General features: G+C 31.9%; 1 protein-coding gene across 1 annotated transcript; it reads right to left on the reverse strand.

Annotated features, from left to right (window-relative positions):
• Positions 1-14469: 14469 nt before the first annotated feature.
• LOC143044904 (QRFP-like peptide receptor) lies at positions 14470-59204 on the reverse strand. Its single transcript, XM_076217136.1, has 6 exons — positions 58766-59204; positions 34411-34859; positions 24577-24681; positions 21831-21939; positions 19005-19139; positions 14470-17275 (listed from the first exon to the last, which is right to left on the reverse strand). Exons 1-6 carry the CDS (start codon positions 59112-59114, stop codon positions 17169-17171), a joined length of 1254 nt encoding a protein of 417 aa, XP_076073251.1. The 5' UTR covers positions 59115-59204; the 3' UTR covers positions 14470-17168.
• Between the last annotated feature and the right edge of the window lie 12885 nt (positions 59205-72089).

Below are 72089 nucleotides of genomic sequence, written 5' to 3' on the forward strand. Positions count from 1 at the left end.
AATGCTGTTAGACGTCACTGATTTCTGTTTCAAAAAAATACTAAAAAGCAAATTTTTATTGAGCCCTTATTTTAGAGACTAAATATTTATGAATTGACAATGCTGTTAGACGTCACTGATTTCTGTTTAAAAAGAATACTAAAAAGCAAATCTTTATTGAGCCAAACACTTAGACGGGGGTATATTTATAGTAATCGGTTTGCAAGAGCTGTGCTAAAATAGTAAACTTGGGTTAAACCAGGGAATTATAATAGAGAAATCATTTGTCCCTAATCACAAGGTTTCTCTAAACAAAATATTGAATGCAAGTAACGTTCGTATTCAAATTCGTATTCAAATTCCTCAGGCCAAGAACACTGCTATATATATTGTGATAGTTTTTTGGTCATTATGAGTGACAATACAGAAAATCTCAAAGTACGAAAAACAAAACTTGTGACTGAAAACATGGAGATTGGTGTAAGACATAACGCTTCTTTCCACTAGAGTAAATTTGTAGGTTTTGGTCTGAATTTTGTAAAGAATACCGTGTGTCAGACGATATGACTGAAATAAAAATTGCAATTCCAGCAATTTCTCTATGAAGAGATAATCGAAACATGATTACCATGTACCAGCATAAAATCGTACAGGAACCATTGGACGTTTTATTACGAGGAATCATTACAGCCGTAAGAATCAGAAATATTGCCAATCACGAGCGCCTGTCGTTAAAGTGAAAAAGAACAGCGCCAAAGTCGATAAAGGGATTCTCAAAAAAATCATTTGAACTCAAATTTGCAGGAATTTACTGAAGCTATGTCTGAAATGGTACCAAATTCCGAACATTAACAGATTCAACTCGTCTCGCAGATTCCAACACGTGCTTCGAAATATACAGTTTTCAGCTATAAACGGTTGGGTCTGTAATCTGTTTTCAATATTCTCAGCTTTTAATGGATATTAAATAACTTTTAATAATATATAGTATTTTTGAGATTACAGACTTAAATCCGTGAGTAAAACCAGACCAATTGAAACCTGTTTCAGCGGTTTCAACCCGCTTTGCTTCAAAAATTTAATATGCGGATTTAAAGTTTATCTAGTCTTGTTCTAAATAAATACGATGTCATAAACATGGTAGATCATGGCGTTCAGCTAACAAGTTAACCTCATTGATTTAAATTTTAGAACTTGCCTAAGTTACTTAAATGACGTGTTGCTCTGCACAGGAACATTTTTTAAACAATTGGACGTTTTGAACGACAGATTTCGATTAACAGGGGTTGAAGAGTTAGATCCACAGAAGAGTGAGATTGCAAATGCATATTTCTTTGGCATGAGTTATTAAATGATAGTATTCGCTTTCAAAATGACCGTACTAGGGTTATACGGATTACACAGAATCTCAAAGGAAAACCAAATAAATTAAACAATAACACCGTCTAATTGACATTTTCAACACGTTTAGGAAATTTATTTCTGAACTTAAGCGCCGTTATATCCCCTTAATAGACTTTTGAAGAAAACAAACAACTGAATTGATATCATAATAATCATAATATAAAGTAATATTTTAAAGTACATCAGTTCCCAATAGTGAGATAATTTCCAATTCAAGATTAGTCTTAATAATCATTCGGTTAACGTAAAATGCTGTATCGACTCATCAGAACCCATATATTTTAGGTCTAACAAGAGTCAAATCTTACGGGAACCATTGGACGAACTAATACAAGGAATAGTTAAATCCGTGAGTGAATCAGACGAATTCCCGATCACGGGATAGTTAAGGAGCGCAGTGCCAATGCCGAAAACAAAGAATAATAGAGAAAACAAAACATGTTACTGATTTTCGCCATCATTCAATTACGTAATTTTAAATTTACAGGAAGTTCTAGTACCTGGATGTTTGTCTGAAATGATATCAATTTCATAATATCTACTGGTGTCTCTTGATAATGTTTTCTTATAGAATACAACCCAATTCAACTTGCTACATTGCTTCCAACACGTGCTTGACTCAAACATATTTCAGTGATTAACGATGGGTCTGACAACAGCCCAAATACTTTCACTTCATATGGTCAAATAGCTACATGGTTAAAATTAAGGACTTGCCTCTGTTGTTTGAATGACGTGGTACTCTGCTCGGGAGCAATTTTAAAACCCTTAGGCTACAAACGATTGAGATTAGCAGGTTTAACAGTAGAGACGGGGAGATATCAGTTTCCAAACAAGAAATTAATGTTTTTTTGAGCTATAAAAAGATGAAATAAGCTTTCATAAAGACTGTATTTAGAGTATTACATATTACATGGTATTGAAAAACATTAAACAGCTACGTCGTCTTATTGGCATGTTAAAGAGGTTAAGGAAATCATTCTTAACTAAAGTACCGTAACTAATCCATTTAATAGACTTTTGACAAATTAGTTTTGAAATCAATGAATTGACTTTAAGATATCACATTTGAAAGATAAGGTTAGATAATGTTCTAGAGTACATTAGAACCCAACGATAATATTTCAAATAAAAGATTTGTTTTAATCATCATTCGGTTTCAATCGTTCCTGAACTAATTTAGTCGTGGTTTTAAATAAATCATGGACACAATTAAGCAAAATAAAAGAAATGATCCGCTTGGAATTGCAAATTAAGGATACCAATCTTTAAAAATACTAGGCTTGACTAAATTAACTCAATGAGCGGAGGAATTGTACGATACTTTGCAACTAATAAGTGTATTAATCTTGTGGAAAAAGTGATGTGTTTGTAAGTTGGTTGATAAACGTCCAGTGGCAAATAGTTCATGCATATTCAGGACAATAACAAGTTAGCAATAGATACAACAGGTGTCTCATGAAAAACAGGCCTTTCGGGATGAAGGTCTTTGAAATTTCGAATGGCACTGGACAATGAAGGTATATTGGATTGAAATATTGCCTATAAATAGACCATCTGTTGACCCCTCACAGAGTTGTTGCAATGGTTTCTAAGGTGCAGATAGCATTGTACTCTTTCTGAACGATGCGTACGTGTAAACTACGAACAACCAATTGGATGCCCTTATTTATCAAGGCCTTTTAATTTTTTTAATACCGGTCAGGAAAAAGCTAGGAAAGACCATATCTCTATTCCAGGCTATGTAATGCTTTTAAAATGTCATTATAAACAAAATAAAACTTCTCTTTTAACTTATCAATTTCATGTTTACGTGACTACGAGTAAACAAAAAGACTGATTCGACACAAAAAAAACGATTAAACCTAATTGCATGGTATTTGATGCGTTGATGCATTTAGGGACTCCCTTCCTTTCATGCCAACATCAACCGAAACTAAATACATATATGGTGTTGTCACCTTCTCTACGGATTATGAGTTTTTTAAATGTATTTTTGATAACATTTCACTCCTGTGGTGAACAGTATGCTTTGTTCACATTTTTACTGCCTTTTCTTTTCTGATTTCGCAATCGAGATGATGATGCACTAAACAGCAAAATATAAAATTTGAAGTTAGGCATTTGGTTGCCACCCATGCATGCCTTAAATCTAAATACGGAAACTTTCTGACAAATAGACTCTCTCTTGTTTTGTTTTGTTTTTTTTGGGTTTTTTTTAATGACTGTATGATTTTTTTTATTTTTGTGTATCATCTTATAGGGTATAGACATATTCCCTTATTTTATGAATTTTTTGCACCCACGAACAAGAATGTCCCTAGAAACTTAAATAAGATATTGATTCCTCTTTTTAGCACCTAAAGATGTAAAAAAATATTATTTACTGATTGTAACTTTTTGCATGTGTATCTATAGCTTTATTACTAAGTAGTTCAATTTCTATGAATTCTTTTTTTTTTCATCTTTGTTTTGTGTCGTTGAAACGCTGCAAATATTTCAAGGATGCAGTGATAACTGATGTGTTAGGGTTGGACTGGGGAAAAGAAACAGGAGTATCTAATATTGATAATCTTGACAATATAACTAATCTAACAGCTTAGAATATATGTGGCATATTTATCAAATATAAATGATTATTTAACATTAAACGAAATGCAGATATAATAACCATTTAATTACAGAATTTGAGAGGTGCGTTCAGTATGTGTCAAGATTTAAAGCATACCTGGCGCAATGGTGTATCAGCCTAATGTACATGAAAACTATTCAAACCAGGGAAAACGGTCTTGACTCATCTGGTTTGAATGGAAATAAAAAAAATTCAATCTAAGAGTACGTGCACTCACAGTTGATATTGTGAATGTTATCCCCAAATATATAAGTAGACAGTAGATTGATATTATGATTGTGATTATGAATTACATGCATTGACAAGCGCATTAAGCATGTGTGTTTATTTTGTGATTAGTAAACTCAAACGTCATTGCAGCAGATACATTTTTCATTAGACTGATATTAGATACTGCGTAAATGAATCGGTCTAGACGGTAATTGCTGTTTACTTCGTAAACATGATTGGCCTTGAGTCTTTCCAAATGCTAGATTCTTCCTCGTGCAATTTGCACTACTTATTGCACTACTTCATTAAAACGAAAAAATGGATTCACACTTTAACATGTTTGTACGCCCACAGTGCGAGGGCTGTATAGCCATTCAAGTTCGTTAAAAATTTCCATCATCATATTGATGTGTTTTAATGGTCATTTTTTCCAATTTGAAACAAATCAAATGACAGAAAAATCATATGGAAAATAACGTTGTTAGTCAACGACATCAAGCTAATTATGTTTACATTTCTCAGTCTTTAGTTTTATAAACAGTTGTCTGTTTGGTTTGGGTTTTTTTTAGCCATGGTGTTGTCAGTTTGTTTTCGACTCTACATGCAAGTTTGAATGTCCTTTTTGGTATCTTTTGGTATCTTTTGTCTCTCTGTTCTTACTTCCCAACGTTGCAATCAAAAAGTTCTATTATCTTATCTGCGATACCAAAAAGATGTCTTATCACTAAGGATAACATTTCTATTGTACAAGATGCACGTTTCGTCAATTAACATCTCTTAAATGATATTTTTGGAAGAATTTAAAGGAAAATAATAGAATTTAAATAAAATTGTCAAGATCTGATAGAAACGACAATGACCAAATAGATTAGAAAAACCAAGACGATGAAAAAGGAAGAACATTCCTCTATTTTATTTTACAGTAAAATTATAACTTATAAACATCTGTATGTGTATGCGCGCAGAGGTACTGTTTTACTTGGCTAGTCATACCAACGGTGGTTGACAGTTTATCCCTCACATTTTGAAAAAAAGTATAAAGTCACAAACATACTGAACTCCGAGGAAAATTCAAAAAGAAAAGTCCCTAATCAAATGGCAAAATCAAAAGCTCAAACACATCAAACGAATTGATATCAACTGTCATATTCCTGATTTGGTACAGGCATTTTTTTATGTAGTAAATGGTGGTTAACCCTGGCTTCAAAGCTAACTTAACCTCTCACTTATATGGCAGTCGCATCAAATTCCATTATATTGACAACGATGTGTGAACAAAACAAACAGACATAATAGATACAAATGTCAAAAAAGGTATACAACAGTCAGCATTACTTGTTTTATTGTGATTGTTTGGTTAATTTATATCGAATACCTGTACTTAGTTCAACAAAACATAAAACAGATCAAAGACACCAGGCTTATGACTTGGTACGACAGACGCGTGTAGTTTGTCTACACAGGAATAGCACTCGAATTGATACAGTAGAACGACTAAATCATATACCAACCTGAAGTCCATTAAAAACTGACCCAAGAACACAATTATTTCGTAGTGCATTTCTTTTCGACAATAAATTCAAATTAAAAAAATCGCACCTGCTCTTTCTCAAAAAGATTTTTATAGTGTAGTGTACTACTAGTGAGAAAAATAATATTACAATTATAGAAACTTCTCTGATTGAAAATATTGACAATGCTGTGTTAATGGGGTGTAAAATTCAGTTCGACAGCTTCAAACGTGATAAAACTTGTCGTTTTTTAACTGGACCAAATCACTACTTAACATAAAGATTCAGCACCCAAATTTTTTTAACATGGAATTACATCCCCCTACTTAATATTTTATGCATTTAATATAACGAAATAAATTGGGAAAGTGTATCAAATTAAACATGCAAGTTATACACTGTTTACACTAGGGACTATATTCGTAGACAACGAAAACCAAAGGACGATAACTTTGTCCTTGGACCAACTGAAAATTCCAAGAAAAATGTAAAATACAGCTATGGCAATCAGGCCTACAGGTAAACAAACCTTAGACTCATTTTGTCAAACTATCTTTGCAGGAAATATTATCTTTCAAAAGAACGATTTTCTGGTGCCTGCTACTGCCTGAGACTTGATGGTTTCAAAGTCTTCTTTCGAAGTGAGATGAGTTTATCAAACTTTGTTGTTGACCATGCTTTATTATATTGATTTGAAATACAGTAATTTGTGGTCAAACTTTATGATCAGTTTATTTACTTTTTTAGCACCTTATGGATTACATCAAGATGTTATACCACCATTGTTTCCCCTATTAACCTATGTTGATTTTGCACTTTTCAAAACATTATGTAGAATTTATCTTTGTTTTGATTAAAGAAAAACTTGGCAGGAGTATTTTTTTTTCTGTCTGGTACTACAGACAAAATTTCACATCACATTTTATCATATATGAGATAATAAACATCACTGGAAGTTAACCAAGAAAACTTTCTTCCCTTTTTTCCTGAATCAAAGCTTAAGTAACCATTTAATCATAAGTTTGCAAAATATTCTATAGAAACAACCAATTGAAAAAAGAATGGTGCTTTTAATCACCCAAGAGATATGTTTATGAATCTGAATATTTGGTTATTGTCATGAAATTTATTATTTATTTCCTACAACTGCCAATTCAAGGAAACTTTTTCTACCATTTTTTGTATGCAACCGAATGTGACGTACTATGATTTGATTGTAATACAACGGTTTGTTTTATGATCTGTGATTATATGTTTAACGTTGATCCGATATAAAAGAGGAACCATTATTAACGCTAAGATTGTTTTGATATGAAACTTAAGGACTCTAAATTAAATTGTTTACCTTATTTTTCTTTTTTTAAGTTTATTTTAGTGATGAATGTTTTTATTTTTTTTTTTTTTTTTTTTTTTTGTCTATAAGTTTCTCTCTTAAATGTACGTGAACTATTTGCCACATGCTTGCAGGAAACAGAAAATAGACAAGTTGAAAATGCAATTAGTTTAAAAGCTAATGATGAAATTTCAGATTTCTGAGTGACGGATTCTGTCGGAAATTCTCCGTCGTCACCGATCAGTTTATATCCGAATAAATGAAAATTGACGTCAACGAGTTTCCTTTTAATTAAGAAAGGTAATTTTGAACTAAACTTTGCAGATTTTAATTGAAATTAACTAAAACTTCCAGAAAAATGTGATGGGTTTCTTGCTGGTTATTCGCTGTTTTGCTTCGATTAATCAGAACATATGGTAAAAAAATCCAAGGACACAATACTTCTTTTTGTACTGAAAGTAAAAAAAACTCAAATAATACTATTATGATCAGAAAAACAGGGACAAATATTTTAAATTGCCTTTCTTTTAAAAAAAACAATTTACTCCATAAACAAGTTTCTATTTTCATATTATTCATACCTGTATAATTATCTTAATCAATAAGCATATATTGTTTAAAGTTTTAAAATTGAATTATTGAAAAAGGGATTTTAATTGAATATAACTAGTAGCATGTGAGAAGTTAGTTTATAATTTGACAGATGTCTCATTCAACAATTTCGAATACAATTTAATTTTCTATTTTGTTTTTTATATTTTAATATAATTTTTTTTTTTTTTTTTATTTTCAAATCAGTTTATCTTAATGCCCGCGTCACACTGTCCCGATTTTTATATACGATGGACACCCGAATGCGAAAATTGTAAGTTCGTACGAAGTTGGTCCCGATCTCGTTAAAATACCAAAAAGTGACCGAAGCAAGTACGATGAATAACGAAGTCTATACGATGGTGCCGAAATTATATACGATAGCAAAAGATGGACATACGAAGGTTAACCGAAGACGGGTATTTAAGCTTCGTATCTCAGCCGAAGCCTACACGATGGATCACGAAGGCTACACGATGGATTACGAAGGCTACACGATGGATTACGATGATGGCGCGATGGCCATACGATGTCTAAAAGATACGAACAGAATTTCGACAATATATCGTTTCTTTACAAGTCTGCCATGCATGGCGGGAAATCGATCTTTTTGTCTAATTCTTATAAAACTTAGTTTATTATCCCCTCGCCTACTACATTTAAGTTGCGTGTAGATAAAATTGTTATGGACACTCTAAAACCAAAATGCTCAAAACTTGGTATGGTGTTACTCGTTAAGAATATCTTAAGCGCTATTGACTTTAAAGTTCAAAGGTCAAGGTCACAGTGGCAGTTCTAATACAAGGCAATATCACCCTTGTGGACACTCTAAAACCAATATGCTTCAAAAGATTTTAACCACAGTTGGTATATTGTTCCTCCTTGTAATGATCTGAAATTTTTTACGTTCAAGGCCAAAGGTCAAGGTCATGCAGATGGACTTGTTTTTTTCTCCTTGAAATAGCATAATACACAGGAAATTGGTTGCTTATTTTTTTACCTGATGGTTCTAAAGACAATATTAAAGGTATTTCCAGTTACTGAATGTTTTGGTTGATTTCTAAAAAAAAATAGTTTATGTATCAAATATGCATATTCAGTTTACCACTTTCTGCATGTGTCATATACAAATATAGTGTCCATATTTGTCCCCAATATGTTACATACGAGGGGATGCCACGCTCGGCATTGCCTTGTTTGAACTGTAAAATGTGTGCACTAGTCTGAATAATCACCCATACTTATGCCCATGTTTACTGATCTATCTTAAAGGTAAGGTAATGGGTTCGTTGATCCCTTTTATTAAAAAAAAGCTCTTTCCAGGAGAATATCATAATAATATAGACAAAAGGAAGAATGTGGGGAAAGCAACAAATGCGGCAAAATATGACATATAGAAAACAAAATGGTTATGGAGTAAACATTCGTGTGACAACAACTCAGACGATACATAAAAAAATCAGAATAATGAAGAAAAAGTTGGTTTTCCTATATACGTGTACCTGCCGTGTTGGTGTACGAGGCGCGTTTATGATTTTCATTATGTTACTTGATATGAAAAATTGACAAAAAATAATATTTTACTTGTAAAAGTAAATCCTGAGCCTGTAATAGCTGCTCTTCTTGTTCCATTTGAATTAATAGAAACAACGCTGTCGCCTTTCTTGTTCTCATAGAATCATATGATATTAGCTCCATGTTTTGTGAACGTCTTTCTTAACTGTCGTATTAGACTGACCAGTGCATATCGCGCATGGCACTTTAAATGTATTTTAGCGCGAAAATTAACTTACATTTAGCTGGATTTATTGCCGTCGTAGTTCCATCTTGTCGCCGTCGTACTTTTATTCGATGGCAACACGACGGGATTACGAGGTCTTCACGAAGTCGTGTTGCCATCATAAGACCTTCGGGTATCTTCGGGATTCATTCGTGTAGACATCGTAATGTCAAAACTGCCCGATGGAAACGATGGAAACACGAATGCAATACGATGTGCAAAGATGCATTCCCGGTGACATTACGATAGTGAGGATGGTGATACGAACTCAATACGAACCCTCAACATCGGACGCACCTTCGGGGATTTTTTAACATGTTAAAAAATTTAGAACCCTTCCCGAAGTTGTCCCCGAAGGCTAGAAAAAGTGGCCGATGGTTCTACGATGGTTAAAGATGGCACTACGAATAGCCCGATCTGGATACGATCAGTCCCGATTTTGAAAATTTCCATTATCGTATTGCCATCGGCGAAAAAATCGGGACAGTGTGACGCGGGCATTACGATTTCCATTTAATAACAATAGGCAATTTTTAAACAAATCTTTTCTGATTCTAGTTAAGTGTTTACGGTTTTGGCTCTTTGATCCTAATTATTTTCACATATACCTTTCACGTCTTTTTATCACCAAATTTTATCAACATAACAGTACTATGTACAAATAACATTCAAGGGACTTTTATATAAAAAAAAAAAAGAAGATGTGGTATGATTGCCAATGAGACAACTATCCATAAAAGACCAAAATGACACAGACATTTAACAACTATAGGTCACCGTACGGCCCATACCGCATAGTCAGCTATAAAAGGCCCCGATAAGACAATGTAAAACAATTCAAACGAGAAAACTAACGCCCTTTTAGGTAATTATAAAACCAGTTTTAATCCATCATTTCATTTAGGAAATACTTGTACAAAGTCACGAATAATATAATCCCAATTTGATAGTCTTTTACCTGTTGAGAAATAAAGCAAATCTATTCTATTTTTAGAAATTTACCTGTGATAATATAAACGTCCCAAAAAAATATGTCATTGATCCATTCATGTTTCATGCAGTATATAGTTCGTTTTTGGTGTATTGGTGTGCTGTCGTAAGTTCATCAGAGCGTTTCATTGTTATTCTACGGTGAACATGTTGTACTGTTTTATTATTTTAATGTATTTTTCTGTGCTGAGAGTTCTTTAAGCGGTATTTTTAATATTGCCATGTACGTTTGCAGTTTGGCTAGTCATAAACCCTTGTTCAACCGGCTATTTTCTCGTAAATTGTCATGTACCAAGTCAGAATTAAGGTAGTTGTTATCTTCAATTATTTGTATTGTATGTTGGCATTTGTTTTTGTTCAATTCAGTAGTTTTGTTCTTTTCCTTTTATAGTTGATGTGTTTCCCTCGGTTTTAGGTTTTAGTTTGGTACCCAGATTTTTTTTGGCTTATTCGAATAATAAATATTAAACAGCGGTATACATACATGTATATATATATCTGTTGCCTTTATAGTTTTTTTCAAAATTGACATGAATATCGAATCCTTTTAATGTACCATTGTTTTTTGTAGCCTTCTAAATAATTTTAACATTTGCTCAAACACTTCTTTCAGGTAATTGGTTCGTCAACCATAACTTTGAAAAAGTCGCTTATTAAGGATGATGAATTATTACTACATCGATTTATTTCCTCCGAAGTGCCATGGTAAATTTTCTTCAAGACGAACTCGCTAATGAAGAATTTTGAATCCAAGAATGTGTAAAGAGAAAGATTACATGGAGTCGTTTTAAATCACAAATCTGACACAACAGACAACACTAAATGACAAACACAATTACAAATAACAAAACATTACTTTGAAAACCAACGATTGGTCAATGATTTAAGTAATTAAAAGAGGGACGAAAGATACCAAAGGGACAGTCAAACTCATAATTCAAAAACAAACTGACAACGCCATGGCTAAAAATGAAAAAGACAAACAAAAAACAGCACACATGACACAACATAGAAAACTAAAGAAAACTAAAGAATAAACAACACGAAAATACGCGGGATTGAAAGAACATAAATCTAATTTCGAAATACTCCTCAAATAAACTCTTGTATACGGAAATTTAAACTTTAGTTTCTTCATATGTTCTTATTTTATCAACTGCGATTTATAAAAGCGCGTTTTATAAATTATATCAGTACTGCAGCAATAACATATTTAAAACTTTTTAATTTTACTTCATCAGGTGCGCTAAAAGTATTTAAAACGATGTTCGTCAAGTTTGTATTGATCATCTAGCACATATCATGACAGATACAAGATCATTGGGTTTTTTTTTACACCAGACGTGCTTTCAAAATTCAAAAGACTTTTCAGTGACGCTCGAATAAAAAATTAAAAAATACAATCATTGTGAAGGCCAAAGAAAACACAAATTGAAAAGGTTGACATTCCGAAAGGTTTGCAATATGAGGTTATCTTTTTATTATGCATTTCTTTGTGGAAATCCTAAGTAGATATAGGAAGATGTGGTGTGAGTGCCAATGAGATAACTCTCCATAAACCATTATAGGTCAATGTACGGTTTTCATTACGGAGCCTTGACTCACACCGATCAACAAGCTATAAAGGGCCCCAAAATTACTAGTGTAAAACCATTCAAACGGGAAAACCAACGGTCTAATCTGTATAAGAAAAAGAGAAACACGTATAAATTACATAAACAAACGACAACTACTGTACATCAGATTCCTGACTTAGGACAGGTGCAAACATTTGCGTTAAACGTTTTAATAGATCCAAACCTACATGTTTTTGAAAGTTTTGTTTATATAAATTTCAAAATGGAAATATCAATATTAATTGAGACGTACTCGCTACTGTGCTGTTAAAATCTTCGCCTGGAGTGGGGTTGGGGAGGGTGAAGATAAAGGAGTTGCATCAAACAGGTAGTTGTAAAAACAACTCAGTCAACAGACCAATTTTATAATTTTGTCCGACAGACTCATCTGTGCCACAATCGGTCAACACCTGTGTATTAAAATGTTTTTTCATAGCACAGCTAGATTAATTGTAAAGATTGTGAAGAGTACGCAAGTATGTATATATTAAACGTGTAACTTAATACGCCGAAATCGTCAGAAATTCAAAACCAAGCAGATAAATGATACATTATTAGTTATCTTTTCCATTTGTCTCAAGGAATATATATGTACATTTGTTCATCATTACAGTGTTGTAGCTAAAACATACCATTTAGACTGAGTTTATATTTGCATTGTGGTCAGGCATGCACAGCAGAAGACGCCTTTCCTATCGTCACATCCGGTCTCGCTATTTGATTTGTCTCTTCCTTATCCGTTAAGGAATTTTGAACTTCGGTAAACTACTGTCGCCTTAACACAATATTGACTGCTGTACTTCTATATCATGTACATGTATATGTTTTTGACATTTTTACCTATTATGTCTATTTGTTATGTTAACACATCGTTGTCAGTGTAATGAAATTTGATGGGACTGTCATTCATGAGAGAGGTTAAAGTTGCCATAAAACCACCAGGTTCAATCCACAATTTTCTACATAAGAAAATACATCAGGAATATGACATTTGTTATCCATTTGCTTGATGTGTATGCGCTTTTCATTTTGCCATTTGCCTAGAGACTTTCCATTTCTAATTTCTATCGGAAGTCGGTATTTTTGTTATTTTTCTATATACATGTACTACACCCAATCGTCAGATAAAAGGTACACGATTCGTTATTGGTTTTTTTTCAAAGAATACGGAGCATCATTACAACTTAGTATTGGAAACAAAACATTGAGACCAAGTGTAAATTTGCATGGTGGGTGATGCCTATCATATCAACACACACTTTCTCGCTACTTATGTTTTGTTTGTAATCTTGATTTGCTTCTTCCTAATCAATTAACAAATTTTCAACATCGGTAAACTACTGTCGCCTCAATTTTTTCCTGTGAACAGATACCCAAATAAACGTCGAATCAATGTTGAATTGATCTGTTTTCATTGAAAACAACTGAATACTATGATAAACATTAGAAAATTCAAACGAAAAAATGGAGAGGCATATTTCCTTGCAATAACCTGCAACACAACTTTGTTTGCTTACTCTTATACAAATGTAAAGCTATAGAAGAGGGCCTAAGATACCAGAGGGACATTTAAACTCACAGATCGAAAACAAACTGACAACGCAATTGCTTAAAAGAAAAACAGACAGACAGACAACAGTAGTATACACAAGACACAAAATAGAAATCCAAAGACCAAGCAACACGAACCCCACCAAACACATGGGTTGATCTCGGGTGCTTCGGAAGGGTAAGCAGATCCTGCTCCACATGTGGTACCCGTCGTGTTGCTCATATAAATACAAACCCGGTAAATAGTCTATAAAAGGTGATTGTGAATTCATTGAAACATGGATTAAAGAGTCATGATTCTAATATGATAAGAACTTTGAAGATTTAGATTTACAAGCAAACAAAATTCAGGTAGTTATCAGAAATCACAGTTTCACAATTATAGTAAGTTGCTGAACAAAATTGCTAACAATGTGACTGAAAGCATGTCTTAACCTAAATTGAAATTAAAAATTTAAAATAAAATACGTTATTGTCTTTATTTATCAAAATGATTTGGTTGCCAAACTGTAGCGTCTGATATATTGTTTGATCGATTTTCCTTGTTTCTACCAACGATATCCATGAAAATCAATACCCCAGGAATAGTAATAAGTCCAGGGTAAATAAAACGAAACCTTCTAAACAAGTATTATTCTTGGCTGCTCTTTCGTATTACCCTTTGCATCAACAATGAAAGACGAACTATTGAGACGACGAAACATTAAGATCAACGATTATCAATAGCAAAAAATAAAAAAAAAATAAACATAGAATGGCGGTCATGTTTCAATTTACATATTAACGAACATGGTTTACATTTTAATTGATGAACAAAACAACTACATAATTATGTAAAAAAAGATCCTACCAAAATGATAATAAAGTCAGAAAACAATAAATATACTTTATTTATTCACAATGTGTAAAGATCCAGTAGATAGGAAAGAGTCTCATATAAAATAAAACAACACAACATTTTTAACATATGAAAGGAACAATATTTACATTATAAGAATAGAAAGCCTGTAATGATAAGTTGAAGTGATAATTTATATAAATGAATCGGAATTAAAGAACAAGTAATTATGTGTTTACAATCATATCAACTGTATCTTTAGACACTTCATATAAAATTATATTTATTTACAACTTATGCGACTGTCATACACGTGAGAGGTTTAGCAAGATATAAAACCAGTTTTAATCCACAATTTTCTACATAATAAAATGTGTTTACCAAGTCAGTTTATTTCCAATTCGTTTGATGTGTTTTCGCTTATGATTTTGCCATTTGATAAACGACTTTTCGTTTTGAATTTTTGTAGAGTTCAGTATTTATACTTTTTTTACTTTTTACAATAATATTTCAACGATTTTTATGTTTTTGTTTCCAATTAACAGTTATATGCGTGTGATACTTTATTTTGAATATAATTGATTTTCTTTCTTTCTTTAAAGTAACAGCTGTTGACTATTCGTTTCGATATTATACATTTATTTCCCGTGCCTGAGGGAGATATGAAGATTTGTTCACCCAAGAATATTCATATTTCACAGGGTTCTGCCCGAAGGAAATATGATTTTTCGAGGGTGAACAAATCTTAATATCTCCCGGGGCAAAGGGAAATGAATGTTTTATTCCACTGCCTAAGCTTTGTATACTATCTGAACTTTAAATATCAGTTTGCATACCGGCTTTTTTTCCCGACTTATCTGCTTGTTATTCTTACTAAACACGACCTGCATATTAGTAACCAGTACGGATAAACATTAATTATTTAATAAGTCTTTTTGTTTTAACGTCTGAAATAAATTTGAACACGATAATGATATTTGCTGAAGCTATTTAGAAAATAAGAAGTTCAAGATTTTATGTACATAAACCGCGCGTACGTCGCACGATTTAGTCCCGACATGTCAGAGTGGAGTATGATACTCAGAGGTGAATATGAAGTTTTGTTCGACGTCACGTGTGAACGTTTCAACCAATCAAATGTCGATTTTGCTATCAAAATCAACATGCAGTGGAATAATATATTTAAGTTTTACTCTTTCATGAACAAGTCAGCACTTCCGTGTTGACACGAATATCAATTATGTGATAATTTTTATAAATTTTCTGTTACAAAACTTTGAATTGTTTGAAAAACTAAGGATTTTCTTATCCCAGGATTAGATTACCTTAGCCGTATTTGGCATAACTTTTTGGAATTTTGGGTCCTCGACGCTCTTTAACTTTGTACTTGTTTGGCATTACAACTATTTTGATCTGAGAGTCACTGATGAGTCTTATGTAGACGAAACGCGCGTCTGGCGTAATAAATTATAATCCTGGTACCTTTGATAACTATTAAGTTTGTCATGATTTTTTTATCTTTTCCAAAAAGAAAAATAACAACAATAACAAATTCTAACGATATTTCGAAACGGAGTCTTTATTCAAATGGCAAAATCAAAAGCTCAAACACATCAAACGAATAGAAAACAATTGTCATATTTCTGACTTTAAACAGGCATATTCTTAAAATTGCATGATGGCATTTGCTTTTTACTTAAAAAAAACTTTTTTGTTAAGTTTATTTCGTTTTTCATTTCTTAATTGATATTTTTAAAAAGAATATTGAAAAAAGATTTCTTCAGATTTCCAAACTATTAAATATCTTTATAGTAGCACTGTTGTTTTAAATCATATGCATCGATATATTTCTATATATTGTTATGTACACAAAATTGCTTCTAACATTTGTATTTCTAGTAGTATGTTTCGTATAATTGTTTATTATGTACAGTCTGACGTTGAACCCAATTAAATCATGACGAATACTCTTTAGGTTTTTTTTTTCAAAAAAGGCATGCTTGTACTTTAAGATTTGTTTTTAGTGTTAACCATAACAGACAAGCTTTTTAAAACATATCGCGATAATCTATGATGTTAAACGATAACATATGAGAGACGAGGTAATATTCATATGATGGATTGACAAGACAAAATTACAGGGGTTAGTACATTTTTTTTTTGAGAAATTACTTTGGAAATATATCTGATGTCAGAATTCTAGAGGTCTAAGAAAATGGTTCGTTTATAAATTTATAAGGTATTTCTTAATAAAAGAAAATTGAAACAAACAATGAAAAATAAGTGTAAAACTTTGATATCAATTTATATTCTCAGCGTTTTATTTCTTACTGGACTTGTCTATTTATCACTAATTCACCAAGGTGCAATTGAGAAGAAATATATCATGATTTTTTGCTTTCAGAAAAATTCAAATGAAAATATAAAGTAGCTTAATTTATATCATAGGTGTTTAAGAGTCTGGGTGGGTTTTACAGAATAGAGCATTGAGTGCATCACCTATAGAATAAAAGCCCTTAAAAATAAGAACAGAGGGAAAAAGGCAAAAGCAATAAATACTAGAAAAAGTTATGGGAAGTTTAAAATATAATGAAAATAGAATATTGCCCAAAAATTTCCCCAAAAATAATGAAAACAGAAATGTACCCCAACCAGACCGTGATGTGTATGGAATGTAACAAGCATTATATAGGAAATGAAGAAAATCATGGAAACAATTCATCTTCTCTTCTTTTACATGCCATTGTCCGATGAACTACACACTAAATTGTTCAATTCCTCGTAAATAGCCATCTTACTGCATGCCTGAGCTGACCCGTTCCAAGCATCACGTGTCTTTCCTGAATGAAAATTAAATTAGGTAAACATTATCACTGAAAATTCCTTAAAATGTTAAACATGACAGATACAATAATAAGGAGAATTGCAACAGCTGCAAATGACATCTAGAATGATAAATTACTAATCTCGATTGTGATTTAACAAAGGGAAGCTTTTGGCTGTCTAGATAACAATGTTTGATTATTAACAATACCATATTATTGAATAAATTAAGCCTTTGATTTTCTTATGTATGTGTCTCTTCTTCTGTAAGCCAAACACAGAACATTGTTAATTCATATGTCTTATCAGAAAACAATTTTACCATCTGTGATTAGTTCATTCAGTAACTATGCCAATTAAAAACATATACATCTACCAGATAACTTTAGACAATACCATTAAATCATCAGATGTTTTATAATTAAGTATATAACAATACCGTATTATTGAGAACGATAAGCCTTTGAGTTTTTTGTGAGTTTGTCTCTTCTTCTGACAGCCAACAGAGACCAATTAATATATATATATAGATATAAAAATTCTTATCGGAAAAAAATATACCAATCTGCTGTAAGTTCATGCAGTGTAAAGTAGGCCAATTTAAAACGTTCACCTCCTAGCATGAATTGGTGAAACTTTTTTTTTTAATTACGGCTGTAATGAAGAAGCTTCTGATTGTTTATGTACTGTTGTCATCTGCATTTGTATTATTTTTTCAGAAGATTTGTTTTTGACGTAGCGAAAAACGGGTTAATTAGTTTTGTATAGTTTCATTTGTGTGATTGAGCTTTGATTTTGCCATTTAATCAGGGACTTTCCGTTTTGAATTTTCCTCAGAGTCCAGTATTTTGTGATTTTGCTTTTTCTTATAACTTTTGCTTGCAAACTTATTGTAATTCATCTAACAAAATATCGATCTTGACGCTAAAAAAAATGATACTTTCTTAAAATTATTGTATTTTCATATATATCATTTGTATTTTACATGTTATTTTGCTGCTGAGCATTATTTGCTCAAAATAATTAAAACGAAATTAAAATAAGTGTATTTTTGGTGATCTTCATATAAAGAAATACCCAACGTCGCATTCATGTAATAGAATGAAATTCAAAACAGTGTGGCTGTGGCCATTGATTGACACATTAAATTCATCCATTGACTAGGACAATTTAGGTGAACGTTTGTATGTAACGACTTATGCTTACTATGTACTTTTTAAAGACACTTAAACTATGGGGTCACCAAAGGTTCTGAACACCTTAATAAAGTAATTCGAAAAATTAATCAGAAATAACACGATGTTTTGATTTATATCAATTATATAAATCAAAACATAAAGGTTATTCCTGATTAATTTTTCGAATTATTTTATAATTAAAGGCGTTAAGAAACCTTTGGTGACCCCACAGTTTAAATGTCTATCGTAGGTACGTCGTGAACAGTGGTCGTTACAGACAAACGTTCACGTAAATTATCCCAGTCAACGGATGAATTTAATGTGTCAATCAATGGCCACAGCCACACTGTTTTGAATTTCATTCTAATCATTTGTCAATTACTATGACATGGCCAGAAAAAAGTTAGGGTTAGGGTTAGGGCTAACCCTAACCATAACCTCGTCATAAAGAGTGTAGTCTTTTGTAGTGGGTCTCGTTTCTTGCGGAGAGTTGTCTCGTTGGTGAACATACCACATCATCTTGTTTATATATATATATTACGAAAAACACTACTCCACTAACCCTTACCATTTAACGTGAACGATGATTCCTCTTTAAATATTCTTCCCTTCGATAAACTTGTAACAACAGTAGTAGAACTGTCATCAAGTCTCGACACACTTGTGTATCTCTTCTTATATAAACCGAACATCTGTTTAAAACCTGAAAATTAACAGAAGACAGAATAATTTACCTTAACATTTCAATATCATTCATCAGTTTATTTTCAATCTGACGTTTATGTAGTACTATGTGTACCATATCAGCTGTAAACTTACCTTATTGGTACATAAGTATATGTATCTACACTGTTTGTGTAATGTATAAATAATTGTGATCTTTGTTTTGTGTATCTATTCGCAAATGTTTTGTCTTCTCAACTTCAATTTACAATTTATGATTTTGACTTGGAATGATTATATATTCCTTGTTTAATTTCAAGTTTCAAGTAATTTTGCACATCTCAATGTGTCCTCACAAATACTTTTAAACTTTAACAGCTTTTCAAGCGGCAAGCAAAACTTCTGAGTAGTTTTCAAAGATCTATGTTACTTTATCATCAATATCAGTCACATATTCTGCTAAGGTTTACAAATTTTGCAGCTTCGCGCCACCGGTTGTTAAATCAAGCTAATATCCGGCGTCTATTTCCCAGAGTTCGTTTTTGTTTTTGTTTTTGTTTTTTTTTTTTTTTTGTGTTATTTTACTTTTCGGCAATCTAGATTCATAACTAGTATTTATAAATCCAGGAAAGCCCTTTGGAATGATAAAACTAATGTAAAAGGGATATTAATGTTGTATAGGGTTTGGAAATTTTTAGCATTTTTATTGGGAGTATTGTCTCTGCATAATGTAAATAACATTGTCTCGGTTTTGCATGTTTCTAGTGTACTTTTTTGTATTTTTCTGTCATGAAATGCCCTTTTAAATTCTTTGTGTGATATCTCTGATAATTGATTGACTTTGCTAATCATCTGAATGTCACATTAATGTTTAACGGCTAGGAATGATCACTGGTGAAACATGTTAAATGAACTTTGCTCCTGGAGCAGGAACTGATTACCTGTCACGAGAACATGTGTTCATCGATGATATTCTTAAAAAAAAGTAAAATCACAAGAATACTGAACTTCGAGGAAAATTCAAAACAGAAAATCCCTAATCGAATGACAAAATCAAAAGCCCAAACACATCACACGAATGGATAACAACTGTCACATTCATGACTTAGTCCAGGCATTTTCTTATGTAGAAAAAACGTTTGCTCAAACACCAAAAAATTGTGAGGTGTTGTGTCGATTGATGATTGTCTTTTGTGAGGTTTTGGTGCAGTCTAAATTTTTATTATTACGATTCGTGCCTTCTTTGTGCTTTCTTTCTTGTTTTCTTCACTTTATAATCTTAAAGACTAACTAAAGTTAATGGGCCATTCAAACAGAATTTTTGAGAGATGATTTGATGGTGTTTTCTTTTAATAGTTGATGATTCCAAATATAAAAAAAAATACATTACACAACAGGAGAACTATAAAAATTATTTTTTAATGTGATGTCTATAATTATTGAAACAAATGTCCACCTACTGCAGTACAGAAATTTACAAGACTTATTTTGTGTCGCAACATTTACTCATACACATTTCGTAAAACTGTCAGTCGATATCTCCAAGTTGACGCTAAGAACTCTGGTCACAAACGTTGAAAGTAAGGGTCAGGATAAATGCTTTATAACTGTATTGATTTGTTTCTGTCTGGTGCATTTTACAAACGATATTTTATTTGCTCTAATTAATATGCCGTTCCTGAGGTTGTTGACATCGGACTCATTCATATAAACAAATCAATCATTGGAAACAAATATTTCTACTCAACAGACAAAGAAAAAGTTTTGTTATTTCAACATTATAACCTGCTGTTTCTGTAATGTATATCTATTTTCTCAAAGAAAGACACGGAATCTCACAATGTAAATATTGAAGTCAATTGGGCTTTCATAATATATATCTTAATTAACATCCGGGGATCATGCTGTATGTGTTACTTCATCGGATTCTTTATGGAACTCTAGATAAATGAATCTGCCACGTTTTCTATATTTTGAAGAGTTAACAGAGACAGTGATCAATCATAGTTGACATATGAAGCATCATTAGGAAGTTATACATTTCCTAAACAAAAGTTTCCGTCATAAATGTGTCGCCTTTCCAAATGATGTATATGCTATTTATTTGATAAAACACATTTATAAGCAAAATTTGTTATTATTGAGAAAAAAACCTTTGCACTCGCACCTCAGGCTTATTGCCTAAGAGTATATGGTCATTATGAGTTTGAATTTCCCTCTGATATCTTCAGCCCATCTTTGATAAGGGACTTTTCATTTAAAATTTTTTTGAAGCTCAAAAAAATGTACGGTATTTTAGTTAGTTTTCTTTTTTGTGGTCAGTTTTTTAGTATCTTACGCGCATGTATATACATCTAAAAACCTCAAATAAGTTGATCCTAAAGGTGACGTACTAATATATGTAGTATGTTATGTGATTTTTCATGTAGCGCATTAAGTGTTATTTTAGACTTATTAAATATGCTTTAAGTTACATATTTAGCTACGAAAATTAACAAACAGTATACTTTTAATTACATCAATATCAAGACTGCAAATTTCTGGTTGGGAAATATAACATGGTGAATTATATCTATATACCACCAAAATAAATTTAGAAAAGCAGCATCGAACAAACATTGTAGACGAGGAAAACTTGTGTGTATGTGTCATTATCAGGAAAAAATAGAGGATTGGATTTAACTATACTTGCCACTGAGTAATAAGAAATCATTCTTTTTCAGAATCTTACCTTTTTTGAAATTGTCATTAAAACCGGCATAAATCATTGGGTTTATGGAACTGTTTGCAAAGGCAAGTACATGCGCAAAGAAACTAAGTTGTGTATACCATTGTTCAAGCTGAAATAAACAATAATTTTCTTTATATGTCATTTAACATTAAAATAATGAAATGATTAATTGATAAAGTCTAGATATAATATTAAAGATGAGTGACTATTTCATATACAAAATGAAACAAATCTTCAAGTGTTCTCGTTTAACTCGGTGTTAAGTTAAACTAGCCTTCATTCGATGCTCTGGTTTACATGCCAATACCACGTCTCCTTTCTAAAATTCTGTTAAAATCATTACAATATCCCTTTATGAATAGTCATGGAGATAAAAAGAAATTATTAAATATTATATTAATGATTATGATATTGATGCTATTTGATTTATTGCAAAAGTAGACGTTATTCTGTCACTTTCTGTTAGTGTTACTGGAAAGAACACATGGTGTAGGCATTTGCTTAGAAAAATAAGAAAGCATTTTCTTTTACTCAAGATTCTTATCCTTAAATGACATTTTGAACATCTGCTTTATCATGTCAGTGTTATGAAGAATGAAGGAAATAAATAAGAAACAAATTAAGGTCAATTTAGTGGACTCCTATATTTTCTTATAACAAATTAATGGGAAAAGAGAAAACAGATAAATATGCGAAACCATTTATTTAGTTCCTTGTAGTGTGTTTTTCTGATATTGACATATCTGATATGTTTTTTAATACGTTTAATGGTTTTTGTTACAGCTTATCAGAGATTTATACACACAAATCATACAGGGAGTCATATAGTCTTTTTTTACATTAAACAATTAGAGCATTGTTGTCATAAGTCATGCGTATCAATACAAAAATCTCTTGGGGGTAATTTCAAATATATCTACGCATTATAACGACTATCAGAAAATCGGCATATTAGTAATATAAATAAGGAGATGTGACAAGATTGCCAATGAGTCAACTACCAACCAGAGACCAAAGGGAGAAAGGGAAACAACTACAGGGCAATTGATAACCTTCAAAGACCGAACAAGGCCCATTCCGCGGTAAAAAGATATGCCATGATAAAAAGAGTACAGTAATACATGTAATTCAAACACTTATGTTTTTTATAACGGCCAGAATAATGCTAATAAAAATATTTGTCTTGCAACAAGACATCTACGAAACCTGCTAATCAGTTAGTGGGTGGTTTATTAACGTCCCCATGCGAACGCATACAAGATACCAGGCTTATGAAGCGTCGTATTCAACATTCCTATTCTAAGCGAACAGTTATACGTATTAGATATCGCCCCTTAGAACCAAACAGACTGGCATTTTTATCATGTATTTTTGCAGGCGGAATGGTGAAATTATTGTTGACATTATTTCTATTCTCTGGTCAACCAAGATAGAACAGCGCATGTGTGTATTCCACTTACAGACCTATATCCTTTTCTTCAGATAATCATTAGACATTAGAGTCGTTTTAATCACAAGTTATATAAAATATTTATTGAATAAATTCAAAACTTAACAGAATAAAGCTCTTAATGAATAATAAACTTTGTTAATCGGAGTCTTAACAAAATATATTCAGTCTCGAAATAATGCCAGTGCTACATCTACTGTTTATTGTTTGAACAACGTGTTTTCTTTACTTTGAAATCTATAATAAAAGCTCAGCGATAACAGGTCAATCCATTAATTCTACACATTATTGGCTCGTTTTCTGTTCTTCGTAATAAAGGAGACTGCGTCCATTTGAAAAAAGATACCCCACTTCAAAATATACAAGAGCCACATTTACTAAAAATTCAGCAACTGTTCGATTAATAAAGGGACAAAACGCCTACTATTTCTATATTAAAGGGAATGAACACATGGAGTAGATATTTGATTATACAAATAAGGAAGTATTACATTTAATCATGATACATATCCTTAAATGACATTTTAAACATCTGCCTTATCATGTAAGTGTTATGAAGTAGGAAATGTATAAATAAGAAACACATCCATGTCAAAATTTGTGGCTTCGTTTATTTTCTCATAACAAATTAATGGAAAATATAAAAACAGATAAATATACGAAACCATTTATTTTGTTCGTTGTAGTTTATTTTTCTAAATATTGACATAACAAATATGTTTTTAATATGTTTCGTGTTTTTTGTTAAAGCTAATCACAATTCACACATATCTCATTCTAATGTAGGACGCTCTTTTAGGCATTTCTTATAATTAAAGTTGTAATAGAATCACGATCATAAGTTATACCTATCAAATTTTAAAAATGTTTACCTCTGTTCATATCTCGCTGAATTCATTTTAACTATTACAAAAAGAGAAGAAACAATTGATACAACAGCAAGGTGAACAGAACCTTAAATGAGTGAGACTAGAGGTATCTATAGAGTAAGCGTCTCCTTTTCTTTAACATTATTAACAAAATAAAACAAACCAGGACCAACTCTTTTAATTTGTCTTTTAATTTAGAATGAGGAAGACTTGTGTAAAGTTTAGAAAAGTCAAATATTTTAATACTATCGCAACATGAAAGATTCTTAGATTGTATGTACTTTGAAATAGTTTGTATCCACATCTGATTCACACTGCCACTAGAATAGGTAGTTTTACAATAACTGTGCAACCCGGATTTGATTTCTAATAAAATTTGTTGTTTATAATTGAGAAAGAGATTAAGGTTAAATGTAATTATTGTTACCTGCAATTGTTTTTCTGGTCTGTATTCAGCGTACAAAATGGTGAACTGTATTGGCACCCAACACACTGCAAACACAATCATGATGAGTACCAAGGTTAAAACAATCTACAAGTATAGAACATCAATAAAATTAAGCCATGAAGTCTATTGGTATTAACAGAAGAAACATTAAGCCATGAAGTCAGTATGTATTAACAGAAGAAAACTAATGCATATCCCTACAAGCACTTCCAAATGAACATTGTTCAACTTCATTGGTTTTTTTTTTTTTCTTCTCATAGTGAAGATTTCCAACACGTTTCACTGCTATTTATATATCAGTTGCTTTAGGGAAATTTTAGGTTACATGTCAATCACACTTCATTTGCGCATTGAAAAACACAGTTATAGGGTAATATCATCTCCTTACAGACTTTTATATTCATATTTAAATGACCTTTTAAGTAAGCATACTAATCTCGTTTTATCAGTATTCATGCTTAACTAATTATATCTGGAATATTTCATCAATAATATGCTCAACTTATTAAATTATCTTGAATATTTTCTAAGTAATCAAGCTTAATTCATTTATCCTGCAATCTACTTGTCTATAAAAATACAGGTTGACATATACCATGAAGCGTCGCAGTTTAATTTGGGTCCCTTGGCGTGGGGCTGTATAACCTTGTAAAACAATTTTTTCGTCGCTTATTTCTCAAAAACTACTTATAGAATGACTTTATTTTTGGCTAACAGCTTGGTAGAGGCGAGGAAGGCATAGTTCTTTTGGGGGGTTGGGTTTTTTTTATATATAGTTATTGCGACTATTAAAGAATGTTGACTGCTGTACAGTTCCAATATATTTGACATTTGTACATAGTATGTCTGTCTTTTCTTCACACATTGTTGAAAATATAATGAAATTTTATGCGATATTCATACAATCGAGAGGTTTGTCAAGTTTGAAATCCTCCGATTTGTGGTTTTCTTGCTATGAATCTCCCAAGTGTGTATAAAAAGAAATGCCTGTACCAAGTCAAAATTATTCGTTTGATGCGATTGAGCTTTAATTTTGTCATTTGGTATTTTTGGTACTTGACTTTTTTCATAACGTGTTATCTTTAAATGTTCATCTCACTTTTCTTTAAAATATTCAACATAATAACTTCATATTAAGCCAGCCAACAGTTATATTCTGGTAGATCTTTTTGTTTTTATTTCAGGTTATATGTGGAAAGATCTTTGATGATTTTGATGAATTTGTAAACGTTCCGATATCCTATTCAACTCAAGAAAAGATATCTTTCATGTTGAAAAGTTATAAAAGTGGGATGGAGTGAACATGTGAAGTTATATGAAAGAACCAATCACACAAATTCTCTTTAAGTATGTTCATCGAAGTACATAACAGTTAGATTTGATTGAAAGTGTTAGTGTATATTTAAAAAAAAAAGAAACGCCTATAAAAACCAAAAAATCTTTCTCCCACGAATTTGTTCTTGTTAAGTACTTCATATGTTTCTGTGAATACTGTGTTTACGCATATTTTAAATTGAGTCATGTTTTTAATTTGGTGATAGAAGGTTTAATTGTTTAACAAGTAATAACGGTTCAACACCAAACTTTTTTAACCAGGTGAACAATTAACCTGCCTAGTTTTTCACCCACACTTGTATAGACATCAATCTAATATTTAAGTATGTGCCTTCTTGGCTCTTTGGCACAAATAAGTAAATGAGAACATAAGATATACATTTACTAGTTAGATCCCCAAGATATTGCCAGTGTCTGTTTATAACTTTGTATCAATGGTGTGTACATAAACGGCATAGCAGTGTTACATTTATAAATATTGCTGTATCAGGGTTTGTTTTTTTATGTCACCCTGACGGAGGTCGGGTGACATATTGTTATTGTTCGATTCTTTTTTCTAATCTTATTATTATTATTCCACACATTTTGCCCATACTGTTTCTGGGAATCGTATGGACCAATTCGAATGGAACTACACCAGAATGTTAATAACCATTGTCAGAAGTGCAGTCGAGGTTGGCACTTCCAGGATGTCTGCTGTTACCATGGAAACAGAAAAAGAGTGAAAAGTTGAAGTTTTAGTTTTTGGTGAATAATTTGACTATGGCAAAACATTTAATCATATTTTTATACAATGTAACTGTCCTCTATATACATGCTGTGGATGATTTTGAGATTCATTGGAACTACGATGTTGCCATAGAAACTGACCAAAAATATCAAAAATTTGAAAAGTCTTTAAAAATGTATAAAACTTTTACAGAAATGTTGCCTTGCAAATCGAGATGTGGCATTTAACTTTGGAATTTTCAAAATGGCAATAGTGAAAATTGACAAACGTACATAACGCTATGAAAACCGTCAAAAAACCTTTTGTAATGCATATATCTGCATTCACTGATGAAAAATAAATCAAAATGGCTGCCATTTAGTGGCAATTGGGGAACCAGGGTGACATCCGCTATTGCTAGCAATGGCAATTCTAGTTTTAATTGTTTTTTGAATTTTTTTGAAATTTTTTTTTGTTATTTTTTTCTTTTGTAACTAAAGGTTAGATTGAATAATAAATCAACAGAAGTTATGCAACTATGTCTGGAAAGCTATATTTTAATTCAAATGTCAGCTGTTTGAACAACAGACGCATAAAGTGTCTATTGTAGTTCATCAGAAACAATGGGTAAATAAAAATGTCAATAGATAGTTCAAAACTAAGCAACTTAATCCAAAAACAATTATTGAGCTTATTTCACGCTGTAGGACTACTTACAATATAAGTCTGCTAGTAATTTACGAAGTGAGAAAAGAATAATTAGTTATCAAAGGTACCGGGATTATAATTTAGTACGCAAGACGCGAGTTTCGTCTACATAAGACTCATCAGTGACTCATCAGTGACGCTCATATCAAAATATTTATATAGTCAAACAAGTACAAAGTTGAAGAGCATTGAGGATCCAAAATTCCAAAAGGTTGTGCCAAATACGGCGAAGGTAATCTATGCCTGGGATAAGAAAATCCTTAGTTTTTTCGAAAAATTCAAAGTTTTGTAAACAGGAAATTAATAAAAATGACCACATTATTGATATTCATGTCAACACTTAATCGCTTAAGTGTTGACTACTGGGCTGGTGATCCCCTGGGGGACGAAACGTCCACCAGCAGTGGCATCGACCCAGTGGTTATCAAAGGTACCAGGATTGTAATTTAGTACGCCAGACGCTCGTTTCGTAGGCAAAATTCTACAGCACATGATAAGAATTGTTGACCTTTCATAGTGACTCTAGTTTTTTTTTGTATTTCGCGACAAACGTAAGCTAATGCTTTATTGTATTATGTTTTAATAGTTTTGTTAATCTAATCAATTTATTAAAGTCCTGTTTACGTCAGACGTAAAAAATCTGAAGTATACTTTAATCCATTTATTGGATACTTTAGGTCTCAAACAGTTTAGCTGTAATGGGAATAACAATAGCGGCGAACATAGAACATAATTCACTTGTCAAAATTAAATTTAGAAACACTTACATTTTCTATTAAATTCACATATCAACTTTATGGGTTAAGTGTCATTCGGCAAAGCCAGACATTATGGAAACCAATCCTTGTTGGAATAGGAACAATTAAATTAGGTCTTTTGTATTTGTAGTTCATGGACACAGATTCAATAAAATTAATGTTAACACGGCTTGTAAAGCGGAACAGATAAATAAAGGCAACAGTAGTATACCGCTGTTCAAAAATCGTAAATCTATGGACAAAAAACAAAATCGGGGTAACAAACTAAAACTGGGGGAAATGCATTAAGAGGAGAACAACGACACAACATTAAAACGTAACACACACAGCAACGGACTAAGCATTAGACAAAATCCGATGAGAATAACCAATATAACATCAAAAGCAAATACATGAATTTGGGATAGAAAAGTACCGTGACACGTCTTATAGTAATGTGAATTCACACTCTAATAAAGGAGAAAACAAACGACACAACGGAAATACAACGTAAAAATGTTACACACACTTCAATCAATGGTAACAGATAACTGTTACCATTGATTGAAGTAAATGTTATATGTATAGGGCTAAGGCTAAAATACAATGGTTACCAATTCAAAATAATGCTTAACACGGTTATCAATTTGAGTTTTTTCTTTTTTATTCTAATATGAACCATATATTTCTAACCATAATAATAAATTTGTCTCTCGGGATTTTCTGATTCAGCTTTCCCAAAGTAAAGATCATTCACTATTGTTATTTCATCAAGAAAATCTAAATCTCGATCATCAACTAAATCTAATGGAATTATGGTGGTGGTAGAAAGATGTGAAGCAATACTATCCTGACTTGCCATTTCTAGGCGGCGAAATTTGTTTACGCTGACATCGGAAGTGATTTTTCATTTCCCACAAAGGCTTATAAATTAATATTTACGCGACCTTTTACCGCATTTCTCGGGGAAAATATTTTCAAAGATCTTATATCTATAAAATTTGAAGGAATTTAATCAAGGTCCTCGATCAATGTCTATGGTTAATAACTATGACGTATAAGACACTTAGACAGGCAATTGCCAAACAGGTGCTTGATTTTTCGCGTGTTTTTTTTAGTTGTCATTGTAACGCAATTTCCCGCAAATTACGTAACACCTCATTTGGGCACAAAATGTCATTGTGGATCACATGTAAATCCCGAACCGTTGAAAGCTTAATCCATAATTTATTACTCCAAATTACACGGCATTATTTCAACTTAAATCAAAAAGGTTTTGTAAATGATAGATATCTTACAATAAAACAATTCACCGAAGAATTTATGCAGCTGGTTTTTTTTACTTTTTTTTATTGTTTATGATTTTTTCTATTATTGTCTTATTTTTTGTTCTTATATTTTAACAGTTTTTGTCAATTTTATTGATGTGCATTGAATCTGTGTTGTTTTTTTTTTTCATAACCATCCGACGCCGTAGTAGAATTGAACATTGACTCGTTTTGGTCTCTCTTTTTTTTTTTAGACATTTGCATAATTTCTACCCGCCAGTATGATTGGTTGGTGATAAAAAGAGTCATCAAAAAAAATTGAACAGGACATGAAAGATCTTTTTTTATCATTAAGGTCTCTAAATGATACAAACATTTTGATAAAATATATAGTGTTTTACAATAATTGACATACTTGTTTATAATAATATAACAACACAAAAAGTACTGTAATAGCTCAATATAATATTAACTCAAGTTACAGTGTGCCCCCTTCCATCATATACATTAAGACCGGAAGTAAAAATGTGTATGTAGTTATCTACCGCTGTTCTGATTAAAAACAATAAAATTAGAAGTTTCATATATTGCTAGTCGCTAAAGGTTTTCATTGCACTTCATCATTTGTCCAACAGTCCGTGATCTTAATGTGAATTTTAGAACAGAACCTTGACAAAAACAAGCAAGATAAAAAGAGTAATTTTTAAATAATGATACAACATTTTGATAAAATATACAAATTTTATAACAAGTGACGTACTTGTTTATACTAAATATAACAACGCAAAAAATACTGTAATAGCTTCATACAAATATAATATCAACTCAAGCTACAGCGCCCCTTACCCCTTTCCATTATACATTAAGACCGGAAGTAAAAAAATAAATGTTTCTACTCGCTATTGGCTTTCCCTGCACTTCATCATTTGTCCAACAGTTCGTGATCTTAATGTGAATTTTAGAACAGAAACATGACACAATCAAGCCAATAACAATTTCCAATCAATTAGTGATCAAAAAGATATTAGTATTAACTGTTTAGATAGTCTGAAATTTCAAAGATCTGTAATTTTAAACAAACACATTGTATGAAAGAGTCATGCTGAAACACAGCTGGAATCATATAATGTTGAAAATTTTCATTATCCAATAACAAGATTTGGGGTCTTACTTACTCTGCAATAGACACTGATTCTGAAAATAATTTTAATCAAAATTTTAATATTGAAAACGTAAAAAAAAAAGAAGTATCCATGTTTTCAAATAGAAAGCTATTGCACAATTTTTTTTTTTTTTCATTTACAACGATTTAACTGTCACACACTATACTTTTATTCTACTGTATAAAATAAATATACATATTTAACAGAGTTTTTTCATTTTATTTTCACATTTTAATGTGATACTGTGAACCAACTTTTTTCGCAGATACTTTATTTAGTGTTGTGTCCTTCCTTTTCCACTTCGCGGCGATTTCATTTAGCGAATTTCAAATTTATTTGATGTAATAGAACAAGGAAGGTTTTTTTACATATTCGCGTCATTTTTCTACTCGCGTAAGTCGCAAAAATATAAGTCACTTGCTAAAATACAAATGTAAGTTGATTAACAGTATGAAGAAAACGAAATGAACAGTAAACGTCTCACAGTTAAAAGCTTATAAAGACAATAAAAGTTCGTTAAGAGAAATAAATATGGTCACCTAAACTTTTAGCACATTTAAGAAAACGAAATACTGAGATAGTGATTGTTTGGTTAGCGATAGTCATGTATATTAAATTGATACGCTTAATACGACTGAACGCTCTCTGAATTTGAGGTATGTTTTTAGGGGGTCCATATGTTGGGTATTGCCCTCTACCTTCCCCTCCCCTTGTTCAACTAATCTTTTCCCTATTTTAGTTCAAATTTCAAAACTCATGACAAATCCTGAAAATGCATCAAAAATGAGCTACTCGACGTTCAAGTATATCAATCAATCAATGATAAATTTATAAAAAACATCTTTCCTGTTGTTTTTCATTTTGATTTTGTCAATTACAATTCATCGATTTTAATATCAGTGTCATCAACTTCCAAAGGAAATATTAGTGCATTAATGAGAAATGGCAAAATGTTAATAACAAGGAGGAAAAAAATCGTGTCAAATTTCGTTTGACAAAATAGCCAATCTTAAAGAGAGCATGATTTGTACATACAAGATTATTCTTTGATTTGGATCCTTAGATGGTACGTCGAAAAATCCTTTTGAGACTGATTACAGAATTGCCGTGATAGTTCGGTCGGACTTAATGTAATTATAAATTGTTGTTTTGTGCATTAAAACTACGATTTGATTTGGAACGCAATCTTATAATTATGTCAAAAGTCAACAAATTGTATAGACAAACAGTTCCTTTTATGGATAAATCACGATATTGAGATTTCATTCAATTAAAGGATTACAAAGAGTTACAAGTACAAATGTTTTAGTAGCTGTGAATTGTTTTGTTTTGTAACATCTATTTGAATGACGAACTACGCACATACATCGATCTATTGAATAGTTCATTTGAAAATTTAAAATTTCTGGAAACGTGATTCCATAGAAAAAAAAGGTCATTGTTTCCTATCAGCAAAGAAACGGTATTAGGTTGAGAATTGATTTGATGGTCATGACATTACATTAGTTAACCTTTTTACACTTGTGAAATAAAGTCATGGACGGATCAAATTTATGATCATTTAATATATAATCGTTCAATTTGGTTTATATCATAAATGAAAATTACTCTCAATGGTCAAATATCTTGCTATTCGTGATTTAATTTCTTTAAAACGCTCACACTTTAACTTTCAAAAGAAAGAGAAAAACAAAATTATGAGCTGTATGACAAAAAAGTACAGAAAAGCATAGATAAATTACTATGGGTCGACGTTTTTTTAGGGTGGAACCTTTCGTCCAAATCTTTATCCTTTCTTTTTTCGCATCACTAATCGGCGTGTGATATATAATACCTTACTGCAGAAATAGTTGGTAAACAATTGATTGAGGTAACTGCATATAAATTTGTTTGGTTTTTTTTTTGGTATTGTAGTCCTGTCATGTAATGTTGTCAATTTAAAGTTATATCTAACATTGCCATTAAAGCAGGAGGTTTGGCATGCCACAAAACCAGGTTCACCCCACCATTTTATTTCTTAAAATGTCTTGTACCAAGTCAGGAAAATGGCCATTGTTATATTATAGTTCGTTTCTGTGTGTGTTACATTTTAATGTTGTGTTTCTGGTGTGTCGTAGTTCTCTTATATTTGATGCGTTTCCCTCAGTTTTAGTTTGTAACCCGGATTTGGTTTTTTTTTTCTCATTCGATTTATGAATTTCGAACAGCGGTATACTAATGTTGCCTTTATTTTTGATTAACACATGTAAACTTGTTTCTTGACTCCGGGAAAACTTAAAGATAATATTTACTGTGTTACATCTTTAATTCTACTGTCGAGGAAAGGTAACACAAAGCCACCGAAAGATAATTTTTTTGTTCCGTCCAGATGGCTGAGTGGTCTAGAGTGTAAGACTCGGTGCAGGCGGTGTTCTCTTGATAACCTAATAGCATGAGTTCGAATCCCGGCTAGGAAGAACAAAAATTTGTTCCGCAGATTTGTTGCTGTCTGCTGATATTTGGAGTAATAATGTGTATATATATTATAACCAAAGCGTATGCTCAAGATCTGTTAAATAGTAATACAAAATCAATAATTTGAATAAGAAAAACTTTTTGCATTATTCAGAGCATTTTAGAAGATACAATTCAAAATTTAATTATGTATTCCTTAAGGCGTGATTACCAATTTGGTTCACTTATCATAAGAATAACTTGCTTTAACATATAAACATTAGCAGAAAAATAATTTTGAAGAACAAATTGCATACTGGTGTTTGAAACATTAATATTATCAGTAATAATCATAGTAGGAAAATATGGAGCTATTATGTAAACAAAATGCATGAAAAGGCGAAACAATTTAAAGCATTTAATTGAAATAAAAATGGTCGTTAATGGTGTTATCTGGATATTGCGTTTCACTGCTAAAATTTAGAATGTAAATCAAAAGTCAGATACGGAAAATCATTAATGCCAACATGCCAGCATATCTAATGAATTTACACGTCCTGATAAGAAATTATTAATGAAACTGACAAAGAATCAATTTCAACTTAGACCAAGTAAATATCAACCCTGCAGTGAACTTATAAGTCACCCACAAATCAAACATAGCGATTTTCCTTCTAATGCAAACGCCTATTTTATAGTATCTTGATATTTTCCTGTCATTATAGTTGCCACAAACGACAATGAACTTTTATATCTGTCTGACCACGTTATAGAAAAACAAGTTTTCAAACTTAAACTCCAGTTTCTACTCAAGGCAGGAAAAAACAAAGAAATGTTGAAATTTATTATTTTATCATTCTTTTGATATTGTAAAAATTGTTTAATAAAAGATGAAAACCTCTGATTATATTTTCTATACCAATTTAGATGTATGTACATAAATGTTGTTTTCAAGAGTATAAATTTTACTGCACAATATGCTCTTTTCGGCAATGAATGTCTCTTTAAAGATGTTAGGGAACAAAATATATCAAAATGAATTTAAAATAATAAAAATTTTATAAACCAAAAATGACAAAAAGTAAAGTCAAATCCAGAAAATGGATCGGATCATCGCTTGATGGATTTATATTTCTTATAGTGTCTTTAAATGTGTCTATAAAAAAAAACCGGCATATCTACTACTTCTTTGCTTCAAAAAGATTACTTCAAGTTTTCTGTAAACTTTCTTGATAAAATACTGAATCAAGGGTTTTCAATTGTAAGGTGTACACATTCCATCATGCAAGTCCGCTACTTACCAACAGCATGATTACCATTTTTGTTTTGGCGGGATTCGTATATTCTGTTTATTGTTTTGCATGCTGGCTTATTTCTTTTTCTTTGAATCACACCTACAATACCAAGAGAGTTACAAGTTCATGACAATTTAGAACAAGGTTAGAATTTTATATATTTACCTTTCTTTTCATTCTCGTTTGAACTGTTATATCTTTTGGCACTCGTTCTCCTGGAGTCTTTGCTGCCCATAATGTTTTAATGATTCTTGTGTACGCGATGGCCATAACTAGAATTGGTATCAAAAATAAAACCACTGATAAAGTTGTCCAATAGATTTTCCTTGCTGGTTGATGGTAAACCGGTACACCATATTCCAGACTAATGTATTTGAAAACTAAAGGCCATTCGTCATCACACCATTGTTCTAAATGATTTTTCCACTGTCTTTGGTGTAATGTTCTGAAGACAAGAAGTGGCGAGGCAATGGCGAACGAAAAAAGCCATACAAGAATGATACTATGTCGAGCTTTTCTTTCAATAATATGTGCCTTCATAGCAAACACTACTCCAAAAAATCTGTCACATGCTATTAGTGTCAATGACAAAATGCTGGCAACAAGTGAACTGACTGAAATTTGAAAAAAATATTACGTTGAAATTAAATTAATTGTTATCATAATAGCAATGTTATAAACATAGGATAAACATTAACAATGAGATTCAACATAGTTACAAAAAAAAGAAAAAGTTTGTCCAACATTAAAACTCGAAACCTACTGTGTCTGTAGGCATGGTACCATTTCAGGCCTGTAACAAATCACATGTGTTATTGCTACAGTAATTCCTACAAAAACAAGAATGTGTACATAGTACACGGATGCTCCACTAGTACTTACATTTTCTTGTTCTGTGGACCGTGCAATTGAGGGTCAAAACTCTCATTTGCCATTAAAATTAGAAAGATCATATAAAAGGGAACATGTGTACTAAGTTTCAAGTTGATTGGACTTCAATATTTACCTGACTTGACGAAAAAACTTTAACCTGAAACGGGACAGACGAACGAACGAGGCACGGACCGAAAAAAAATAATGTCCCTAGATTGGACATAAAAAGAAATTGGTATAGCAGAAGTATGTGGCAAACATAAGGCTTTATAAAGTTAAGTATTTAGCGTAGCCAATAATATTATTCCAGTTGACGCTTTGAAATTGGTATCATTTTATATCTTTATTTATAAAAAATTAGGGTCTTAATATCAACACATCGAAGTGTAATAATGTCAATATGTGTGCATATAATAAAATTATCAACATTAATGGCTGAATGAAAAGGTAGTATGAAATGATAAAATATTCCTGCTGCAAACAATTTAGATATTCCGCTTCCTATCAGATCAGTTATGTTGCATCTAACTGAAATGTGTTAAGTATTGTCAATTTCTCTAAACAAATCAACGCATGTAAAATATATTATAAAAACATATATAGGTACGTCTATATCCCTCATCCGATTGCGAAGTGCCAATCTGCAAACGAGAACCTCGATAAACATAACTATATTATATTTGTTTTCGCTACTTTTGCGAGTAGAAAAATGACACATAAATCATCGCAAATATTAAACTTTTTTATCTTTCCTAAATTATCGACCAAAGATATTTAAAAATCGCAAAGTGGGATAGAAAGGGCTAAACGCAAAATCGAATATTCGCGTAAATAAGTTGGAAATCAATGCGAACGTCGTACGAGTGAGAGGGTTAGCGCTATAGAACCAGGTTCAATCCACCATTTTCTACATTTGAAAATGTCTGTACCAAGTCAGGAAAATGACAGTTGTTATCCATTCGTATGATGTGCTTTGCCATTTGATAAGGGACTTTCCGTTTTGATTTTTCCTCAGAGTTCAGTATTTTTTGTGATTTTACTTTTTTTAGTTCTCTGTCACCTTCTGCTTTATAAAATCGCCTTTTACAACAAATGAATGACCTGTGTGTGGTCTAAATTAAATAATCATGACAAAACAATAAAGCTGAATTTACAAAATGTTTTTCCAAACTTTATCATGACAATTTTGATAATAACTTTTACAACATTCTAAGCACGTAAATCATCGAAGACAACTCATTGAAATGCATTTCGAATAAGTTGGAAATCTACAAACTTGAACTATTAAGTCAATTATAAAACCTGTTCATCCTGAAACTCATCGTGTTAAAGTCTTTCTTGAAGAAATCCTTAAAGTAATCGAGCAATAATATTTAATGCCCACACAATATTTTTACAAAGCTACTTCAGTCTCTTAAGAACATAACTCAAGACAATGAAGTTCTCTGACGTGTTTCGACATCAACTGTTTACCAACAAACAACTTGCATGTTATATTTCATCTACCTAGAGATTAAATCAAGTTTAAATGATTTGTCGGAAGATTTGAATTTAAAACACGATTCCCTATTGGACAATTAGTCTGCAGAATTTAGATACCGCACACAGTTTACAGTCAAACTCATTAATATTTTTTTATTTGACCAAAAGGAGTTAAATTATTGAGTTTCTCTTAAACATTCCTTTAAATGCGAGAAATCAATTGACTTTAAATGCTCAGTGTCTTTCCTAACAAGAGAAATACAAAATTGCACATTTGTTCAATTTTGATGCCGACGCATATAATCCGTTAATGAAATAAACACTACCTACATTTCGTGCGTTTGAGTCGCTTTCTGGATTTACATTCATTGTGAACGCTCAAACCTAAAACTTTTGAAAGCGACGGTTGCGTATAGATACGCTGCAAAGTCAAGATCTTGGTGATCGAAAAGCACCTAAACAGAGTGGCCAATTTATTCTCAGATGTCCTTTGCCTGTGGAAGCTGAAAGATTATGGTTTCTTAAACATTTCTTAATTCTATTCATTTCGGCATCTAGAAATAACACTCTTTATTTTTTCGGTAAAGGCAACATTGAATGGTAAATCCAACAACCGTTCTAAGGCCACTAAAATGATGAAAAATATAAAACTTCTTAAAGTTTTTACCAATGATTATTGTTATTTGATTCACTAGTATTAGTAATCGCACATTTTACCTCATTTTTTCACATATTACCTTTATTATACAAGATCAGTTCATAGTATTTCAAATCAAGATAAATTTTTATAAGGGTTGAGTTCCTATACTACATGTACACCAGTGTATTTTAGTAAACCAATATGGATTCATACCAACCCATCAAACATCCAATCTATTTATCATATATATTTTAAAAATAAACTCATCATAGATACCAGGATTGAAATTTTATATTTTTTCGCCAAATGCCAGTTTCGTCTACAAAAGACTCATCTGTGAAGCTCAAATAAAAGATGTTAAAGGCCAAATAACGTTCAAAGTTGAAGAGCATTGAGTACCAAAAATTCCAAAAAGTTTTGCCCAGTACAGCTAAGGTAATCAATCTATTCCTGAGGAAGAAAAACCTGAGAATTTCAAAAATCCAAAAGTTTTGTAAACAGTTAATTTTTAAAAGAGAATGCGGACATCCAATACATTTCGATTAGTCTGATGCAGAAATTAACTGCAAGGATATAATTATTGAGGCGTTAGCTTCTGTCGTAAAGATGGATGCATCCGGAGGCTTGTGGGAAGTCATGTTCGGTCTCGATAGACAACAACGGATACAACTTAGTATCTCCATCCTTCGATCAATCAGTACAAATAGTTGAAAAGTTAGAACTGATAGATTTAATTTCAACATAATGTTGAAACCAAATTGATGGGTTTTATCAGCCTTATGACATTTACGGAGATCATAATATCATTTCTGGTTTCATTTTCAAGTTCATGGCAGTTCCTTGTCTGAAGCAGTGTATTTCAAATTTAATATATCGAGGTGCGAATTAAAAAACGAATTTCTAATGATGTTTTACAAACTTGTACGTCTTCATGTATGTGAATGAAATTTTTAAAATGCAAATTGTCCGTTGTTAGTTTATTTTCGGCTTGTTATTTTAAATGTTCGTTTGATATCTTTCGCATCTCATTATAGATTTATATTTGATTATGGAATCTAAAGGTCGTAATACTCCCTAAAACAAAGTTGACCTTTGATGGATTTGTCTATCATGATTTGTCCCTTTTGATCACATAGCTTTTCATGTGCTTCTCTTTCAAATATTTGGGTTTGAACGTTCCAGATGAAGGTAGGTCAAACTGAGTGCTTCGTACATACACACTTTATAAAGTCTAATTTTTGTTTTAGAACTTGGTCGATATCGTTGGTAGTAGACGATAATTAACCCCTAAGGTAGCATCAGCTAGTATGATGTCAGTGTTTACGTACTACATTGTAATAAACCTTTCTTAAATAGTCGATGTAAAGATTTTTAAATCTTAACAAACTAAGGTTCTAACTCTCTAAGGCAAAATTATTCTTAGATGAGGATGGCAATTTTGTCATAGAAAAGTGAGAATCATGTAGGAAGCATTTGCAACAAATATGGTTCATACACATAAAGGAGGTTATTTTCTCAATAAGAACTCAAGGACTAACTATCGTGAAAAAGTAGTTTGGTTCTGTTGAACCTGTCTGAGAACAAAGTAAAATCACACAAATACTGAACACAGAGGAAAATTCAAAATAGAAAGTCCCTAATCAAATGGCAAATTCAAAAGCTCAAACACATCAAACAAATGGATAACAACTATCATGTTCCTGACTTGGTACAGGCATTTTCTTATGTAGATACTTTGTGAGTTCGCTAAATTAGAAACTTAAGTATTTTGAATATCTTTAGTAATTAATAACGTCCTTACCAAATGGAAAATCAGATAATGAAGATTATTTTGTAATTGTTTTGTTAAACAACCAATAAAATGATCCTTACGTGTAGTTTCTTGCATTCGTTATTAAGACGTTATATATTCGTACATAAAGTTGGCAAAGTTTAAGAAATATGACTTATAAATGACACAATATCTGGTTTTCATTATACTGTTTCAATTATGTTACTACGCTTGAATCTCTATCATAATCTGACGATAAGCTTACATAGACAATTCTTCAGTCGAATAAATACTCTACCAAGAATATAAATACTAATCATTCAGTTTAAATGGACGAAAGAATGAATTCGGAGTGAAATTCAAATATTTGAGCATTCCAGGAAATTATATCACACTCATGTGATTAATTTTATAAACTGGCAGACTGTCAAATTATTTCAACAAGGAAATTGTTATCAATCTCAAATTATTTTCCTTTCAATAAAAGATTTAATAAAAGGATAAAGTTCAACATGCTTATTGGAACTTCAAAAGGATGTGGGAAATTTAACTAATTTGAAATAAAAGTAGACCACAATTAATCACTAATTTCCGCTAATTTCCGCTAATTTCCGTAAAATTACCAAGCTTGATTTTGTCTATTATCATCCTTTAAAAATATAAACCTTGTTCCCATTCAGAAAATTCATTAAGCACAATGTGTTTTCCCTACAATAGGAAATACAATCCCTTCAAATTGACATTTAAGTTCAAAGAAAAACACAGGATCACATCCCATAATAATAATAATTAAATTAACAAAGATTTCTCCAGACATTGATTAATTTGCAAAATGTCTAGTCCCAAATATAAAACATACAGGTAAATTCATTATATCAACAGTTTTCCTGATTTACCCTCATCATTAACTCTCAGTTCTAAACATGTGAATGCCAGGAATACGTAAATACGCTGCAACGTTAAGAGTTTCAGTAGAGATCATAGTTTTATTTTAATATTTTCTAAATACACATTATCAATATTGATAAAGGCAAGGTACAACTGAATACTCTCAAATTAATACCATCACGCGGTAATATCTCAATAAACGAAGCCCTGTGTTAAAGAAACAGCAACCCTTCGACCAATACAAATCATTGAAGTCATATTACAGGTCAACAATTATAGACAGTCTTTGAATTATGACAAGTTCTAAATTGGAACGAGACTTAAAAAAACCCAAATCAAACAAAAAGTATTAAATATCTATCATCAACACCCACCACGTCAACTCTCCGATTACAAACACTATACGCAATAACTACAGACATCAAGTGAAGAGGTTCTTGGCTGGAACAAGCACATAAAGATGTCGAGGAGTTTGACATTTTTGTTCGCAATCAGACTTCCTATACATTGTTATTATCGTGCTAAGTAGAATCACAGGATGCAGAAAACACGAATTCAGAGACAAAGCTAAAAAACAGCATGGTTTGATGATACCATATCAAACAATTTATTAATGCGCCGAATTGTTTTAGAACCGACTTATTTCTAGACATAAATAAAGACCGTACTTTTTAGTGGTTTACTATTACAAATTGTGACTTTGATTGGAGAGTTTTCTCATTAGCAATCATACCACATCTTCTTATATTTATATAGTATCACGTGATCATTTTCATATAAATTGTAAGACAAACGCACAGGAAAAATTACAAATAATGATAATTGAACATTTGAAACAGAAGTAGAAGGAACTTTGTTATTCCATATTTCAAAGGATTCAGAAACGGATCTTTTCCTTATTAATCATGTGTATGCGTTTTTGAAAACCTACATTGAACTTTGAATAACTACCAATGAGTATATACCATTAGATGTTGCACAGTTAGTCCCTGTCGTAACCATCCTTCAATTGTCACTAATTTATCAAAGACTATGATTTATAATGTATAATTTGCAAAATCCTAGCTAATACTTTTTTTTCAAAAAGTAAATGCCTTTAGACTGTGTTTACCTAGAAAGGGCTGATTTTTTTATGGGGGAGGAGTATATTATTTATCCGTACCGACTTTTGAGGCAAGTGAGACAATTTGCTTTCGTATTTTTTTTTTAATTTCAATTTCTTTTTTTTTTTTTTTAAATATATTCTTTTTTTTTTTTTTGCATTTTCTTTATAATTAAGTTATTGCTTTTCAAGTTTTATGCTCTTCTTTTGGATTCCTTCTAGTGACTATAAATCCAGATGTTCATCGAAAGAGACAAAAACAGACCGTTTCACTTCGTTTCAGAATTGAAGATTTGTATTGATATTCGATAAAAAAAAAATGACCCATTTGGACATTGTGAGAAATTAGTTCAAAGGCAGTTTTATTAACTGTGGAGGTCATTAAGAATAATGTAACTACAGATAGGTCGGTAAATGAAGTTGGATATCGAACTTTGTTTGCAGATATCTAACCAGTTTGTTGCATATAGTATTACTGTCTCTTATAAATGGCCTTTTTACAATAAGCAATAACGTAGTTTTCTTTGATCTTGGTTTTTACAATTTGCTGATAAAAGAACATCAAAATCCTACTTTTGGGATTGTCTGATTGTGTAATTTAGATTTAATAAATACTAAAAGATCTCTCCAATTAATTTGTCCGAATCATCTTACTAAAGCTTTTTTTATTCCCATCACAACATTGCATTCTCTTTTAGGTCTTATATATATATATATATATTGATTTTATTCCTTTCCATGCCAATACGGTATCATTTCCTACACATGAAGCTGTCGTAAAAAAAGAGGCGGCAAAGATACAAAGGGACATGCACACTCGTAAGTAAAAAATAAACTAATAACGCCAATTCGCCGTTTCAGAATCTAATGCATTCTGGGTAATATACTTAAAAGCGTACTATAAAACGTTGTGGTTGGTCAAAAACGTTCTAAACAATTGAAACTAGATATCATTGAGATGGGAGCCATCTCTGTGGGCCCCGCTGTGAATAATGTGCATTAAAAAATTGTATCTTTACCATAGGACATGGGTTTGTCAACTGAAATCAAAGTTTTTGACCTTGACCTTTGACCTATGAAGTTGTAAATAAATTATGACACACCCTTTGGTGTTGGTTTATAAACATGTCAAGTATAAACTTTGAAATGATAAAGGTTCTCAAGATATAGAGCGGACACGATCTTTACCATAGGACATGGGGTTGTCAACTGAAACCAAAGTTTTTGACCTTGACCTTTGAACTAGGAAGTTGCACATAAATTATGACACACCCTTTGGTGTTGGTTTATATACATGTCAAGTATAAACTTTGAAATGATAACGGTTCTCAAGATATAGAGCGGACACAATCTTTACCATAGGACATGGGGTTGTCAACTGAAACCAAAGTTTTTGACCTTGAACTATGCCCTAGGCAGTCGTTCATAAATTATGACACACCCTCTGGTGTTGGTTCATATACATGTCAAGTATAAACTTTGAAATCATAACGGTTCTCAAGATATAGAGCGGACACGATCTTCACCACAGGACACAGGGTTGTCAACTGAAACCAAAGTTTTTTGACCTTGACCTTTGACCTAGGAAGTTGTACATACATCATGACACGCCCTCTGGTGGTGGTTAATAAACATGTAAAGTATAAAGTATGAAATCATAATGGTTCTCTAGATATGGAGCGGACACAAAGTGTTACGGACGGACGGACAGACGGACGGACAGACGGACGGACGGACGGACAGACGGACGGACAGACTGATCACTATAGGGGACCGCCTTTGGCGGGACCCTAATTAAAACAATGGCGTAACGTTATTTTCATTTTGATGTACGAACAATGAGAAAACCCATAGTCCTCTAGTTTCTGAAAAGGCGAATTAAAAAAACGGCAGATCACCAGGTTTATAATACCAATAGCTCTTAGATTAATAAACTTCTGCGCTTTATTAATTACGACAATAACTTCTCAGAAAGTGTTAAAATGACTGTATTTGTTATTAACTGGTGTTCTACGCGACAAGTGCTGTGTAAAATGACTGTATTTGTTATTAACTGGTGTTCTACGCGACAGGTGCTGTGTAAAATGACTGTTTTTGTTATTGAATGGTGATTCACATGACAGAAGCTGACCAAACAATCAATGAAAACACTAAAACATTATTCTAAATACTTATGCTATTATATATAAGATAACAAAACAAATCGTATATATATATATATACTAGTTCTGAAGGACTGGCAAACTTAGAGAAAAACACAGACAATAAACATAAAAGTTAATGCTTTAACTGTCAGCGTCACATGTTTCAATCAGAACATTTATAACTGAACATATTGATGGACTTTCTCTGAATAAACCAGATGATTTAACACATAATGTCACTGAAAATAGTAATCTTACTACTTGTTTATATACAATTTTAACGCATTATTTGTGTTTTAATTGCTGTTTTATTGTTTTGTGGAGAAAACAATTTACAGGCGGTTTTGTTAATGGACATTGCAAATCAAGTTTACCATATATATATATATACATGAGTATTGGAACTCATTGATAAAACGTCCGAACTAAGCAATGTTTCTTGACAAAGCACTAAACCTTAATTACAGATCGTTTATTTCCAATTTTAAACACTTTTAGAATCCTGGACTTTTTTTTATTCAGATGGCTTAATCTTTAATGATTCTAAATGCAAAAGTGGTTTTTTTTTTACAATTTTACAATTTTTCCTTCTGGGTAACCACTTTCGTTGTTCCGTGACCGCCTCAAGTGTGAGAGGTCATTGATTTGATTATCGGCCGGGTTTAACAAAACACTTGGAAAAAACAAAAACTGCTCAGTCCGAATAATCCTTGTCATCATGGGCACTGCTACCTTTTGTACTAAGCAAGTTAAAAATCGGTCTTCGTGTGTGGGTATAATACAGATTAGATTCCATATCACATTAAAATGGGGGTTTTTTTCTAAAATGTTATATTAATCACTTGACACTTAACACAATTCATCATAATCTTCTAAACAACATGAAAATTATAGACCAGACTGGCTTTGTAGGATTTCTATATAATCAGTCTCAAATGTACGAAAATACATTCCCGCAAAAATAATTCAGATATAAATATTTAAAGAGGAATGCAAATAGTACTAAAGCGATGCACTGATGCTGACATAAAATGGTGCATTTAATCATTTATTCCGTAATGAGTTTCTTGTTTTTGTATTGACTTTGCTTGTTCATATTCCTTAGATTAGAAGAAAAAATTTGAATTGTTTTCTTTGATGGATTGATGTCTGGTTGTTTGTACTTCAGTTTGCAGAATAAAAAGATTAAAATTCTTCGAAAAAGACTCATTATTTAGCGATTAGTCAAATAACAAAATTAATTCCAGTTGAAGTATTTTCTTTTCTCATCATCAGCAGCTAGAAGTTAATATGTTATTGTATACATTGTCAAATGCATCTCCTCAAAATGTCAGATGACTTATTGGAAATTTCAGTAGTGTAAAACGAGCGTCTTATTAAACAATCATTTAAAATCGATACTGCAGATAATAGTTTTCATGCATCTTTGAATAAAGTAGAAACTCTTTGACATTGAAACTATTATTTATTAAATGATTCTGGGTTATTTATTATATTTTTTTTTATCTTTTATTTCATTTTTTTCTTTATTTATTTTTTTTTTTTTTTTTTTTATTTTCTTTTTTTTTTTTATTTATTTATTTATTTTTTTTTTTTTTTAATATTTAAAAAACAAAATACTAACTGGTGACTTAAGTTTGACAAAACAATCGTATTTGCAAATGCCAATTCTAGAAAGTGCGATAAATATTAACAAATGTCTTTTGTTCCTTCTCTGATTTGCAAATGATTAACTGGGGACTCGTATCATACTATTGTAGTTTCTAAAATGAAGTAAACACGCCAATTATTCGTATAATAAACGATCAAATTTACAATTAAGTCACCGACTGGTTTTTCTGTAGCTTCCATAAAATTATAACGAATACTCCCTCGTATAACATTGGCATTACTACAGGGAAACTTTTGATCTTTGTTTTAATACTTTTTTTATTTATATTATAGTCGTAGAGACCTTGATATTTTAAAATCAAGGTTTATAAGCCCCATCTGACTATTTATACACTCTTTACATGAAACAAAGTAATATTACTAGTTTTCTCGTTTGAATAGTTTAACATTGTCATTTCGGGGCCTTTTATAGCTGACTTTTTTCGTATGGGCTTTGCTCATTGTGTTGAAGGCCGTATGGTGACCTATAGTCTGTTGCGGAGAGTCTCATTGGCAATCACACCACATCTTCTTTTTTTTATAATATAACGAGAAGTTGTTGTATGATTGCCAATTTCATCTTTCCAACAGAATCCAATGACGTTTATGATTTTAACTAGAGATCACCATTCGGTCTTCAACAATGAGCAAAGCCCATACGAAAATACAAGCACTAAAAGACCCTGGAATAAATACTGTTAAACAATTCAATCACGAAAACAAACGACCAAGATCAAAGAACATATAAAACTGTAAGCATACACAATGCTGTTTTACATGTTACATTGATAGCTTAAATTTATCAATGAATGACAAGAATTATAATTTATAGCATAAAGATGTAAAAGTGTTTTAATTACAATATTCACTTTCATGCCAAAAGAAGCTTACCATCATTGTCAAGCCTATATATCAATTATTCTTCACAATACGTATTAAGGAGAGAAAAGTCATATGCAAACAACTTTCAAGGGGGGGGTTGGAACCCCCATTTTCTGGACGATCAATGCATTTGAAAGGGGACATGTAGTTTGAACCCCCCCCCCTTTTATGTCCGGGGTTAGGAACCCCCCTTTTTAAAATGGCTGGATCGATGTACAAATATAGGCCGCATTTCTTTCTAGACACAATGTTGAAAACGTTGTGTCGCGTTTGTTTTTGTTTTCTATACGCTACAAAAGAAGAAACAAATACATCGTTCAGTGGCGGATCCAGAGGGGGCGCAGAAGGCGTACGCCCCCCCCCCCCCCTTTTTGCTCGGACTTTTTTTTCTTTTTTGTAAAATGATAAATCAGACTAGACTTCGTGAACTTTCCCATTTCCCGTGTACTCTAGTATTAATTTTTTATGCGACAATTCTTTACTTATAAAGATATTTTTCGTGGAATTTACTGATTATCAAAGTCATGTGATTCGCTATGGTTGGAGTTGACCAGTGGGTCGAAAAAAATGGTCGCTCAGTCATTTTGAAATTCAAATTACAGTAACACATTGCTTAGGCCGAGGAAGAAAATCACGACAACTTCAAAGCGACACAGGATTGAACAAGAACGTATTCTATTTCACTATTCTTTCAAACAGAAAGTTATACTCTATAGACTATTACTCTCTCATGAAAAAAAGTTCCACAGCAATATTATCTAACTACGAAAACATGTTTAACCCCAAACGCCACAGACTATTTATATAATAGTTCTTAAAAAAAACTGGTCATTATCGTGATATATGGACTGCCCACATGACAGTGGTATTGACTAAGATAGTGATAATGACTTGAGCCGAAGGCGAGGTCATTATCGCTGTCGCAGTCAATACCAATGCCCTACGGGCAGTCCATGTATCACGATAATGACCAGTTTTTCAAGAACTATTGTTTATTTCATTGAGAAACCGTGTTTTGGAAAATTCTCATAAATTCAAAATACCTACAGTGAACTCGAGTAGTTGTTTGATTTCTATGGCAAATAGTGAAGACCAGTCGTAGTAATACTGCCATTCATTTTAGTGCAATTTTTCAGTATATAAATACTTATTAATCAAGTTATCTTTAATTTTATAATTAACGAAAACATACATGTATAATAAACAATTCAACAACTTAAATATAATCATATATAAAAAAACAGGAACATGTTTTATAAAAGGTCCATCTCTCTAAAAAGAGAAACCACGCCCCACCGGTCATCAACAGACGGAAACCACGCCCCAACTGTCATTATCAGACGGAAACCACGCCCACCAGTCATTATCATGTAAAAGTTCGTTAACGAACGGTTTTCTGGTCCGTTTTTTTCTGTTAATGACCGATGGAATTTATTACTGAAGAATAATGAATCTCATGTGACCGCTTTTAATACAATAAGAGAATCTTATTCTCAACCGATATGAAATAATTTAAAATAACATAGCTGAATAATGATCCCCAGTCAGTATAAGCTCTAGATAGATTTAAAGTCGTAAGTACGAACCATCTGATTTGAGGAGACAGTCTTAAATATTTGAAAGAAAACAGTTTACTCTGATTTTTGCCTTCAACAAAAATTCTGGTCGTATTTGGATTGAAAAAAAAAATCTTGTCCACTTTTTTGTTATTAGAAACGAAAATTTCCAACAGAATTATTTAGCATTAAATGAACATAATGACTAAAAACGGGCATATTTTTTGTGACAGGGGTTTTCATTTCTTACCGGAATGTCTGTTTCGCCGACCTAATATATGCAATACTTTTTTCAAGACCAGACTGCAACCTGCCTACTGGGTGTGGCCTTGATGTCTCCATTTGTTGGCCGTCATTCATAAATTCGTTGTCATTTCAGACTCATTCTAGGCCTTTGGTTGATTTTGAACCCCTCACTTCCCTTAATGTTGTTGGGTGAAACATATCAACCAAACATTTGGATAAGAATTGCATGTTTGTCTTTTTTAACTGTCGTGTCGGTCGTATTTTAAATTCAATCGAATAGCCAGGCTGATATCTTGTTTATAACAAGAGATTATGATAACTTAACTTACAACAAACCGGCGAGAATTTTCCATGTCTATTTTTTACTAACAAATCCTACATTATCAGTACATAGCTTTGGATCCATACTATCGTTTTATGATAGACAATATATTGAGAGAAAACAGCATCGAAAATGTCCAACCTTTATACCTTTACAGCAACTACAAAATATGCATGCCACACGCAAGGACCGTTTAAAAAGTGCATAAAAAATTATTACACTTATTTTATGTTTTTAATAAATTCTTTAAAAACTTCGCCCCCTTTTCCAAAATCCAGGATCCGCCCCTCTCGTTTAATAAGTTTTTACTGACCCTGTTTGAACTTTCAATAATACATGCACATGTTGTTGGAAAATAGACTTTTTACAAACGTATAAACAAATACTTCATTTAATGAGGTTGAAGTAAGAATCAAATGTAGCATTTGTACTAACAAACGACAAACGACAAACTGCAGACACATTTTTATCGTTTGCATAGTTTGTCAAAGTTTATGTAAACTTTGCAAACGTATGTTTGAAAGAAATGATCAAAACACGTGCGCTCATAGTCGTTTGCATCGTTTGTGTTAGAAATAAATCCACCCATAATATCGCATTCATTCAATATAATTTTTCAAATCTGTGAAAGAAGAAGACCTTCTGGTATATCTTGCTATGGTTGCTGTTTCATTAATGTATAATACACCGCATCTCCTTTCATTCATATTTCGAGTTAGAGCAAATACTAGTTGGTCAGGAGTTCGAATAGCGTGTCCGGAAGTGATGGCATGTCTTCATTGTCAGCATCCACGTTTAAAATCGCCTGGCGTGACGATCAGGTAAAAATCATGATTCATGGACAACTACTCACATCACATAGTTTGTTCTCGTTCTGATTATGCCACTGGACGATAAACAGCCACCACCGTCATCATCGTTATACGCGAACATGCCTTTAAGGTATACATGTTGTCTTGATATAATTGTTAAAATTTACATTTTAGTCGACTTTATATCGTGTTCATTTTAATCTCTAGTTTTAAATGTTTATTAAGTATACATTAGGAGCTTCGTCATCTTTAATGTATTGGATGAATAGACATCTGACAAGTTTAATTACTGCAGGCGATGTCGTGTTAATATAAGTTTATTTTAATTTTGTCTACAATTTGATTAATGGCGAATATGTAACATAATTTGTAGAAATTAAATGAATTGGAATTTTAATTGAGTTTGATGCATTAGTTGATAATAAAGTCTTATGGACTAATGAATGAAAGTAGTTTTTTTTTCAAATAAATTTGTCTGTAAACTTTTCCAAGATAATTCAATGTGAGAAGCAAATCGTTACATTTTTGTACAATGTATTTTAATGATATATAATTATGTATATGGTTGTCCTCGTGAAATTAAGATACCAGAATCTTATTATTTATATAATTATTTAATAATTTATATAGAAGTATTATCATTAATCAACAAAATGTTAACATATTTTGGCAAATAAATCAGAAGAGACAAGTTATTTCACGATTTATATTGCCATACAAAATCAGTGATAATATATGAATTTGTTGTCTGTAAAAAAGACTTCATTCCAAATCTTTAAGAATAAAACATCTTTTAAAAGTGTTACTGCATCTAGACAATTTGAGATAATGACATTATTGCAGTTTTGTCAACACTAATTGCTCTTTTAAGAACAAGAGAAAAGATAAAATGATAACTTATAACTTCTATGTATGTCCAATGTAGTTGTCTCATATCTTCGGGGCTGACGCCGCTCGGATATCAGAAGACTACATCTCATATGTATAATGTGTTTAACTCAGTCAAAGATTGGAAAAATGTTTTGGAGATACAATGTATTTTCCTAACATAGAAATTCATTGATGTGTATTGATAATAGGTCAGCACCTCATTTGTTTATCGTTCTACAAGGTCAGCTGATCCGTCATTTTGATTGTTTAATGAGATTGTTTTGCCTGGATATTGGTTATTCCCAAAGATAGGTCAATCAGATTATATTTTTTTCGTAGTATTGGATTTAAGGTATTTTTGAAAATTTTGTAATTGATAAATGTAGTTGTATATAGTGCCATCTACTTTAGAAGGCTTCATTTTGAGTTTTATTTATGTTTTCTTTTGAATAAAAAAATTGTAAAAATTTTACATTTGAGCCGATAATTACATTACAGCGCGCATAAAGCGATTATTGGATTCCAAACTGAAATTGGAGAGTGATACATTATCAAGATCGTATACGGAAGTTCTTTTTAATTATAGTGCTTATAAGGGAATTAAAGGGGTCAATCGCCCTCTCGAATCTCGGCTCTGATTTTACGATAAAAGTTGTTAGGATTCATCCGCCTTAAACAAACAAAAAAGTATATAAAAACTCTTGGCTTATGGGACTGCGCAATTTTCGTTTTACGATCAAAGTACTATAATACTACAGTACTCTAGTAAGCTTGTGCAACTTCGATTCAGATTATTGGGCTCAAATAGACTGTTAGAACCCAATATTGGCAGAAAATGCTCAAATAATATTATATAATCAGTTTTCTTGTTCAATTTATAAAAGATGAAAACTAAAGAAATATGAAAAAAAAGAATATGAGGAGGGATAAAAAAAAGTGCTCCTTCCAACTTATTACTTTTTTGGAGAAGGAAATGTTAGTTTCTGTTTAAATGTTATCAATATGCCACCAGATTCACCACTTTAAATGTTGTGCGTTTTATGTATTTTTTAATAAGACCTTGTGCAAAAAATTGGTAAAAATTTCAATTTTGACCCCGTCACATAAAGTGTGGCAAGTGTGTAGTATTTGAAATTAGACCAAAATAAATGACGTAATTTTGAATACAAAAATCAATGAAGATTAGGAAAACAAAAACATGAAAGATGAATCAAGATTTTCGTTTACTTTTTCAATCAGAAATTGCGTAGCTAAACTTTTTACCATATATGGAATACTATTCAGACGATACAGAACCAACAGAATATATTCGAGAAGTCGAAAGCACACATAAAAAACACACAAAAAAGAATATAATAAAAGAAGTATTCAACTATACACCAGGAATAAGAACAATCAAATGAGTCTTGCAAGAAAACAGAAGTAAAAATAACACCCACCAAAATTTGTGACAACATGAATGGACGAAATGTGGAATATCTGTCAATGAAACACATTCAACAGTTGTCAAGAAATTGTCAAGCTGAAAATCCTAGAAACCGTAGTAGTATTATAAATGTACCATAAACAATAGATTTCATGCTGGTCAATATATTTATATATAGACAGCTACTGGCGATATAATCATTGTAACACTAACCCCTGTGGTGATTGTGTCTATAAAACATTTTGTATTGTAGACTTTGACTCGTTATAACCTTGGTTTGCTAGTTAATGTGTTTGTATATTTGGTCAAGTATTAAATATTTATACCACAAGCAGGTGACGTAAAATTATTACTATTTTGTACAAGAAAATTCAATTCTTGGTAAAACAAAACTCATTATAAATACAAAAATTTAGAGTGTGTACTGCAGATGAGTGTTTTATCTACAGATGACTCAACAGTGACGCTCGATAAAAAAAGACCACATAAAGTGCCAAGTTGAATTGCATTGAGGACCGCACATTTCGTGACGTTTTTCCAAATACAGTTATATTAGCAATCTATTCCTGGGGTAAAACATCCTTAGTTTTCCTAAAATTCAAAGGTTTGTAAACAGTTAATTTATATGTTTGATCATATCAACGTTGCTAAAACGTCCAATGACAAATATGCCATGCATTATCAGAACGAGAATAAGTAAACAATAAATACAATATGTAGGTCGTGTCTAAGAGACCATCCAGGATGATGGTCGGGAAAATTTGGACTGCCACTGGAAAAAGATGGCATATTAAATAGTGACAGACATAATGCCTTGCAACAAGCCACCTCCTGAACCCTCAAAGAGTTGTTGCGAGAGTTCTTTAACTGCAAAGAGCGTGTCATTCTATTTACACGTGGCATCGGATTTTACGTACCCATTCTGACCGAACGTGGCTGCAAACATGTACATCCCGCACAGCCATACGGACGCCCCACTTTGGAAAGCGTTTTGCTGCCTGTCTGAAGAAGGCCATGTAACCATATTTCTATTCCCCAGTCAGCCTTTGGGGTATTATAGTTATGATAATTCATGTCAGCACATAAGAAGTGACCAACGGACCAGTGAGAATAGTCATCAAATATGTCCATTAATTTAATGTTCAAATGTGTCCTAGTCTCTCTTTCTCTGAGAAATTAATATCCTACGTCAATCATTTTACACGAGTATGTAAAGACATCCGATGTATATCAGAGCACTTCACATTCGTTTTCGCAAAAGTTAGCTCATAAAACAGACGTTTATTGAATAAGCCAGATTCCATCATACATTACATTGAGTATTGAACAAGAAATTCATTTGGCGTCTGGACCAGAAAACATTTAATGTAATATTACCTTTTAACGATAGACAAATCAGTCTCTTGACACCTTCCTTTTACAAATATCACCGGGCAATATTTCCAAACGACAGGAACGAATAAAACTAACGCTGTAATTACTTATACATATGTGAAAATCCTTAAATGAATTCACTGAATTATTTTGTTATTTGCCTAGCTGGTTTTGATTTCTAAATTTCAATCGTTTTTAATTCATTTACACATATTTTTTTTGAACAAAAAAAAATAATTGAGACCGAACTCAGATACTACAGAACGACTTTTATAAGGGTCGTGTGCGTTGAGTACAACCAAATACTTTTTTTTTATTTCTTAATTGGTCAACAAAGTCTGGCTAAGCACAACGTTAACGCCAAAATTGAAATTTACTTAAATGTGTTTTCTTGTTTGTGGAACAATTATGGAACGAACTGGTTATTTTTTTCTTCGGTAAATTAAGTATTATTTTTATCATCACCAAAATTCCATTAATAATAGGACGAAACATCGATATTTTTTAGGTAGAGGTAGTGGTCAAACTAAACCTAAACTCCTGTCTTAAACAGAGCAAGAACCATATAAATATCGGTTAATAAACTGATCATGTAAAATTCCATCACATTTCTGCTCTTATATTTCCATCTGACCTATCAGAAACACATATCAACTTTAATAATTTTCCATATACTTCAATGACAAATTATGGTTGTAATGACGTCAATGTGCCTAAAGGGAGGTCATCCGTGATATAATCCTTGTATCTGCAGATGATGTTAATCCAATAGCTACTTCGGGCTCCAGAAGTAATTATATATAAGTTTATATCCAGAACATTTGCGAAGTATTTACAAATGTATTTTTTTATTTCTAGAGGCGAAAGATACCAAAGGGACATTCAAACTCATAAGTCGAAAATAAACTAACAACGCCATGACTAAAACGAAAAAAAGACAATCATTAGTATCCGTTAAACTATAAGCAAAACACAACAAAGAAAACTACAACCAGGACAACATAAACCCCACTTAACACTGGGGTGATTTCATCTGCCCCGGAACGGTAAGCAGATCCTGCTCCACATGTGGCACCGTAGTTTTGCTCATGTTAGTACAAACCCGGCTTAACCAACCCTATGGACGAAATGAGCTATAAATATGACTTATAATTTGTCGAGGTCGCCTTCAATCCGTTGTCGTGACTTTTTTTAAATCTTTCCCTTTGATGCCGTCCGACCAATCTGAACTGATGAGGGGTAGTTCTAACGACCTTGACTGCTTACGAAGGCCAGTCTTGCAAGGTCTACGATATAGTCAAGAATATCAAAAGCGTGGTGCTAAACATCAACAAACAATCAAATCTTTTTGAGAAAAATTAAATAACCCATAATACGGGTAACTACAATGCATATTTACTGAACAAACTAAGCATAATCTGTATATTTTAGCATTATAAATATCAACAAATACTTTGGTTGGCATGACACAGGTTATGTTCTTTTAATATATGTTATGATGGTATGAAACAAAACTTCTTACGGGAAGGATTGTGCCTGATATTCATATGTGGAAGACATAATCTTTCAGTTTAATTGAAGTCTGGAGCTGGCATGTCAGTTAACTGCTAGTAGTTTGTTGTTATTTATGTTTTATTGTCATTTTGTTTATTTTCTTTGGTTGTATCTTCTGTCATCAACCTCGGACTTTTCTTGAACTGAATTTTAATGTGCGTATTGCTATGCATTTACTTTTCTACATTGGCTAGAGGTATATGAAGAGGGCCAGTTGAGATCTCATAAACATCTTTAACCCCGCCGCATTTTTGCGCCTGTCCCAAGTCTGGAGCCTCTGGCTTTGGTTAGTCTTGCATTAATTTTAATTTTAGTTTCTTGTGTACAATTTGGAGTTTAGTATGGCGTTCATTATCACTGAACTAGTATATATATTTGTTAAGGGTCCAGCTGAAGGACGCCTCCGGGTGCGGGAATTTGCATTGAAGACCTGTTGGTGAACTTCTGCTGTTGTCTGTTCTATGGTCAGGTTCTTGTCTCTTTGACACATTCCCAATTTCCATTCTCAATTTTATTTGGTGAACTCGTCAACGGGCTTGAAATGGTACCCTTTTATCTACACTTCATTTGATTTCAATAATCTAACTTTTAACACAACTTTGAATTTTACGAAAAATTTAGAATATTCTATCCAATGATTATTTGACGTTAGATTTATTTGGCAAAATCTATCAGAGTTCTTCATTTCGTTTTGCACATTTAAGCAAAAAAATATGTTTAAACTTGAAACTTCATTTCGTTCTTGATCAGACTTTTAAAAAAATGTTTTATTCGTGCTATACATTACTATATTTAGACAATTGACAAATTATGATATTTTTATCGTATCCAATGAGGCAGATAATAAAACATCTATTTTCGTCCTCTATTAGAAGAGTACGTAATTAATAATTGAAAAACGGAAGATTTCAGAAAATATAATATCATTGTTGACCTTTCTGATATTAGCACGACACCATATATATGCACACCATATTTGTAAGAAAAAAGGCTGAAAAAAGAATTGACCTATAATGGTTTGTCTTTTACACATTGTGTCTTGGGTGGAGAGTTGTCTCATTGGCATTCATAAAGCATCTTCTTATATCTAAGAAATAGCATAAGTTTGCTAATTTTCGAACAGGTTGTTTCCGGATAATATGAAACAAATACTACAACAGAAGTATATATATTTCCTAATTGGATCTTCTAAGAAAATTATCTTCCTGTTGACGGGCGTTCTTGTTATATATGATACGAAAGGAAAACAGCATGAAAGCTTTAGAACAAAGCAATTACAACTAAAGAAATTACTATAATGATTTCTCGTCACTTTGTTGTTTTTTGTGGCATTATCGCCATTAAGCAAACAGCATGCAACTATTCAGTTATAAAAATAGAATTATGAAAAAAGAAAGAAAAGACGTCCTTAGCCTCAGACGAGACAAACAAACAATATAACTTAGGAATAAAAAATAATTAAAAAAAAGTACATTTAAAAAAAAATACAGAGCGTTGATGGTAACTTTATGCGGAATTTCGAGAGTATGGCTTGGCTTAAGTGTATTCATATGAATAAAATGATCTTGGTCACAAGCCGATGAGAAACCAACCCAACGACAATATCACAAAAGATACCTAAAGAGGGGAATCTAAGCCGAAGACAAAACAATATCATGACAGGAAAAAGACAAAAACATACTTGACTTTGATTAAAATGAGTTTTTCTTAAAGCGTAACCGTTGCTACTTATGCGAAACATATGCAATTCTAAATAAAAATAACTAGAGGGTATAGGCCAATAGTATATCATTGACAAAAATAAATAATAAGACATCTATATGTATTATGTAAACATTTAAGTTAGAGGGTCGTAAACTTTAGTGTTGAGTGTCAATGTTCGGTCGATTAAAGAAGCCAAAAGTTCAAAATATTTACATCACGCGAAAATAAAACACTGTATTTTCAATAAAAACTGTACTTCATGAAAAATAACAAATGGAAGTTCTCCAACATATACAGAAAAGCTAGAAGCTTTTCAACTTAACATGTAAAATATATGTTAACAGTTTCATTCGCATCGCTCATGTCTCTTATTGAATATTTATATTTCCTGTTGCCAAAAGCCAAATTGGTAAATTGCGTGCGGATTTGATGGTAAATAAGAATAGGTTAAGAATGCTTCAATACTATTAGCATCAGTATTTACAAATCTCTTTCACCTTTTATTGAATTATAGTATCATACGACTCATTTATCAACAGAGAACTAGACTAGCTATTAAACTGAAAATAATCTATTATCATACATTGTATATACATTTTTATTGATCTATAATTATTAGTTCAGTGTATTGTTTTCTTCCAAATCAAACTGTCAGATTTAAGTTTATGATGCAAAACTTTTTTTTAAATCCGGAGTTATGATTTCTATAGTTCAGTGTATTGTTTTCTTCAAAATAAAACTATCTGATTTAACTTGTTGATGCCAAACGTTTTTTTTTTTTTTTTAAATCAGGAATAACTACTGCATGGCCTCCGGAATATAGAGAACTGTACATATGTGTGAGACAGTATTGTTACTTAACGGAAGATTTACATCAAATAAATGACAATCTGTAAAAAAAAGACATTAAATATTAACTTGTATATTAGTGTTTTTATTTCCTTAAGGTATTTTTAACAAAAGTATATAATGGTTTGCTAAAAGTTAGGTAAAAACTGAAAAATGCTTAGAAGTATCATAACACTTATCGCTTCAAACCATTTGAGACCGCTTAGATATAGGAGTAAGCAGTGTATCTCATCTTATTTTTCAAAGTTGTTTTTGTGGATTATTTTTTGTGTATACGTACTTAGTAATAGTTCTGTTTTATAAGATTATTTTTTCTTCTTAATAATTGTGTTTGAACATCTTTATAGCTGTCTTACATAGCAGTTTTTTTTTTTTTGAGAATTTGAAAATTATTAGTACATAGACATAATTAAAAGATTAGCTGTAGACCACCAAAGGAAGAATCTGAATGTTGTGACGTCAATAAATTTCTAAATTATAGGATTTCTTTATTTTTCTCATCTGTTTGTTAGAATAGTGAGGAATGAAAGAGGCCATGCAGCTCATTAAATCTTGTTTCAAGCGCTATATCTTTTTGGATAAACTTTAATTAATAAGTACATGTAATCGTAATTTTGTTTGATAAGACTTGACACATTGTCACCCGCTAAATAGTTTTCACTAGTATGATGTAAAAACTATTATATAATTTTTCATTTGAGTTATTTTTCAAACTATTGTTTGACTGCATTTTCAAGCGAAGTTAGATATTCTTTCTTTATTAACTATATTCTGTCTCATGAACGAACCCAAAAAGCTGTCACGGTTAAAATTTTAGAGACAATCGTTTACTCTAAAATGAATCCGTCCTTTTGCGCCATAAACCGTTTGCCCCCTCGATCTACAAATGAAAAACAAGAGAACATATGACCATAACTTTTCCCCGGAACAACAAAAGATGATACTCAGAGGAAATCATTATCAAAAGACAAACAACAATCTACTATTTGACAAACAAAATACACAAAGAACTTCAACACAAAACCCTATAATAAACGGGTGCTCCGGAAGGATTAGACGTTCCGGATCAACTATTATCACAGCCTAAATCATAATTAGACAGACATAAACGGATGATAGTATAACAAATAATATTTTGAAACCAAAAAATCCATATGAGGAATATGTCAAAGAAACAATAACCCGACCAAAGAGCAGATAACTTTTGCGTTGCAAGCATTACAACATGGTCTTTCAAATCCAGGATATATATCAATTAAAGGCCATTCAGTTTTCTAGATAGATAAAAACACAATCAGATCGTTCTGCAATATTTGAGTACCATATTACCATGTGCTACGAGCTTATTTTCTTTTAATTTATTTTCTTATACTACTAGTAATATAGAACATCTTAATTCATACAATTCGGCCATTTACACAACAAACAACACTATCATAATGTAATTTGAAAGCTGCAACAAAATCGCACACAATTGGGGTTCTCGTGATACAGGAAATTTGGAAATAAAGTTATTATTGCTATTATTTTTCATCTGAAGTTTTTAAAATTGCCTCATAAAAATACTCGAAAAATCCTGCAAAATAGTCAAAGCTATTAGTAAGCTCAATAATGCATGCAAGTCGAAAGAAATAGAGTAAATCTAAAACAAAATTTGAAGTCAGCAATAAATTCAACAAGCTCAAGAACATTTTTGGCAGGGAAGAGAGAGGAGGGTGAAGAGCAACACGCAATGCGTTCATTAATGGCTGGATTGTTTAACTGGACAATACTATTTGAATACCATGCAAGTGGACCATGCATCAAATTGCTTGAGCCTTGCAACATTACTTTTTAATGTTTTGACACATTTAGTTTTGATTATTTTTCATTACCGAAAGGTGTAAACGCTTTTGATTGCAGAGTTGTATCAGTAAATGAGGAATATTATATGAGAGCAGTAATCGTAATGCAATTAACAAATACCTAATAAATATAAGTAAGGGGAACATTTGCATTTTCATCTAGATTCATCTGAAACAAGTACATGTGATTGTCCAAAATCAAGAACTTAGTAGCGTTGTAGCTTACAACTATAATTTTGTAATGGAGTCTTTTTGTAATTGCATTTGAAAGTAAAAGCGTTGACCATACGCACATTTTTATAAATAGCGCTTCATAAAAAGTATACTTCGATTAACGCTTTTACATCCCAATAAAACTACATAAAGAATATTGCAATTCTCTATGTTAAAACAAGCAGTACAGTTGTTGAAGATATATAGTTTTTAAATATATTACGCCCAACATGCAATAAAGAGCCTTTGAAGTAAGGGGAATGAAACGTATGTATAAGGTTTATTAAAGAATTTAAAATATAACTATTCATGACATACCTTGAGCAAAGGTGTTGAATTTACAGAAGAAGGTTCCAAGAACAAACCCTTCTGTTAGATTGTCTACCAAGTACACCCAAGAACACCAAATTGTAACGAGTAAATCCGAAACAGCAAGATTGACAATGTAGTAGTTTGTTGTCGTTCTAAGTCGTTTGTTCCACGCAACAACAACAATTATTAGTATGTTACCCGTAACAGCAGTTAAAATTATTAATACAAACAAAGCAACTTTCCATATAATTTCTGGTAAAGGAACAACTTTTAAAATTCCCGGATAATCAATGTCTTCGTAATCTAATAATACATTGGTTAAATTCGTGTCATTTCTAATCACACTTAAATTCATTTTTGACAGTTTCCAAAAGTGTCAATGAAAATATAAAACTTTTTGTTCCTTTAAATATCTTCCTTTATGTCCTACTGCGCTGTCATTTCCATTGACTATCATTCTAGTTTTCTACATTCTGTGAATGACAACCTAATCAGGCCAATCAAAAACAGGTATCCAATATTACCCAATACTCGTGTCGATAAAATGGCGCCGTATTGATCAATGCGTGGTTATTAATGAATGCCGTTTGATGCAGAATGAAGAAAGAAAAAAAATTGTCAAAGATAATAACTTAATTGTCATTACATAATAGGAAAAGATAAACTTCTTGAATAAAGACACCTGCGTTTTGCTAATGAAATCTTTGAAAGATTTAATTGCTTATATTCTTCGGAATGCATTTGGGCTTTTGTTTCATATCAAAAATAAATCTAGAATTTAATATCACTTAAATAAATACCGGAAATTTAAATCTAATATACTAAATGTTTTAGTGACAAAATAGAAAATTGGAATAAATCAGATTTAATATTTTAATGTTTCAGGAAAGTAGAACTTGCAATATTTTGTGTTGTTGTGCATTTTTTTTAATCACACCTGGGAGTCCTTAGTGTGTAGGAAAAGAGTATTAAAATTGCTTTTCAATTATTCATATTGTATTGATTCAATTATTGTAAGATTATTTAACACTTCACAGTAATTCAAGATTCTGAACTAATGAAAAAAAATGTATACATCCTTTACTGGTTCCTTTTTTTCAAGGTTTTTGCATATAGTATAAGAGAACTATTTACATAATAGATATATCTATTAATTTACAGTAATTATTGTTGATAAAAATTATCACATAAATCATTGTTCATTTCTAATTTTGCAGTGTTCTGCGTAAAAATTGAGAGTACTGATTGTATAAATACAAATGCTTAGTGACCATAAATGTCCTAATTTTAAAAAATCGGCTAATTAATTTAACTGTAAATATTTGTATCAATTCAATCCAGTGTAAATTTTAATTATTCTGTATTAGTTTATCTGAACATTACAGAAATTTCAATATATCGGTTATCTAACATAGTTACGTTTAAATCAATGTAAGATAGCTTACACTATTAGTTATTCCATATAATGCTCTGTTCAAAGGTTTGGACAGCACTCGAAGACTTATCATTCGCAAACAAATATCAGCGTGGAATAAATACCAGTATTAATAAAATGCTGGTATGCTAAACAATGATGACCAACAGTGTGTGTGATAATATTAACAATATGAAGAAGCTGATGACGAAAATGGATTGATGTTTTGCGTCCAATGGCAAATATTACATACATGAGCCTCTGGCCTTTGTTGGTCTTGTATGATTTTTAATTTTAGTTTCTTGTGTATAATTCGGAGTTTAGTATGACGTCCATTATCACTGTACTAGTATACATATTTTTTAGGGGCCAGTTGAAGGACACTACGGGTGCAGAAATTCTCGCTACATTGAAGACCCATTGGTGGCCTTCGGCTGTTGTCTGCTCTATGGTCGGGTTGTTGTCGCTTTGACACATTCCCCATTTCCTTTCTCAATTTTATATCAGGGCGATAACATGCTAGTTTGATATGAAAACGAGCTTTATTAGGTACTTGTAATGTTTTGTGGACTTGTTTATTTTTACCTTTTTGTCATTATGTTGCGTCGCCCGTTCTTTAACTTATTTTTGTTTGTCTATCAGATGTCATTTTCTTCGAAACCGGATTAGTTCAAAGCACAAGTTCATTCAATGAAAAAAAGTTTTAAAAGGACATTTCCACAACAAAATAAATTGGTCAACAATTTCAAACAACTTTAACGTAATGCTTGGACTATACTGTAGTGTAAGATTATTTAATTATTGGGATTTTATTAAAAGGGGGAACCTTTCTCTAGAATAAATATATATACATGTATATATATATGAAACACAGCTAAGATAAAGTAACTTATCGTCGCTGGGCTTCTAAAATGTTGTAAATTACAAAGTTTTCTAGAAAAAAATATCTCACAAACAGGCTTTGAAAATTTTGTCAAAATGCATGCTTCCAAAATGTCGTATGTGAACTTGAACATTTTTTAAATAGCTGTGAAATAAAAACTTTGGTAATTTCTGGATTATCCAAAAACTTAAATTATTTTCACAGAAATAAAGAACTGTACAATTATTTTTTTCTTAAAGCCATTCTACAACGATTTTCAAGTTTTCATACAACATTTTGGAAGCAAACTTTACAAAAAACTGACATTGGAAATTTTGTAATATGTCTTGTTTCACACATTTTGATTGGGGTAACTGTATGCTATTTTGTAATACCAAAGATTTCCTCCCGCCCAAACCATTGGTGTCAAAAAGTATTTTTAGCCAAAAAAGTCATATACGACATTTTAGAAGCCCAGCGACGTTTATGTCCATTTCTTTCTAACACAAACGATGCAAACGGCTAAGCGCGCACATGTTTTGATCATTTGTTTCTAACAGACGTTTCCAAAGTTTACATAAATTTTGATAAACTATGCACTCGCTAAAAATGGATCTACAGTTTGTCGTTCATCGTTTGTTAGAACAAACGTTACATTTGTTTCTAACTTCACCCTGATTAAACGATAATTTTGTTTCTACGTTTGTAAAAATATAAAAAAGAAGATGTGGTATGATTGCCAATGAGACAACTATCCACAAAAGACCAAAATGACACAGACATTAACAACTATAGGTCACCGTACGGTCTTCAACAATGGGCAAAGCCCATACCGCATAGTCAGCTATAAAAGGCCCCGGTAAGACAATGTAAAACAATTCAAACGAGAAAACTAACGGCCTCATTTATGTTAAAAACAAAAAAACAAAAAAAAATGAACGAAAAACAAATATGTAACACATAAATAAACGACAACCACTGAATTACAGGCTCCTGACTTGGGACAGGCACATACATAAATAATGTGGCGGGGTTAAACATGTAAGCGGGATCCACCCCCCCCCCCCCCCACCCCCCCTAACCTGGGACAGTGGTATAACAGTACAACATAAGATAAGAACGAACTATAAAAATCAGTTGAAAAAGGCTTAACTCATCAGATGGACAAAAATACAAGTGGACGTGTTTACCAACAACATGTGCATGCATTATTGAAAGTTCAAATAGGGTCAATAAACACTGATTAAACGATGTATTTGTTTCTATTTTTGTAGCGTTTAGAAAACATCAACAAACGCATCACAACGTTTACAAAATTTTCGTTAGAGAGAAATGCACTCTTAAAGTAGTAAAAACGACAAAAGGCAATTGTCAAATATGTAAATGAACAAATCATAGTAAGTATAAAATCAATATTCTCTCAATTGATCCCTGATTAAAATAAAAACTTTGCTATGGATTTTATGCTGTAACTATAGAACCCAGATTGTCGTTAATATCATTCTGGTCCATTACATATCCATTCCAGATCCTATTCTTGAATTGAAGGAAACAAGTAAGAAGATACAAAGTGGACAACCATAAAGTGTTGGTATATAGGATCATTTTAATCGTTTGTGTACCAAAATTTTGTTTATTGAAAATTTCACAAACATTCTTCTTTCAATACTTAGTGGCAAGTTAATTCTTAATACCAACATTAACACATGCACAGAACACCTAAATCCATTGAACTGTTCGACGCCCAGCGACAGATATTTCATGCATATCCAGGAAGAGAGCATATAAACAAGAACAATTTTAAAAATATAAAAATGTAATGAAAAAAAATTATAATGAATGGTCTAACAATATTCCAAAATGTGTTAAACGTTCCATAACAGCCAGGACGTGAGTGTGTATATTCATCCAACACATTTGAACCATTGAACGATAAGGACCTGTCGCGCGAAAATAGTCCAGACATCAATACTAAATATTCCATTCATCATACTTGAACTAAATACAGAATAACTAACAGTCATTAGATAATATGGTTTTGTAAACGCAGCAAAACGTTTTGCTGATTATCTTGTTTTATTTCATGAACTTTTGTCCTCATTTATACAAAATTCCTATGTCATGGGTTCCGTTGCTGTATCGATAAAATGAAATGGTTTTCTTCATGCTTAATTTAGTTTAACATGTTTTATTTCTTGGACTTTTGTCCTCATTTATACACAATTCATTGTCATGGATCCCGTTGCTGTTTCGGAAAAAATGGAATGGTTTTCTTCCTGTTTAATTTAGCTTAACGTGTTTTATTTCTTGAACTTTTGTCCTCATTTATACACAATTCATTGTCATGGATCCCGTTGCTGTTTCGGAAAAAATGGAATGGTTTTCTTCCTGTTTAATTTAGATTAACAAATAAATGCAGAGCGGTTCGTGTTTCTGCATTTGGAAACGCAATTCAAACACTGTCATCGAATGAGTGATAAAAAATTAGTTTTGTGTCGAATTAATTACAGTTGGAAAATAAACTATTATATTACACAAGTCTTATAGCGTTAAATATCCCGATATAGATGTGCATGTATCTTTGAAAATCATTTTAATGCAGATCAACATTTAGTATCTTTTGGAAAGAACTGGATGATATAAGATATCAAAAGACAAAAAAAAATGAAGACTCAGCGGTCATTTCTTATCGCGTTCTTAATGCTGGTTATGTGTGCCATCTTTCTATTTTTAAAAAAATCAATTATTTTTTTCTTAACTTTAAAAAAACTTAATGATGTTTTTGAACAGCAACCGATATTAGACCTGATTTCATATTAACAGGAAATGTAATTTTAGCTTGCTTTTTGTAACTGCGAGCATTCTTCAATTCAGTATACGATTCTTTATTAATTTGTGATTTATTAAAGATGTACTACCGGTATTAAAAATCAAAAGTTATTGCGTTATCGGTTTCTCTTTTACTGACGAACTTTGATTGTCCGTTGGTATTTCCGGTCTTTTCCTCCCGAACTACTAGTCTATTGTTTCAAATTATAAGTTACAACTGATGAGTCATACATAGCAATCAGTGCACACAACCTTGAGTTGGTTGATTAAAATTACTTTGCATAATTTAAGATATTGTAATTGATTAAGAAAATTATGTATGCATATGTTGTCGCAAAATTGTCGAAAATTTAATGGAGACCAATTTAGTTCTAAATTAAGATTTATGAATAAAAGGCGTATTTACCAATGAGATGGCTTTCAACCCCATACAGTTTAGAAAGTATTGAGTTATAGGGGACACTATAATGCCTTAATAATTGGACACTCGTATGAAAAATTCAAAATGTTCCAAGTGTAAACTCACAAAAAAATCCGGAGCAACCACTGACATAGACTGGATCCCTGTAACCAGCCTACTACTGACAAGATTCCTAGAATCCGGAATAGGAATAGTTCCATTACTTCATTGTACTTTTATTGTCACGTGGAATAAGAACATAATAGTCTAGGGATATTACCCTTAACTGTTAATTAGATAATAAAAGACTAATGATGTAAGTGTGATAGAAATTAAAGATTTCGGTGAGAAGTTAAGTCTAAATAACAGCTGACAGCTGAGCAATACAGACTCTTGGGAGACTTTAATTATATCTGCCGGTTAATTTTAGGACTTGTAAATCAGAGATTTTTCTTTACACTAAATGCACCAAGACAATTCATTTCGGTTTCCCGCGCTTTCCAATGTCGTTGTAATTATAGCATACATAAAAATAAAATAGAATTTTGTTTGTTTATTTTGCATGTGGAATAAAATTTGATTATGCATTTCTGGTCGTTTCAAAAAGGGTACGTTTTGATTAGATTTTATTTGTGGATCAAACACTACTTAAACCACAAATGTGTAGCAAACAATGATCGCTTTAGCCGACTGCAGGCTAAAAATACATATCCATACTCGTTCTTTTCCTTCTCATAGTACTTAATCTACCGATATGCAATAATGCTTGACTACATTGGATATTGGCGGCTGCACTTCGGAATAGATTTCTTACAGCATCATAAACGAATACAGAAAGACATGATCTTAGGGGGTGTTGCTAAACGGTGGAAACGGAATACGGAAAGGAAACGGAAACGGAAAGAATTGACATCTTTTCTTTTTGGTTATCTCGTCTACATAGGCATGTTTTATAAAGTATAACACATGTTTACAAGAAAGAAAAACAGAGGAATAAATCTAAAATAAAAGATTTTAGAGCATAAAGTATTGAAATAATTAGCAGGACATATCATGATGAGACTATGTTTTTAAAATACAAGATCCCAGGCAAGATCATGCATACGTCGTTTATGTGATTCAGGAAACGGTTCGACTTTTCTTATTTTAAAAGAAGTTGAATAAATGTCAATAAGATAGTAACCAACAGCACAAAATGGACATTGGCCTCGATTCTATAGATAGGTTGTGAAGTAATACATTTTGGGGAAATGCTTTTCATCAATTTTTTCTTTTGTTTCATTTGTAATTGTCTTGAATTTTTATGAGGGGTATCTTGTGGCGCCTTGTTGCGTTGTTCTGCATTAGTAATTTTCGTTGTAACTTTTCGTGTATAATGCAAAGAAAACTAAAAAGAAACCTAATGTGACAATGATGTAAAGACAACAACCGATAAGGAAGCCCGGGAACTAGAATAATATAATCTCTATTTTTATGTAGAAAATAATTAAATTGACGAAATCATTCACTATACAAACCTTTCTCACCCGATTACAATACTGAAGTACGCTGTTTGGTATTACCGTCGGAAAAGCAAATATGCAACTACTAGAATTTAAAACTCATGAATAAATACGAATTGATGTGAAACAAGTAGCGGAAAATTAGTAGCCTACATGGATATACAATTTGCACAGTTTCCTTACCAATATAGTCGTAGTCATGTCCTATGCCTTTCAAACTCCAAATGTCCACACTCAGTCAGCTTTAAATATCATACCGCTTAATTATTCTCTGAAAAATCAGTCCCTCTCAAGTAGCCGTGATTTTTTTCTTCATTTTTCCAATGGAAAATAGTGTCACTCATTCAGTATGATGTTTTACTATTATTCAAAACATTTAAAGATAGTCGAAAGATACCACAGTAACATTCAAACTCAAAAGTCGAAAATAAACTGGCAACGCTATGACTAAAAACACAAAAAAGACCAAAAGACTGAAAAAACGAATAGACAAACAGACAAACAATAGTACACAAAACACAACATATAAACTAAACTGCGATATTTACTAAAAGCATTGATGATATTATTATAATCCAGCCGGTTACGCATTATGTTGGAGCATACTATATGTTAGAGCATCTTAGAGAGAATGTATAGCGCAAATGTACAAACGTCTGCTGTTCTCCATTCATCAGGTATTCAGCTGGTATTGATGATTGAATTTGTTGCAAAATTCATTTTGGATTTAACGGTTTGTTTAGTGGTAAAATTGAGAATGGAAATAGGGAATGTGTCCAAGAGACAACAACCTGACCATATAACAGACAACAGCAGAAGGTCACCAATAGGTCTTCAATGCTGTTTTAATATTTAGTTGATGTCTTCTTAATTAATGTAATTATATAAATTGAATTGTTCATTCAGTGTTTCTGTTTTTGTCATGTTCGTTTTCTGCTGGTTTTAGTCTTTAGTGGTGGTATACTTTGAGACTTCTTTTTTTTAATCTGACCTGGCCCTACCAAGTGAGCTTTCACGTCACTTGACGTCCGTCGTCCGTTTTTGTCTTTGATAACTTTTCCAAAAATCTTCTCTGAAACTACTGGACCAAATGTTACCAAGCACATGTCTTAAAGGAAGTTATTTAACAGTTTTCGTTAAATTCAATGCAAGAGTTGTCTATTGAAAACCTCTATGAATAGTGAAAACCTGAGGGTCATATGATTTCTAATATATATGAGTTATCGCCCTTAAATAACACATTTTACCACTTTCCAAGTTTGCCTTTAGTATAGAAAAATATAAAAATAGTTGAAAACTATTAATTGCAAAAGTCACCAGCAACACAAGATTTACAAGGAAGTCAAAATTTCCGGCGAAATCATTAGTCGACTCGTTATTAGAGTCTTCGCTCTTAATGATTTTACCGATCTTTGGTGTTGTTACCAAATATCTTGAAAACTATAACCGATAGCTAGAAACTATTGAAACAAAAATGGTCAGCAAGACAAGATCTACAAACAGGTTAATATTTCCGTTATAGTAAGTAGACTTTTTAAAGTAATGCTTGACCTTAAATGACGGACGACTTTTCATCCTCTCTTGTGTTTTGGGTAAAAACTAAAGAAGATAGAAAGATTTTTATCATGAACTATTCAAGTCTATAATGTTGGAGAGTTCCTGTTGTTTAAGATGCACAAAGACCTGGATGAATGGCACGTACACTTTCTATCATCTTCAGTGTTTTTTACGCTAACAATGTTATGTATTTCCAAAACTGTTTGCTATATTTTGATAACTAGCTCCTATTCTATTGTCAACATAATTGTAGTGTGATTTCATTTATACTTCAGTCGTTAATTATTTTCGTAGTTCTTTCCATTTCTCCCTTATATTCCGTCCATATAAATATTTCTTTCCGTTTCCGTTTCCGTTCCGTTTTCCGTTTCCGCCGTTTAGCAACACCCGATCTTAGGAGATGCTACGAGTACATATAGCAGGAGTAAGGTATACGTAATAAGTTGAACACAGGTCTTTGGCGACCGTCTTTATTCATTAGTTTCACAATTTTTCGAAACATACGGAGAAAAAAAGCTAGAGAATTAACCATTGCTGAAGACTGACTGTTGACCTCGAGATGTCTCTTGGTTAATAACCAAAGCGTACCCAAATTGCACCTATTTTGAGTTTTTTCACGGCTTTTTTTTTAAATCCAGAGAAAATTTTCCTATTCTGTTTTTATTTTTTAAATGTACATGTATCCTAAATCACTACATAGTTCCATACATTTTACATTAAATTTATACTGAATCATAAATCAAGAGTAGGAACCGACATCCAAACGATTCTGTAATGAAGAGCACCTAAATTGCGTCCATACAAAAATTCAAATCCTTGCTATTCATTTTGTAAAAATAGATTCTTGCACATATTGTAACCGTTTGTTTTTAAATATAGTTCTCTTTTTGTGAACGTCGCATGCGTAAAGGTTACATTTTTCTGTGGATATTACTTTTGCCTATATACAATGCATTCTGTTGTTCATTTAAAGATACTTTAAGCTATCTTTAAAGAAGTTCATAGTGACGAGTCCAAAAAATAAAATTTACTCAGTCTTTTCTTGTAAGAAATCGACCGCTGTTGTTTGTCGTTTTTTTTTCTTCGGAAAACATATTTGAATATTGCAAGTCGTCTGATATTTGAGATGGTTATAATCTGTTGTGAATAAATCATCGAATATCATTCTTAAGGATGTACTTAGGTGAGGTTAGGTGAAAATTAATAAATTAAGAAGTTAAAATTGATACTATAAGCTGGTAGAGCATCAATTAAGGATAAAAATAAGCTAAAAATATTAATAGGTCATGGACCTCCTTTTCGAGATATTTGAAATTTAGAATATGGCGGGAAAAGGTTGACTCGGACTTTTACCTTATATTTGCATTGATATTATGAGGTCTCAAAACAAAAGAAAGAAAATTAAGAATCTTCTAAAATTTTGGTAAATGACCTTTCATGAGCTATTAAGTCTTATATGAAAAAATAAATGGGTGTTATGGGGCAAAATATTTTACATTGTATTGTATGGAAAAACACCAAGGAGTCCGAACATTTGACACAAATTCCAAAACCTCACCTAAGTACATCCTTAAGATAGAACATCTGTACCTTGAATCAGACTTCCAGCAAAAGCTTTCTTGTCGGATGCTGCAGTCTTTTACTGATACTAGACCTTTCTGTAATGGATCTATTATAGCGAAGGTCGCACCCTTTAAGGGAGTTCGCTTCTCAGTTTCAAAGTAATTAACTTTTCAAAGCACTAGTTTATATTGATAGGGAATTGTTAAAGGAATCCAAAGAGCAAAAATATATATATAGGTCACCGTGCTTGTTTTCGAGATACATTTATGAGCCATTGAAATTTTGGCGGGAAAAAATGCTCTCTTGACTTTTCATAGCTTTACCATTGACAAGTTGAAATTCTCAAAGACTGTTGAAAAGTAATTAAAATTTTATAAGACTTTTACAGATGGCTTATCATTACACATGTAAAAGATTTTCAAAAAGAAAAGTGGGTGTCACCGGGCAAATTTTTTCAAGGCATTCAAATGGATAAAACCAGAGGATTCCGAAAATCTGACAAAAAAATCCAAAACATGACAAACCAGCTTCCTTAATACAATTGTTCTGCCACTTTTTGTTTCAAAGATGTATAAGTATATTGTTAATCATACAATCAAGAAAGTTTGTGCTTTATTTTTAAATTGTACAATATTTTTTATACAATTGTTCTGCTCCTTATGTTTTTGACGTTGTTTTTTAAGTACTGTCAATATTCTATCAACAAGGTCTGGGATTTTTTTTATTTAAAAAATAGAACAATATTTTACACAATTGTTCTACTACATATGTTTTCAAAGTTTTTTTGAGTACTGTCAATATACAAGCAAAAGACTGAGATTTTTTTCTACATAGAAGACTACTTTAAATTGCCTTGAACCTGTCAACCTCGAAGATCAACGTTCAACAAGAACACACTTAAACTTAATACTTATAAATACTCAAACATTGTTCATTCAGTTTTGTCAATTCACAAGGAGTAAACAAGAAAATTAATCCAAGATCAATGATCTAGCGAGAAAATTACATAAAAATGATATTTTTAAGATTTATTAAATTGCTCCCGTCTGATTGTATGATTAAGAAAACATATTTTGTAGAAAGATTGGAACAATTTAGCTTTTTCATAAAGTCCATTTGTCAATCCTTATTTACCATGACCGTCAATTGAGTGCTCAGTTAAGGGGATCTCATTGGGGGGGTTCTGTTCCTGGATCCCGACTACTGTTTTGTCAGATTCCCGTATCCCGCTTATGTATGTAGGCAATTCTCAATTATTTTTTTTTTGTAATTTTCCGTGTCCCGCTAGACATCATTTCCCGTTTTCACGGTACAATAATTTGACTTTCACGTTTCACGCTTACAAAAAATCGGCAATCCCGCGTCACGCTTAGACCCCAATGAGACCCACAGTTAAGTGTATTGCTATTCTGTAGAATGCACTCTGATATAATTCTAAATCGTAGTTTTTGCTATCATTACTTATACTAGCTTATATCACTATAGAAAGCCATCAACTATAATAATTATTTCCAAGATTGCAGTGGGCGAATAAAAACATATTGAAGAACAATATGATATATTGCTACCATCACTTACTTTAGATAGCCCATATATTGGCAATGCACTTTTCCTTACGGTATAAATCGTTTACGTACGAGGAAGCTGTCCATCATTTATAAAAGTAGTACATTTCTCACCAAAAGTAGTAAAATAGACGAAACCACATAATTAAGATGTAAACTCTTTTAATAGGCAGATAAAAACAAGTCAAGTAATAAAATATCTTTCTAACCAAAAGTAGTTAAAAAGGCGATACCACATAATTGAGTTCTAAAAAGTTATAATAAGCAGATAATAAAATATCTTTCTTACCAAAAGCGAAACTGCATAATTGAAATGTACACAATTTTTGATTAACTGATCAAACAAGTTCAAATAATAAAACATAAAAAATAAAGTTGAGAATGGAAATGAGGAATATGTCAAAGAGACAACAACCCGACCATAGAGCATAAATCAGCTGAAATTGCATAACTTCCTTATTAACAAAAGGAATATATCCCTTTAATGTAAGTACAACTAGGCGATCTTTAAAACATATCTCCATATAAATCAAGATTTGTAAGTACTATCAATATATACAATCAACAGAGTTTCTGATTTTTATCGTTTAATAGAACAATATTTTTATACACTTATTCTACCACTTTAGTTCTCAAAGTTTTTTAAGTACTGTCAAAATACAATCAAAAGAGTTTGAGCTTTTTTCTACTGTATAGAACTCACTTCAAATTGCCTTGAACATGTCAACCTTGGGATGAACGTACAACAAGCGCGCACTAAAACTTAATACTGATAAATACTTAAATATTGTTCATTCAGTTTTGTCAATTTACAACGAGTAAACAAGACAAAATTAATCCGAGATCAATGATCTAGCGAGAACATTATATAAAAAAAATGATATTTCAAGATTTATTAAATTGCTCCCGTCTGAATTTATGATTAGAAAAACATATTTTGTAGAAAGATTGGAACAATTTTAGCGTTAATATGTCAAAGAGACAACAACCCGACCAAATAGCATAAATCAGAGTGGAGTGTGAGAAATAAACTCATCATGGATACTAGGATTGCAATTTTGTTCCTCAGATGCGCGTTTCGTCTTTGAAAGACTCGTCAGTGAAACTCAAATCAAAAGAGTTAAAAAGGCAAAATAAAGTCCAAAATTAAGAAGCACTGAAGGCAAAAGTTCCCAAATAATTTGCCAAATATAGCTTTGGTAATATATACCTGTGATAGAACATGCTCACTATTTCGAAAAATTCAAAGCGCTTGAATGTAAAGATTGTCAGTGACATGTTTAAACTCAATAAACCATGACATATTTGTTTCCAATATGAGTATACTACTTTAGAGCCAGAATCACCTAGGACTCGTGTTGTTCGTGCAACCATTAGTTCACGCAGATTTGTTTTGAGTTTTAGTTTTGTCCGGCCCGAGAACACACGTTGATTTCGTCATTTGAACTATTATACAGTTTGCCATGACGGTACCTTACATAGCTTTCTATAGAGTATGATTTTGATCATTGTTGAAGAGCAAACCGCTACCTTTAGAAATGTACATGACGGGTGCAAGAGTTTTTCTCTGCATTGAAGACCCATTGGTGGCCTTCGGCTGTTGTCTGCTCTATGGTCGGGTTGTTGTCTCTTTGACAC

Source organism: Mytilus galloprovincialis, chromosome 9, assembly GCF_965363235.1.
Source record: "Mytilus galloprovincialis chromosome 9, xbMytGall1.hap1.1, whole genome shotgun sequence".
In the NCBI taxonomy this organism is placed as follows: Eukaryota; Metazoa; Mollusca; class Bivalvia; order Mytilida; family Mytilidae; genus Mytilus; species Mytilus galloprovincialis.

Excerpts from the sequence above, each read along its gene's own strand:
- LOC143044904 (XM_076217136.1), bottom strand. The coding sequence starts at position 59,114 with ATGAATTTAAGTGTGATTAGAAATGACACGAATTTAACCAATGTATTA. Across the intron at positions 24,682-34,410 it reads AAACGAGAATGAAAAGAAAG|ATTGTTTTAACCTTGGTACT; the intron begins GTAAATATATAA and ends CTATACTTGTAG. Across the intron at positions 21,940-24,576 it reads GACCAGAAAAACAATTGCAG|CTTGAACAATGGTATACACA; the intron begins GTAACAATAATT and ends TGTTTATTTCAG.